The sequence below is a fragment of the Coturnix japonica genome, unplaced genomic scaffold, assembly GCF_054131305.1.
Source record: "Coturnix japonica strain WE unplaced genomic scaffold, WE-NBRP24 Scf040, whole genome shotgun sequence".
Taxonomy (NCBI): Eukaryota; Metazoa; Chordata; class Aves; order Galliformes; family Phasianidae; genus Coturnix; species Coturnix japonica.
The window spans coordinates 1,120,138-1,174,883 of NW_028188943.1; the positions used below are offsets into that span (position 1 = coordinate 1,120,138).

A 54,746-nucleotide genomic window follows, 5' to 3' on the forward strand; every position below is an offset into this window, starting at 1 on the left:
CTTAGAAACCTCAATGCTTAAAATCTTCAATGCTTTGCTTAGAATTCTCAATGCTTAGGAACCTCATTGCTTAGAAACCTATGTGGTTAAAATCCTCAATGGTTAGAAACCTTAATGATTAGAATACAGAATACTTAGAATCCTCAATGCTTAGCTTAGAATCTTCAGTGCTTTGCATCCTCAATGCTTAGCATCCTCAATGCTTAGCTTCAAATCCTCAATGCTTAGAAACCTCAACGCTTAGCATTCTCTATGCTTAGCTTAGAATCCTCAATGTTTAGAATCCTTAATGATTAGAATACTCAGTACTTAGATTCCTCAATGTTTAGCTTAGAATCCTCAACACTTAGAAACCTCAATACTTAGAATCCTCAATGCTTAGCATACTCAATGCTCAGCATACTCAATGCTTAACTTAGAATCCTCAATGCTTAGAAACCACAATGCGTAGAATCCTCAATGCTTAGCTTAGAATCCTCATTGGTTAGAAACCTCAATGCTTAGGAACCTCATTGCTGAGAAACCACAGTGCTTAAAGTCCTCAATGCTTTGAATACTGTTTAAGTTTTAACTAACATCTCCATCTAAGCAGTTGCATCTGCATTAGTATAGCATGATATTACAACCACTGCATTTTGAACCAGATATGCAACTCAACATTCATTGGCATTCTTTATCTCACTCTGCCAGTCCTCTGAGCTATGCATATACAACTGAGTTTCAAAATTTAAACTGCATACCTATTATATTGCTGCTAATGTTAGCTTCACAGGTACTCATCACAAACTAACCTTGCATTTACTGTAGGGTAAGAACGTTCCCATCCACGATTGTATGCCACACATTCTCAGTCTAGCCTGGCGGCAATATCCAGAGACAGAGTATTGAGACAAATTCCATCGGAATCAAATTAAGACGGAGGACAGCTGGCTAGCAAGGATTACTGCCAAAAACAACTGGGGATTATACTGGATGAGCTGATGATGTAAATAAATTCCCAAAAATGACATTTCTCCTTCTGGGACACACTAACATCAATGTCTCAGCTAACACAAGTAATGCTGTTCTATTGGTCTTTTTTTCCCCACCTTGTTCAACCCAATGAACAAAAACAACTTGCTTAAGTATGGTGTCTACTGCTGGCCACCAAAGTTTAAAAATTTAAACTGGTGAAAAAGCCATTAAGGAACGATAACATGTTTGGTGTTAACAATGTATTAAGAAAATTAGGGAAAATGGATTTTAAGCTAGAAAAGGAAAGATGAACAGAGAAGAAACAACAGTGTTATTGTCTATCTGCTAAACCTATCTACAGTAACTTGACTGCATTCATGTGTGCCTCCATATTTACACTACCCTCCCGCTAGTCTTTGTCTATAAAAGTTCTGTATGAAGATACTCCACCACAGAGCTCAGAGTAGAATCAGTGCTAAGTCTATTATCACATAGGTCATCCTAGCTACAGGTTTAGAAATTAGGTCCAAGAATGCCCTCTATACCACTGAAACCAACTCTTGGATCCTGAGATTGGCTTGAGATTATTTTTTTTCCTGCAGCACCAGGTAATTTCAGGTATCCAAGTATTTCCTACTAGCATGTATTTTCTACTACTAATCATCAGTCCATATGTTTTTCAGTCTATGTGAGAAAAACATAGATTGCCTTGTAGAAACAGTAGAAGATGCAGTCAGCAGATGCAGAAGACACTGGAGATCCATAAAACAGACTGCAACAATATGCTCATTCAGGATGAGCAAAGCAGTGGAACCATTGCCCTAAACTGTCCCATACGTAAAATGAAGTATAGGCAGGACACGAGAGCAGCAGAGACCTGCAGGATAAGTGCTGCAAAGGCAAAGCAAAGAAATCCACAGAGCTATGAAATCCACTGGCTATTTTCTGAGAGAAGGATTTCATCTGAAATGAAATCAGGCTGGAGAAGCAGACTGAGAAAGTTTCCATTGTCATAAAAATATCTCCCTGGGTAATCCACGCTGATGGGAAAAGGAAACTCTGATAATTTATGTGACAGTTTAATGGGATTTTGGTGACACATGATACTTTAGAAAGAATTTGCCCAAATCGGACAGACAGGACTTTAATAAGGTTTCAGCCTCAAAACAGCAATATTTTCACCCTTTATTTTGCATTTTATCCTACACATACACTGCTCACTCATAGCCCATCTATCTCATTTGCAGGGCATATTTCTATATTGTGAGAACAACAACTCCTCTGCACTTTCTGGTGACATTCTCAGCTAGAGAAACCTCTGCCTATCTGAGATCCCTAAAGGGATCAAGCTGACTTTGCATCTTCAGGGCAGAGCAGCAGAGCTTTGAATTCTGAGCCATAAGCTGCCCATGGGCCACATCCCCAGCTCTGTGGATGTCATTAATAGCTTCTCTGTAGAAATCAAGGGTAGCAGATGGACAGTCTGCAGTAGCGATCACAAACAATAGGATGCACCCAGGGCACACTCCAGGAGTAAACGTCTCTCACGCTGACTTACACCTCAACCCATTTCTTCTCCTTATGAGAGACAGCCTTCACCCCAGTGCAGCATTCCCCTGCCCTTCATTGCCATCACTCAGAGAACAGGCACAGTACCAAAAGTAGTTGCTTAGAACACTCAACTATGGCGAAGCCAGGGTTAACAGGATGAAACTTTGCAGAAGTTGAATATCAGTGAATTATATGGAAGAGTTTCCCCCGTGGAGAAGTAGAAGTTAACATTAAATATACATTGCCCTGAGCACTAGAAGCCATTCTGTACATAACAGCCTCACAGAGGCTGGAGACAGAGATAACCCGACAGGCATTTGTTTTCTTACTCATTCCTATGGATCTACCCCTGAAGCCCTTATTTTTTTCTGGAAAAGCACCTTGTGGGAATCTGGGCAGGTGAGGAACGGTGTGCAAATGATTCAATGTTTTGCCCAGTGTTTCTTTACTCCATGAAGCTAAGATCAGCGTGGGACATGAAATGATACCTGTTGGCCCTACGATGGGCGTGGAAAACAGAGCACCTGTCACTATTTCTTTCACCATTGGGACTACCAGCCAAATTTAACAGGGAAACAGGGAAACAAGCTGTGTTGTGTAGTCCCTCGAGCTCTTCTGCTCTACGTGAGACACATTCTGTAGTAAAGAGAAGAATTTAAACCCACCTAATCCCACCAGCAGCATAAAGCAGTGCTCATTCTTAAACATGGGTTGTGTCTTTAAGAGGTACAGATCCATCTCTGCCTCTGACTTGAGGTCTTCCTCAGGGAATGGCTCATAAGAAATGAGATATATTAAAAGGAAGTGAAATCAGAGCCTCCCATTATCAAAGGGATAAAATATCAATTTTTTGTCAAGATAAAAAGCATCGTAGATTGGCTCAGATGGGAAAAATTAAATTCTTGGTCTTCAGTTGATTTGATATTTATCACTCCACCGCTCTAGAAATATTCTGACAGGGAATGTTTCTTAAAATATTATCCTGCATTTCTCCTCAGTTAGCAAGCTGGGAGAGTATGAACTTGTGTGTCTTGTTACACCTAAAAAACTCATAGGAAAAGAGAAAAAGGAAAGAAAACAAAGTCTAGAAAATACACCTTCTAACACTTCATTTCACCAAGAGCTTCTCAATAAAGGACCTCAATTGGGGAATCACTGCTGTCCAAGTCTACCTACCCCATATTGTAGAATATCCCAAAAGCAATTCTCTCTTCCCATATAAAGAGACTAATAAGCAAGAACTGTCTCCCAGTTCATAACAATTAATCTTATCTTGACAGCAAGAGCTCAGATGAACTCAGAGAATTGAGTAAGAAATTGAAAGTAGGGGAATAACGTAGAAGGTCTTTCAGGGAGTCCTGCTGCCCACCCTCCAGTGGTGAGGACTGATGTATCCTTCAGCCTGGACAAGCTTACTTCTAGATATACAGTGTTGTCTTGATAAAGAATTAAGTGGAATGAGCCAGTGTTTGTGTCTAAAACATGATTAATGGAACTTGATCACGCACGTAAAAAAAAAAAGTGTTTAGGAGAACTGTCAATTCAATGTTAGTGGCTGCTCCTAATCTGTATTCCCCTGGCTAAAGAGCGACTTGGAAACACTGCAGTGTTTTAACAGCTTGTGTTCAAACCCTCAAATCAAAGGCTCCTCAGTAGCTGTTTAGATCATGGACAGAACATCAGTTTTCCAAGAGAACACGGATGAACCTTGGAGCTCACAGGCAAGCTCAGAACTAAGCAATACTTACATATCATCAAGATGATCAGGCAACTGAGATCCTATGGCATAATCAGAATCTCAGCATACTTGGCAGAAAGATAGATAAAGCAAGATTCGCCATTGCAATAAAGTAGATAGCATGAGGAAATTTCAACCAGTGTGTGTATGCCAAGACACTGTGCAGCCACCATGAGATCAGGAAGATCTTCCATTCAGTGAAGAGATTTCTGATGAATCACACCTTTCTACATCAATCACTATTGGGAGTGGAACATCAAGCCAGGAAGACTACTGGGCAGAGGAAAACTGTCTCCTCTTAGGTCTACTAGTAGGAAGGTTGGACAAATGAAATATATATATATATATATATAATTTTTTGCCCCAGAAGTTGCTACAAAGCATGGAATAAAGGTATACCTGAATAAAGGAGTCAGGTTGTGAAACAGTCTTATCAGCTCCAGAAGGAAAACTAACAGAAGTGAACACAATGTCCAGCACCCAATTGCTTTTCCTTAATAACACGCTATGTATCATTAAAGTGGGAGTTTTCACACAAGAGATCAGTTTGTTCTTTAATTCCTATCTTCATAAGTGATATTCTGTTTTGAATACAATCTCCAGAAGGTTCTTTTTTGTCAAATAATTTAACAGCATGAATGATGGCTGCTGATCAGTTTGAATTTCTGATGCCTACTACAAACAATGCAGACTTACACTATATGTTTGTGAAGCTGATACTGCCTGATATGTTTCTCCAATTCTGGTGCCTCCTTGTATATTCAACCCAACATTTTCCTAGCAGAACTCTTCCAATTTATGTTGCCAAGGAATCCTTCCACTGCAGCTCAGCCATTCTTCACAGTCTGAACAAATCCTTACTTGAAATGAAGCACTTGCAATGAAACAGTTCTATTTCAGAGCATTCGCTGCCACTTCATCTTCCGCTCTGTAAACTATCGGAATGCTTTTAAAGGAAACACTTATTTAAATAAAAGAAAATCCCTGTAAATCACAGTCGTGACAAGCTAACAGCAAGCACTGCAAAGATGATTTATCTTCCTGCTACATCTAACAAAGCTTCGCACATCAACACATTGTTTGTAAAGACTTCTAACTCACGATTTCTAACTACAAGAATATACTAGTAACAAAAACCTTCTTATATCAGTAATCTCTCCCTGTCATCTAATATCCCATCAACCTCAAAATCTGAGAGTCTCCTTCAATTATTTCTGTTTACTGTCTTATCCAGCATGCCTTCTTCATGGATGAAGAAACCAACTATTTAGTCTCACTGCCTGCTTGTAATCCAAATTCATTTCAGAGCTTGCATGCATTAGCTGCATGCTTTAATTTGATTTATTTTATTTGACTTCTATTAAATTACATTTGAGACAGGTTAGCAGATGGCCTCATGGGGAGCATCTCGCCAGCATCACCCCCTGTGCAAACAGCAATTATTGTATCTTAGCTGAGCCCAATTTCAAGTTATATCTTGACAAGCTAACAAATAAGGTCACAGTATCTGCATTGCAAGTAATATCCCAACTGGTGGGAAAGACACTTGACAAGCTTGAAGGTGGGCCCAGAGAGCGTTTTGATTGCAAGGGGAAGATGTAAAGGAAATTAAGCAGCAAGTCACCACTTAAGAGCAGGGATGCTGTTTCAAGTCTATCCACATTCTGCATTGCTTGCAGGCCCACCACCTATGTTAGTACAGAGACTCCACGTCACTACGTGGATTGCTCATTCACAGTCTGTTAGTGCTAAACACGGGAGATGATGGATAGTGAGGGCACCACAGCCACCGAGGCCCCCTCTTTCTTCATATTTCTCACTCTTCTTTTGCCCCTGGCCAGTCGCTCTTTGTGAAAAACAATTCCTGCACGTTGCATTACCCTCCACGGTGACCCTCGAGCTGTTTTGTTTTTTTTTGCCCTTTCAAAACACTTGACAAAGCTGTCACAGAAGGAGTTCGGCATCTGGAAGCTGTGACAGACACGATATGACCTGATTCATAAAACATAACTAAACAGCTTGGGCTGCCAGAGGCCAGGATTTACAGGACTGCGTTTCAAGAATGGCCTTCAACGCCTGCTCTACCAAACACACTCCTACTCTGCCACAATACAAATTCCCCAGCTCCGATGGGGTGACCTGCAACACTACAAAATGACAGAGCAGCTGAGACACTAATCTTGTTACAGTCTACCCTGTCTCCTGCTGGTCAAGAAGGGGAAGGGATGACCTTGGTGTTGGCTGCACCTTTTACACCAGGCTACAAGGGAAGGGAATGCTATAAAAATAAAAGACATCATTTTTTTTTTTTCAGAAATGACTCCAGCACAGCAAGTACAAAGGAAACAAATCAAGGCACTGATAGTTTCTGTTATATTATCCCTACAGCCTCACTTTTACAATAAAAGCCTCTCTGCATTTTTATTTCCTGAAGGTGCAACCTGACCGACAGTGTATTTAAGGACTTTCTGCCATCCTATCCATCAACCCTTTTTCCTTCATTTTCCCTTCAATCACTAGTTATAGTCTGTTAGGTGATTGCCATGGTACCAAAAGGCAAACATCATTAACAATTACACTTTCTTATACCATCAAAACAGTTTGTCAAACAGTACAGTTCTTCAGTTCACATAAACTCCCTTAATACAGTCTGTATTCTTCAGTTATAAACACTGTGCCACAGAACCAGCACTGATTGAACCACCTCCCTCACACACTTCCTCACAAGAAATACATAGTATTACATAAATGGGTTGACATTCATTGGTCAGGTGGAATGTACACCTCTCCTCAGGACAATCTTACTAATCTACAGAGTACAAACTCCTGTCTTCTTACATACAAGCAGAAAGTACATATGAGTGGACAGACAACACAGTCTTTCACTTTGTCCGTGTCTGGCCATTTCCCTCACAGGAGGAAGGAAACATGGATCGGGACTCGGCACTCACCCTGCAGCTGTTCTGTGTCTCACTCACACCACACTCACTCTGACATTTAGATCAAAAACCATGGTTAATTCATACTACACAATGCTGACAACGTTTTCTAGCTGGAATCTTAATAACACTCATACTCTGGTCGACCAGTTGCAAACGTTAATGTTTTTCCCAGAGTCGTCTTGACACACGGTACCAAACACTTAAAGCAGATGATAATATTGAACATACAACCTATAAGCCCCGTGATTACAACTTGGAGAACCCAGGCTACCATTTGACAGGCTATCCACTATATCCCATACCTGTAGGAGAGACCAACCTAGGCCCCTCCTATTGTCAACTACCTGGGAGAGAGTATTTGTTCTTGTTTCCATTCATATGACATACAGTTCCCTTTCATAGGAACTCACCCAAGGAGTCTTCCTACCCCAGCTGGCAACCAAAGCCATGAGCTCACCTCCCTGGGAGCAGCACGTATGGCTGTAAACTGTGTAGGATGTCTCCTCAAGACATATGGGCTCCACGTACCATACACATACCTGGTCCACCTATGGGTGGTCCTTGTCTGTCCCTGCAGTGATCAGGTGAGGAAGGGAGTCCTTCAGAGAAATCTCAGGGTGCGCCAAAAGTGTCTCCCTCTCAGCTGGTCCTGCAGCGAACAGAGCTGGTCCCACCTGGGCCGCCAAATTGACTACAGGAATTGAACTCTATAACCTCTATAACTGATACAGTCTCCCATGACATACTTATACCAGAGTTGAGGAAGTATGGGATAGGTGAGTGGACAGTGAAGTGGGTCGAGAATTGGCTGACTGGCAGAGTGCAGAGGGTTGTCGTTGGCGGTGCAGTGTCTGGCTGCAGGGCTGTAACTAGCGGCGTCCCCCAGGGGTCTGTGCTGGGTCCGGTCTTGTTCAACATCTTCATCAATGACCACCCTCAGCAAGTTTGTTGATGACACTAAGTTGGGAGGATTGGCTGATACACCTGAAGGCTGTGATGCCATTCAGCGAGACCTGGACAGGCTGGAGAGCTGGGCAGTAAGAAACCGGATGAGGTTTAACAAAAGCAAGTGTAGAGTCTTGCACCTGGATAGAAATAATTGCATGCACCAGTACAGGCTGGGGGAAGAGCTGCTGGAGAGGAGCTCTGCTGAGAGGGACCTGAGCGTCCTGGTGGACGACAGATTAACCATGAGCCAGCAGTGTGCCCTTGTAGCCAAAAAAGCCAATGGCATACTGGGGTGCATTAAAAAGAGCGTGTCCAGCAGGTCGAAGGAGGTGATCCTCCCCCTCTACTCTGCCCTGGTGAGGCCTCATCTGGAATATTGTGTCCAGTTCTGGGCTCCCCAGTACAAAAAAGACAGGGATCTCTTGGAAAGAGTCCAGCGGAGGGCCACAAAGATGGTGAAGGGCCTGGAGCATCTCCCCAATGAGGAGAGACTGAGGGAACTGGGTCTGTTTAGCCTTGAGAAAAGAAGGCTGAGAGGGGACCTGATCCAGGTCTATAAATATTTGAGGTGTGAGGGGCAAAGTGGTGAGGCCAGACTCTTGTCAGCAGTGTGTGGAGGAGGGACAAGGGGAAACAGACAGAAACTGGACCATAGGAAATTCTGCACTAATGTGTGCAATAACTTCTTTATGGTGAGAGTGACAGAGCACTGGAACAGGCTGCCCAGGGTGGTTGTGGAATCTCCTTCTCTGGAGATATTCAAGACCTGCCTGGATGCCGAGCTGTGCGACGTGGTGTAGGGAACCTGCTTTGGCAGGGGTGTTGGACTCAATGGTCTCTGGAGGTCCCTTCCAACCCCTACAATTCTGTGATTCTGTGAATATCATGGGGTGGTTTGGATGAGGAAAGACTACCCCTTTGAATGACCTTTTGTCAGGGCATGTCCTGGGATTCCTAGGATCCTCAAAATGCAGCACTGCTTCTGTCACTGAAAAATGGGGCCCTGTGTGGATTGGAGGGAGGGTCCATGAGTCCCTGGCCCACCTGACTGAGTATTTCCATGGTCTTAGAAAAGACATAGTTACAACTTGAGAATGACAGTTAGCTGCGTTCATGGTGGCATGGCCACTGCTGATGGCCTTGAACTGTCTGAACATAACTGAAGAGGCTCAGGCTGATGCAAATCAGCTATTGAATGACAGTGTTGAAAAACTGGAAAGACAGGTGGCAGTTTTGATGGGGAAAAAACCTAATTCAATCATTCTCCTATGGAAGATCAGTAACATCTCTCTGGAAGACCATGGGGACCCTGTACAAGGGAATCTGTATAAAATGGACTCTGTAAATGAAGGCACTAAAAGGTCAGATTTTGAGGTTCCATTTGGACTAGATCTATTTGAGATCTGACTGATTGTAACCCTAAAATGAAAAAAAAAAAATGCAGGATAGGCTGGTGGGAGTGCCCTGACCAGTGTCCAACCCCCCAAACCCTGCTGCCCATAATACAGCAGCTGAACTGATGGATGTAGTACAGTGGTTTAGACAGAAACCAAGAGAGCATGCCAGCATAGCTGCTCTGGTTATGGGACATGGGGGCAGAAAGCGTTGTGGTGAACGGACTGGAAATTTCAAAACTGACATCCATTACTACTCACCCTGCCCTCAGGCAAAGACTGTATGCTCTGTCCAACATAATGAGGATAGCCATTTGATCAGTGAATGATTTATGGCTGTGTGTCATATAACATGGCCAAATAAGAATGACATTCCATTAAATATCAGCCTGTGGTCCTCTATGGAGGACTAACAAAATTATATTAGAGAATTAGGCATGAAAGAGGCAATCTATGAAGATGATTTTGAGATCCCAGTCAATAAATTTTTCATCAGGAACGAGGGATCTCATCCTACAGCCATCACCTTTACATCAGGATGGGTCTATGTTATCCATACTGAACCCCCCAGTGGCCCTCAGGTGCTGTAATACAACAGGCTGCCCAATTGATGGGGAGACAAGAGTGCCTGCAGCCAGATGCAGGCTCTGAATGGTGGTGGAAAGGTCAGAGAACCATCTGCTGCCATGACTTAGGCGTCCAGCCCCTAAGGTAATCCAGTCTGGACCCATTAGGGTCTTGAGACAACAAATGTTTAAAGACCAGATTAGAGCAGGAGTTCAGTTTAAAAAGATCGATGGACAGCATAATCAGGAAAAAATATCTGTTAAACAGGCCCAAGCACTGAGTATTTATAGTCCAACCTTTTCAGCCAAACTAGATATGAATGTAACTCAAGAAGGGTCTGGATGGGGGCTCTGGCAGAGCCAGAGTTCTTTGTGAACCCCTATGAGGTTTTGGTCACAGGTTTGGCATGGAGCAGAATAAAGATGCATCACAGTTGAAAAGCATTTATTGGCTACCTATTCTACACTACAGGTGGTAGAACCAGTAACTCAGATTTCAGAGGTTATCGTTAAACAACAAGGCCAGTCCAGGGGTGGGTAAAAGATCTAACACACATCTCTATGATGGGGGTGGCCCAATCACAAGCAGTGGTGTGCTCAGTTGTTCTGCTTGCCTGCTCCTCAAGGAGTTAGGAGAAATCTATGCCTGTTGCGTGTTCGAGTGCATGCGCAATGCCATGTGGAGGGCTTATCACAATAAAGATTGGCGGATTTGCTGCGTAGACCGGTCAGAACTCAGATCTGCGTTGTGCTTCCTGCGGCACCAAACGCCCAACAGTGGCAGTTCCTGTATTGGCCAGCAGGTGGCAGCAGAGACCACGGAAAGAACGTCTGCGGGACAGACGCTGGGGATCCGTTCTTTTGATTATAGGGGAAGAACACAAAGATGGAAGAGGAGGGAAGGGGGAAGAAAAAAAAGAAAAAAAGAAAAAAACAAACCACAGCAAACAAATAAAAACTTCTCCAAACGTAGCAAACGTGAATCTATGTCAATAAATAAATGAGTAATTGAATTGATGTCCCTTTCCCGTCCCCCCCCCCCCCCCCCCCCCAACTTCTGAGATGAAAAAAAACCACCTGGTATCAATTGGACAGATGCACACAGTGAAGCCAGGGATGGTCTGAAACGCAAAGCAGCTGAGCAGCTTTTAGAAGAAAACAGAGTAGTAACAACTTCTGTACCTACATTCACCACTCTGAGATCCTGTCTGGGTCACCCAAGGCTTGTAAATAACCACTGGGTCGGTTCTGATGTCGCGTGATTTGTTGTCAGTTCTCTCATGGTTCTCCGGTCAGTTCTCCGGTGCCAGGATCTGCCACAGGGCATTCTGACCACGGGCATCATGTTTCTACGCTGCCGCCTGCATTTAACAGGCAATGGGACTGCCCAGCATGTGCAAGGCAGCACCTCTCTGTCACACCACCAGAATGTTTAAGGCTGTTGGGATTGTTGTTAGCGTCCCATTAACACTGAGGCTAGAGATACCCTTAGGATTGACATTACTATTAGCATTACTTTGATGGTGCCCTATCTGGGTCATTTCCAGGGGATGTCAGGAGTAAGACACAGTGTCAGGAGAAAAAGAACAGACTCTGTTACTTTATAAACGTGATAATAGAGAGAGTTCATTGGAAAAAATACAACTCTTAAATAATACAAAGCATGCTTCTGATTGGATGCAGGCATCATCTGGGCTCTGATTAATATTACTCTTAAGGTAAAGATTATTGTTACCTTAATGATTGTTTTTTGGATTATGATCAGGGTTAAGGTTCCTTTTGCTACAAACTTCTAGCATCATTTTTGTTGTTACATTTGGAGTTAGGGACGATTTTAGAATCAGGGTAAGGGTTAGGATTAGAGTTACATTGCGGGTTATTGCTGTTATCTTTACAGCTCCTGTGAGGGTTGGGGTCTGGGTCAGGTGTTTAAAAATGAAATGAAAAAAGAATTAAAAAAATATATTGAAAGCTTCAGATTTCCTTAATCTTTGTGGAAATCATATAATGTGCAACTCAGATCTACCTCTTCGTGCAGTGACTGCCTGTAAATTTGCTAGAGCCTAATATAATATGGCCTTGTGCTTTCCGCAAACTCACCTTCATTTCATTTTCATTAAATTTGCTTGGTAGTCAGATTTTGGTGTGTGGATATTTTAAAACAATCTAACTGACATTGGGTAAAAATTAAAAATAAATAAATAAATGCACGACAGCATCAATTGTATCAATTTTTATAGATAAGAAGAGCAGTTTTCCTTAGTTTTCTGTGCCTCTTTACTTTCTTACCCTCTCCCCTTGTGTGAGAAACTCTCAAAGTCAAAGATTTCTAGTTAGGCAAAGATGGCAGCGATAGCAGCAGTGCTTATTCATTATTGCAATACTGCGCACACATCCCCTGTTGGCAAGGGAGAAACTGCACACCAGTCAGTGAAATCAATTCTGTTCTGTGCCCTAAACCCAATGCAAATAATACTGTCATGGCTCTCATTGGTTGAGCATCTCAGGCTCACAGACTCCTCAAGACTGTTGCTAGGATTCATTTCCATATAAGGTCAATTACCAACCTCTTGTTTTTAGGTCTGCCTTGTACTTTTCTGCAGACAGAGAAGGGCAATGTTTCCAAAAGTCAGTACATTCATTCTGTCCTGTGCTGGGCTCTACCCACCCTGTGTATTTATCTTGTGCTTGTCTCAATTCTACCCATATCAGAACGCCCCCCAGTCTGAACCTAACTCTGTTCAGCAACTTTCTTGGTGGAAAAACTACTTATACAGCTGTTTTACAAGAGGGTTATACATTCAGTTAGGGCCTACACTTTGTACTGAAAATACTGGAAACCTCCACTGCAAAAACACAATCTACCTCTCCCATCTGTGCAGCCTTGCAGACCCAGAGCACGCCAGGTTATTTCTGCTTTCATAGCATTTGCATGCTGTAGGGTGAGCAAAAGGTTCTGCTGCTTGATTCTTCTGCAAGAGCTGCCTACCGGCAAATGGTTGCAGGGATGGAGGATGTGACAGAAAGCATTTGTCTCCACAAGAGCATAGTTACATTCAGTGCAGAGAGTGTGAGAGTCAGGTTGGTGTGGAAAAGCACTGACACGCTGGGGATGATGCAGTGCTCACATGTCTAACACTCACAGACATTACTGTCAGAAGGATGGTGCTGTGTTGTGCTTCTACCTTTGGCAGCCCCTGGAGAAATGCTGTGGCACACAGAACACCTTTGTATTGCACTGACTGCTGCCATGCAGCATGGATTTAACACACCAAATCCAGAGGAGCAGGACTGCATCTAACTTCCCTGAGAAAAACTACTGTAGCTGAAGAGATGAGGAGGCAGCTGCTCATCTGCAGAACAAGCAGTACTGCCAGACATTGGGCCAGGTGAGCACCTCCTGCTGCAGCGTGATGATGACAGGGCTGGAGATGATCTGCAAAGCCAGCTTAAAAGTGGGAGACATGAGTCAACATGGCAGGAGGACAGAGGTGTTAGGGAGCAGCCAAGGCATCAGAGAGTATCAAAAGGCTTTGAAAAGTATCACAAAGCGACAGCCAGGAAGACTGGGATTATCATGAGCAGCAACCTGGATGCTAGAGATTATTTGCTCCCATACAAAATGGTAGAGATCTTGCTGCAGACATCCCAAAGCCAGGCAAAATGGGAATCCCCAGAGCTCTGCCTGCACGAACCCCACAGCCAGAGTGCTGCAAGCTGAGCTGCCTTGCTGTTTGTTGCATTCATCCCAATCCCTGTGAATGAAGACTCGGAATGCAGTCCATATGGGCTTCAAAACCACATACAGGCCCCATAGACCCAAACAGGCCCCATATACCCCATACAGGCCCCATACACCCCATACAGGCTCGGCTCCACACCACCATATAGGCCATACGACCCCATATGGAACCCATATACCCCATACAGGCCCCACAACCCCATATGGGCACCATAGACCCCATACAGGCCTCAAAACCCCATATAGGCCCCAAAACCACTTATGGGGCCCACAACCCTTTATGGGTCCCATAGACCCCATACAAGCCCTACTACCACGTATGAGCCCCTTAGACTCCATACAAGCCCCAAAATCTTATATAGGCCCCATAACCCCATTAAGGCCCCACAACCCCATATGGGCCCCATAACCCCATATGGGCTTCAAAACCACATACAGGCCCCATAGAACTCATACAGGCTTCACAACACCATATAGGCCCAATGACGCCATATGGGACCCATAGACCCCATACAGGCCCCATAGACCCCATAGAGGCCCCACAACCCCATATGGGCACCATAGACCCCATACAGGCCCCACAACCCCATATAGGCCCCAAAACCACATATGGGGCCCACAACCCCTTATGGGTCCCATAGACCCCATACAAGCCCCACTACCCCATATGAGCCACATAGACCCCATACAAGCCCCACAACCCCATATAGGCCCCATAATGCCATACAGGCCCCACAATCCCATATGGTGCCCATAGACCCCATAGGAGCCCCATTAACCCCATATGGGTTGCACAACCCCATATTGACCCTATCAACCCCATACTGGCCCCACAACCCCATATGGGACCAATAGACCTTATACAATCCCCAAGACCCCATACATGGCACATAGACCCCATATGGGCCCCATAGACCCCATACAGACCCCAAAGCTCATATAAGCTCCATAGGCCCAATATGGGCCACACAACCCTATATGGGCCCTATAGACCCCATACAGGCACCACAACCCCATATGGGCCCCATAGAACCCATAGAATCCCCACAACCCCATATGGGCCCCATAACCCCATAAGGGCTTCAAACACCATACAGGCTCCACAACACCATATAGGCTTTACAACCCCATATGGGACCCATAGACCCCATACAGGCCCCACAACCCCATACAGGCCCCACAACCATATATGGGCCTCAAGGACCCCATACTGGTTCCACAACCCCTTATGGGCACCATAGACCCCATACAGGCCCCATAGAACCCATACAGTCCCCACAATCCCATATGGGCCCCATAACCCCATATGGGTTTTAAAACCCCATACAGGCCCCATAGACCCCATACAGGTTCCACAACACCATATAGCCCCTACGACCCCATATGGGACCCATAGACTGCATACAGGCCCTGACTTGAGGAATCAAACTCTGTAATCCAGAGATGGGTTATAAAGCAGGTATGTTTATTCCAGCGTTGCGCAGCGCCGGGTGCAAGGGGGATAGCTCCTCCAAACCTGCACAGCGTAAGGAGAAAAGTGTGTTATACATGTAGGTTAAGCTAATACATAATCAATAGTCTCCTCCTCAGTTTGATTACATATTCATTACATTCCCTATGACCCCATTCCCTCATTCCCTCTGACCCCATTCCCTGCGACCCTTGCCGTTGTTTTGGGGTGAAATTCTTCTTCTGTTTTCTTCTTGGTGTTATCTGCTGTTATCGATCTCCCATGTCAGCATCATCTTGCCCGGGGGTATCTAATCCTTCTTCTTGTCAGAGGTCTCCAGACAGTTTCTTCTTATCTTTAGTGCCCTCTTCTCTGGTTTTATTTTGACTAAGTGTCTGTAATTCCCCCTTTCCCTGCACTTTTAAATGTAAACTATCTACAGTTACCCTTTGTCTTGGTTTCTGTGAAGTTCCCCTTTCCCTTTCTATAGCAGAGTGTTACCTTGTCTCCATTCTGGGGCTTTGCTCACTCTTCAATTCCCCCCTTTTCATTAATCTAGCAGGCTTTTACCTGCTAGATTCTTAATGGGTCTCAAAATAGGCTCCACTCTCTACCTTTTGTCTCAGCTCATGTCTCTTCCAAACCCCATATTCCCTTCTGTTATCCTGGCACAGACACAAAAGGCACCTTATAACAACACAAGTAAAACACACCAAGAGTAGCAAGGTGATGCAGACTAAGAAAAACTGTTTTAGTCATCCTAAATTTGGCAACTAGTAAGTTTATCCCATGGTTCAGAGAAAACTATTCCCCAGTCAGTGTTATCCCTGCCTACTCCATGTTGCCATGCAACTTTGGATAAACAGGATACCTCCTCTTGGATTGTCCATCAGGCACCTGCAGCAGCATCCTCAATTGTTTCTAAGGTTACAGAAATTTTCATACAGCGATACCCCCCCTTTTCTTGGGAGTTCTGTGAAATCAGTTTGCCACTGTTGCCCTGGAAGGCCCTTTCCCGTGAGGCCCACTTGTGCCCTGTTCCTGGCACTGGGACTGTACTTTGTAGTATTGGTTTGCCCAATATATTCTCTTATCTTCCCTTATAACCAGTTTCCATAAGATACTAAAGGGCATAACAATGTGTCCATTTGGGCATGCACCCATCTGTCAGCTTGCTCTCTTCCTTTCTAAATCATTAATTGGACTCCTGTTCTCTTTAGAATATTTTACAGGTTTTGACTTGGCTTCAGAGATTTTAAGTTTACCGTCTGGAATTGAAGCCCTCTTCAACTGCCTGTTCTGCCATCTGATCTATCAGCTTATTTTCTGTTTCCTGTATAGTGTTACATTTCTGATGTCCTTTACAACATATAATAGCCATTGATAGATTTACATCAGGCTGTTTTCCTTGTGTGTGAGCAATCCTTGCTCTTTTCAGATGGTACTATGAGCGTGTGGCACCCAAACGCATATTTAGCATCTGTCCATATGATTAAAGCTCTTGTCAAGGCAGTTATTTCAGTCTTCTGAGGGGAAGTCCCCACAGCTGGTGGTTGTGCTTCGGTCACCTGGTCAGTAGCAGTTACTGCATGTCCTGCCTTACAGTCTCCTTGTCTCATAAAATTGCAGTTGCTGGTAAACCAGGTGTCTTCTGCATCTTCTAAGGGTTCGTCCTTCAGGTTCGACTGACCGGCTGGAATGTGCAGCTTCAGTTGTTTCAAAGCAGTCGTGTAATCCTGGTTCTCCGGGAGTTCCACTAAGGAAAGATACTGGGTTGACAATATTAGTCACAATTATTTCTACATCACCCTACTCTACCAGGATGGCCTGGTATTTCAGGAATCTTTGGGGTGAGAACCAATGAACCAATGTCCTCGTTTTTGTCACCAATACGGTAAACACTGTATGAGATATTAAAACTGGTATCCTTTGGCCCAGTGTAGATTTATGGGCTTCTTGAATATTGAGCACTAGTGCAGCCACTGCCCTCAGGCACCCTGGCCATCCCTTACTCACTTCAAGCTGTTTGAGGTTTACCATCAGTCCGTAGCTGTGTATCCATGGTCAGCACCCTCCTGTCATTCCTGGGAACGTATGGAGTTCCTTGACAGTTTGCAGCTCAGGGGTTTAGCAGATGGCTTCTTTCTTGGCAGTCCTTAAGGTTCAAAGTCCAGCTGTAATTTCTGAGTTATTTGTGCTTTCTGTAAACCAAGAAACTCAGCAAACTCTCAGTCTATTATACACAGCCCTTTTGTTGCTGTGGCATCCACATGCTCCAGTAAAGTTCCACCCTAGGATGGAGGATCCCAGGTCTCAGGCTCACGAGTTGACCGGTTCTCAGATATCATTAAGCTGTTCTCACAACCCTGGGTAACACTGTCCAGGTTAACTGAGTTTAAGTTTTTTTTCAAGTGTTGGTTGCTTTGAAGGGCTGCCTTCATAGGGCGGAGGGAGGGAGAGGGAGAGGGAGGGAGCTTTGAACAGTGCGGGCAGTCAGGAGCACGTCGCGTTTCTGCCTGCTGTGTTGGCGCTGCCGTAAGTCTTTGGGTCCCCAGGAGGCTCTCCCTGGGGGTGTCCCGATTCGAAGGCAGGATTCAATCCCACCACAGCCCGTCCATGGCAGGCAAACGCTTCTCTCATCTGCTCTTGGGACTCAGCAGTGCCAGGGGTTTCACAGCGCACGTGTTGCAGTGGCTGGCAGCCTCCATGTGTTTTTCTATTGCATACAGGATCCCATGGTGGAGCCGCGTTAGAAGCAGACGTTGGTGTCTTGTGGCAGGAGCAAGGGCTCCATTTAGTTTGAATGTCTAAATACAAAGATTTTAATGACTGGTTTTTCTCTTTTGTGGCCTCTCCACATTTTCTTTGTGAGCGGATGTTATTATTTGCTGTGAAAGTTTGAGAGTTTAATATTAACCCCTTTGCAGTGCCTGAGAGTAACGATGCCTCTTTTTCCCCCCTTACAGCAGACAGCCTCTGTGAGAGCAGTGGAGCAGCAGCTGTCTGCGCTATGGCTGCTGAACTGCATTTCTGGCCACCTTAGATCCCTGAGCCCACGCTAATGGAGAACATGCTGCGCCACGGACTCTTCTATGGAGCCGTTTTGCAGTTTGTGTGTGTGCTGGTCATCATGCTGCCAGTTTCCAAGTCCCCAGAGGCAGTAAGTGGTGCTCTCATGGGCTGAGAGAAAGGCACAGGCAACTGGCTGGGAGGGAACTGTCAAATTCAAGATATGAAATACTAAAATATTGATGCTACAGATAAAGCTCAGTTTGCATTTTTGTTAGAGTCTGTGACAACAAATATAATGTCACTGAAGAAATAGATTTTTTGGGCATTAAAAGACAAAACGCAATCTTTTGATTTGCATGAAGCAGTAAAAACAACACTGAATCGATTTTCTTTATCTTTTGACAGCGTCTCTGGGTCTTTAATGTCCCTTCCCACCCAAACCATTCCACAATTCTATATTTCCACAATGTAAATGTGAAAATATCTGCCATGGTCTCCTGCTGCTCTACATGACTGGGAAGCCTCAGCCACAGGGACAGCGTCCATAGCAAGCCCAGGGGGAGCCTGGTCCTTGCGGTGGAACAGATCTGCCCAGCGGGACACGCTCCCAGTAATTCTTCCCCAGCAGACTGGCACTCACCCACTAAGGGGTGCCACAAGCACCCACTCTATGCAGCCCTGCTGCACAGGAGGAGCAGCCCATGGGGAGGCCCAGCCTGCAGCCTGGGGATGTGAGGTCACTATGCCCTGCCGCATAGCTGCCTTGTCACAATGAGGTCACAATGCCCAGCTGCGTGCCCTAGGAGTTCTGTGCCCCAGTAGCAGCACTCGTTGTGGCTGTAGCGGTGGTGGTAGCAGCATGGCACGAGTTCTGGGGGCCTCGGCCCCCACCTGCCTTGCCTTCCTCCTCGTACTAATAGCCATGTGTTGTCAGGAGACTTGTGCTGCTCCGTGGCGAGCAGCAGAAGCAGGTGGGTGGGCAGAGATGGGTAAAAAATGAGCAGAACTGAGGGTGAGAAGCCCAGGTTCTGGTTCCAGTGGCTCTGTGCCGTGTTGCCCTAGGGCTGCCTTCGATGGGGGGTGTGTTGGAGAGGGGAGACAGGCAGCACCACAGGAGCTGGGCAAGGGCATGAGGAAGCCCTGTGCTCCCACGGCTCTGCCGCTGGATGGCTGGAGCATGCTCTTCATCCTGGGGGTGTCCTAGGGGAGACCTCGTAAGATGTGTGCTGGGAAAAGCATGAGCGTTTCTGCTCCAGCTGCCTGATGCTCCCCATAGAAAAATCCCGGTTCCCAACAGAGACCCCCAGCTGTAGCCCAGATGAGTTCAGGCACCTTTTCTTTGTATGCTCTTCCACGTGGTCCAAGAGGGGTGCTGCACGTTGCCAGGAGGGAGCATTTGTAAAGCTGCTGAGTGCCAGGCTCCAGGTCACCGTGGCACCTCTATAGCTTTGGCAATCACGGCCTGAGTCTCCCATCCCGTTACCTGGCCCCTTCCTTGTCACTAAGGGAGAGGAAGATCACAACATGCAATGGGAACATCCCTCTTCTGTTCTTTATTCTAGATGATGACATTGGTACTGCTCCAGACGACTGGATGGAGACTGCTTTTGTGCCTCAGAGGAAACTCCGAGGTAAGTTGTGAGTGTCTGTTTCTTCGGAGGTAGAAAAATTAGTGCTGTAATAGCTTATTTGGGTACATAAGGACCTCCAAAGGTCTTTCAAGTGTCTTTGTGCTCTGAAGGTCATACACAGATCAGTCATGAGTATTTCTTTACTTGGAGAATTGTCACATTTCAGTGGGAAGGCGGCCCTTGCCAGTCTTTGCTCCTATTCCTTTGCTGTTTGGGCCATGTCATTCCCTGACCTGCAGCCAGTCCTCACATGTCACTGCAGGAAAAAAAAAACAAAGCAGACCCCTGTGCGCAGTGGAAGCTCTCCTCACCTGTGTCTGATCACTCTTGTGCCTGCAGGCCCCTTTGATGCTTTTCCAAAGCAAAGTCGTGTCCCTGAGCCTGGGGTGGATGCCAGAGGTAAGTCACCAGTCTTCATCTCATGATCTTTGCTCATATTTGGCTGTGGAAGTTCAGGGGGGGGTTCATCTTTTCACTGCCTGGTGATTTCTTCTCCATGAGAAGCTTGGGTAGTCACTGTTTCTTGGGTGCTGCATGCTCCCAGCATCCCGTTGACTTTGTCTCTGTACATCAGAGATCTCCCCACTAAGAAAACCTTGAGGGGCCAAATGTTCTTCTATGCCTTCTCTGAAGATTGTTTTACATGGCCTGGAGAGAGTATCTGGAAAGCTGCTGAGTGCCAGCCAACTGCCCACCTGGCCTCTCTGCAGCTTTGCAACTTTTGACCCAGGTCTGGGTGCCATGTCATCACCTGAGCCCCTTCCAGTCACTGCGGGTCCCTAAGGAAGAGAGGAATTACAGCATACCATGGCACCCAAACAGCAGCACCCTGGCACATGAGTGGCAGGCCTGGCTGCCCCCAGGCATCAACACCAGGAGATGTTTCTCATGGATGCTTGATTACGGCTGTGCCTATAAGCAATGCCTTGCCAAAGCCTCAGCACAATCCAGCCTGTGAGCCTCAGGGCAATCCCACAGGAAAGGGCCTTTAGATCTTGCCCTTTCTTTTCCATCCCCTTCCCTTCTCCAGGCAGTTCTGCACACGGCTCCTTTTTGGACTGTCACGGTACCACTGCAGGCACCCAACAACTATTTGCCAGATGCTTCTGTGTGGCAGGGAGAGGAGAGTGCTGTGGAGCAGTGCTGTCATTCCAGTCTAAACAGGTGTCTGACAGGAGCTGCTCTGTCTGTGTTTGTTGACAGCTCCTAGTGGAGTTGAATGGCATCCAGTTTCCCAGCTGAGCTCCAGGACAGAAGCCCCAGCGATTCGAATGGGTACGTCATGAGATTTTAGTTCCTTTGAGAGATGGCAGCTCACAGTCCTAATGTCAGCCAGGCATGTCTGCAGGTGTGAGTGAGAATGCACACCTGTGTGTGTGTGTCCTGCCCTCGCACAATGCCCTGGTCCCATTCAGTGATGCTGTTATGCATTTATGTAAGTTGTAGTGTGTGGTGAAAAGTTCTCATTCTTTAGTTGCAGAAGTGCCTCCAGGGAAGGCCGTGCTAAATCCTTAGTTGTGCTGGAACCCCACAGGCATCCCAGGGGTGGCTGTTGTCGTTACTGGCTGCACTGAAAAGACCATTCAGTTTAATACCTTGTTTGTCTGAAAGTTATCTTAATGCTTTCTGTTTAGGTCCTGAGAAACAGAAAGAGGCCCTGGAAAGAGGAAAATATTTGCAGACACTGCCCTCTCTGCTAATGAAAATCAAGAAAGACAAAGCACGTGGTAGGTGTATTTCCGTCTGTTCCCTGAAAGACTTGTGAAGCTGAATTTCTAGAAATACATGTGGAGAAACTGTACCATCTTCCTGATGAGAAGCAGTTACTTACAGTCCCACTCTCTTACCTCCTTTCTAAAGAGACAGGTGGAGCACCTATGCGCTGGCTTACATTTCAAAACGGCAGAGTTCGCACATTGACTGTCCCTCTGAGAGTAAAAGAGGCCATGCAGACAGCAACTGTCACTCCAGGTAAGGGCCGCTCATAGTGGCTTCGTGGTTAGAGGTTGCTCCCCTCCCACTGCAGCCAGTTCCCAGGGACTTAGGAACTTTGTCCTTTTGGGAACTAGGCCACCAGAACCACATTCAGTAGATAAGGAGAGGAAACAGGACCCTCCATAGTACCTCCTGTGCACAGACCCCGCATTCCAGAGCTTGCTGTGCTTCCCCTGAGCCACCAGGCACAACAGCAGCCCGGAGCAGGATCCTTCCTGTGGTTGTTCTTGTCCATGTCACTCAAAGCAGCAGCTGGTGAAACAGATCCACATTATTTTCCAGGTGTGGATGGTGAGGAACATGCAAATGCCGCAGTAGATAATTTTATCAGGAAGTACTGCCTGGGATTCGGTGCGGTTATCTTCGTTACCACGCCGATGGCAATGTTTTCATGCTATCGTCTTATCAAGCAACGGAGGCAGATAAACCAGTGAGTTCTTGTTCACCCCCAACCCCATCCTGCCCCCCTCTTTACTATAGGGCTCCTGTGAGCCAGGAGGCATTTCTAGGTAAAGCAGCATAGAGAAGCCAGTTAGTTGTTGCCTAACACTGTCTGAGATTGATGCTGTCAGATGTTTTAACTGGCTGAGCCATTCCTGCTGCATGTTCTTACTGCTGGGCCTGAGACAGGCCGGGAGCTGAGGGTGGCTCTACCATGCACTGTGAGGAAGGAGAGCAGGGGGTTCTCCTGTGCCCTCAGCATGTTTCTTTCTCTGCAGGCACCTTGCTGCAGCTGCTGCAGACGAGAATACTGCCTGCAGGAAGTGGTACTTGGAAAGATGGCTTGCTCACCTCAACGAACAACTTCCTTGCCTCAAGGCGGTGGACAGAAAGACAGGGCACCAACAACGACCAGCCCAGCAGCCGCAGAGCACCACCAGAGCGGCCCCTGCCAGGCCTGACGGCTGTCGGGCTCAACTGCCCCCACTACGGCCCCTGTAGCCCACCAGCCCAGGCTCCGTGGCCCCCGGGAAGTACATCAGGCCCAGCAGCCCCTATCCACCCTGGGCATCAACACCTCTTTCAGGGGACAGGAGGGACCCACCTGGTTTGGAAGCTTGCAGTCATCGGCTGGCACCCAAACAGCAGCACCCTGGCAGATGAGTGGCAGGCCCAGCTGCCCCCAGGCATCAACACCACCCTCCTGTCCCCCACCACCATCCTTCAGGGGTTGGCAGTGGCTCCCTCAGAGCATCACCTGGGGGCAGCCACCGCCTGGGGGAAGCTTGAGAGGCCCGTCAGCCCCCAGCACCATCTCTGCCCTCACCCTCCCCTCCACCATCCATTAGGGGATGGAAGAGACCACAGCAGAGTATAGACCTGGGGACATCATCCAACAGACGGACGACCATTGCCTGGGGGAAGCCAACTGGCCCAGCAGTCCCCTGCACCCCCCAGGAACTGTCACCAACCTCCCACTTCCCTCCACCATCCTTCAGGAGGCTGGAGCAGCCCCCACAGGGTGTCAGTTTGAGGGCATCATCCGACACCCAGAAAACTACAGCCAGGGGAAAGCATACCAGGCCCCACAGCTCCCAGCCCCCCACAGCACCAACTCTGCCCTCCCGCTCCTCTCCACCATCCTTCAGGATGTGGGAGTGCCCCCCCGCCCACGGGGTCAGCTTGGGGGCATCATGCAACACCTGTAAAACCTCTGCCTGGGAGAAGTATGACAGGCCCAGAAGCCCCAAGATCCCCCCAGCACCACCTCTCTCTTCATGCTCCTCTCCACCATTGGTCAGGGGGTGGGAGCATCATCACTGGTCAACACAACAGGGGCTTCTTTCTTTAACATCCTTATTCCACCTTCTGAACTGAGTATAGCTTTTCTATAAAAAATCTCAGCACCACACATGATCATATTCAAAACATCTATAACTATACGGAATATAGATATTGTAAATCAATTCAATAAAATTCAACAACAAAACAAAATAACCAAGAAGCTGCTTCCTTCAAAAGGCAGAGTATTCTGACGAGGAGAAAACAGCAATACTAACATCACGTCACGGCGTTGCCATCAGGGCTCAAGCTAAGGCAGCCAGCTGACCAGGGCAGAACTTGTGTTAGACGCTGCTCAGTGACAACACCCAGAACAAAGTAGCAAGGATGTGAAGTACAGGAGACTACTTGCGCTTATCACATTCTGTCTGCTGTAACAGCACTACTCAAAGATTTCTAATCAGGCCAAGATCTTTGTGAAGCAGCAGTTTGTTCATTACTGCCATCATGGGCGCACACCCCTACTGACTGTTGGGCAGGGCTGCAGTGGGGAACGCCCTCCACACGCAGTCCTGGGCAGGCAAGGGCTGTCGGTGCACAGTGCCACACGCTCCTTGCCATCTGCACACACGTGGGCTGGCTTTGCACTGCCAGGCACATCGTGTCGCCTGGGCACTGCAGGTCCTCGCTTGGTGGTATGCAGAGACAGCGGGGCCAACAGATGAAGTAATCTGTGTTGTGTGCAATACTTGTATGACTTGGGAGCTGACAATCCTTGTGGTTCTCTGTCCTGCTCCAATTTATAGGAAGGAGAGGAGGTCCATACATGTATGCCTGGGCATGGTTCAAATGTTGGAGGATGGACGCTATTACGATTTAGGGTGATTAGGAAGGGAAGGCGGGCAATAGAAAATATAGGAAATAGAATCAAGGAGTCTTCATAGGAAGCAAGAGGGAGAGAGAGTCACCACCATGGATCTGGCGTGTTTTGTAGTTCAGTCATTGATCTTCAGTAGTGGTGGGTCATCAGGAGTTGTTGTTCCGCTAACGATGACTGTGACCACGGCAACAGTTTCCAATGATAGTATAAACTTACAAATAAGTCCAACGTGGTTCAGTCAGCTCTCCTTGGTGTGACAGCTCAAATCCAAAATGGTTGAGTCAGCTCTCCTTGGAATGGCAGCTTCTGGCTCTGGGATCTCATCTTCTGGGCCTTGCCAGCAGACAAGAGGGAGCAGGGATGCCCACCTGCTTCCTGTTCTTCACAGGACACGATGGTATCATTCCCCAGTTTTCCCATACCAATCTGGAGCCAGATCTTCTGCCAGTAAACACTTCTGAGCACCCTCTTCTGGAGGTGAACAGCTCTGGAGGAAGGTGCTTTCAAATGTCCACAAAGTGATGTTGATTGTCACACAGTAGCACCCATCACTTGCCTCCTCCATAAATCAGTTACAGTCTTGTTGGTGAACCTGAAGACAAAAGGTCAGCGCGCTGGGACAAACAGCCACACACCAGTATCACAGAATCACAGAATGACCCGGGTTGGAAGGGACCTCAAGGATCATGAAGAACCAACCCCCCTGCCTGGCAGGGCTACCAAACATACACCTTTACTAGATCAGGTTGCCCAGGGCCCTGTCCAACCTGACCCTGAACACCTCCAAGGACGGGGCACCCACAACCTCCCTGGGCAGCCTGTTCCAGGGCCTAACCACTCTCCTAGTAAACAACCTTTCCCCCTAATATCCAACCTAAATCTTCCCTCTTTCAACTTAAATCAGTTTCCCCTTGTCCTGCTATTACCAGCCCCCTCCTCATCCTATGTGGAACACCAGTGCCAGCAGTGCGGCCGCCATTTTAGAACCCTCACCACGTCACCTTGGTCACCGCTGCCGTGCGCAATGCAGTCGCCTCTGACAGTTGTGGCAGTTAACAGCCATGTCAGCTGCAAAGAGGAAGAGGGTGGAAGTTTCCCCTGTTTCATGCGGGAGGATGGAGCTGGGGGCCCTAGGACTGAGAAGGAGGAGGGGGCCCGCCATGACCACCAGGCAGAGGAGGGGTAAGAGAGCCCAGTTCCATCGCGCCTGCACCAGCCTGGTGACGAGCAACCATGTGGAGCCCATGGAGGTGGATCCTCCTCCAGAGGAGCCCATGGAGGTGGATCCACCTCCAGAGGAGCCCATGGAGGTGGATCCGCCCGCGGCATAGCTGGCCTGGCACCACACCACCGTGCCAGGCCCCGCGTTGGCACCATTGCAGCTCCACCGTGGCTGGTCCAGGCACTGAGCCCCTTACCCGCTGCTCGGCCCCTGCCCCCGGCATTAGCTGGGTGGCATTTTTTGTAACATCTGCTCCTCCTTCGGGCTTCTTCTGCAGCCACGTCCTGTGGGCCCCCAGTCCCATCTTTACCCAGTTTTTCTTGTTGTTTTTTTGGTTAAGTTTAGTTTTAGAGTTAGGTGTAGGTTGTTGTTCATGTTTTCGAGTTAGGCATAAGTTTTTGTTCATGTTTTACTGTTAGGAGTAGGCTTAGGAGTAGGTTTAGTGTTAGGAGTTGTTGTTTTCCTGTTCGGAGTAGGTTCCTGTTCTTGCTGTAGTGTTAGGAGTAGATTGTTGTTCCCATAGTAGAGTTAGGCATAGGTTACTGTTGGTACTGTAGGGTTGGGCGTGGGTTCCTACCAGCAGCTGGCAGCAAACAGCGCTCGCTCGGTAAGCACATGTCTGCTTTCTCCCCCGGAGCTGTGAATGCGACTGCCATGAGAGCAGAGGTCTGATGCCATCTGCGAGGGATGGGATTTGCATCCGGTGGCTTTTCCATTGCAGAATGTCCAGCAGCAGAGTGTGAGTGGCCGTGAAATGAAGCTGGGCCTCAGGAGAGCAGTCTGGAGCTGCGTCACAAACATCCTGCATGACCAGCGCAAGGTAGGTGTGCCTTACTGTAAGCGTGCGCTGAAGCAGTGTTGGTTAAGCACGGCTCATTCCTCTGTCTGCAACAGATGGGCTTTCTGCGCGCTTTATTGCTGTGGCCGGTGTTGAACAGCACAGCAGCAGCGAGGCCTCGAACATGTCCACAACCAGGTACATGAATGTGAGTAAATTTAGCTGTGTGAATGATGTTATTGTTCATATTAGTAAGGCAGTATTCACATGTGTGTGATGGAGCTCAGGGATAGGTTTATTCTTGCCTGGTAAATTTTCCCTTCTTTGACACCCACCCGTCCTCTTGCTTCTCTTCCCCTCACCTGTAAGTGCAGCAATACTGAAGGCTGAGGGCTCTTCTCCGAGGCGGGCGCTAAAGGGCAACTGAAATGCAAGTTTGATGTCCCTCTTTGTTCTTGGGTCGGTAACCCAAGGTGACCAAGCTTCAGCACACTTCTCTAAGTCAGCCTGGAAATGTTTCTAGCAGGAAGTAACTCCATCACAGTGCCTGAGAGTAATGATGCCTCTTTTTCCCCCCTCACAGCAGGCAGCCTCCGTGAGAGCAGTAGAGCAGCAGGCTGTCTGTGCTATGGCTGCTGAACTGCATTTCTGGCCACCTGAGATCCCTGAGCCCATGCTAATGAAGAACATGCTGCGCCACGGACTCTTCTACGGAGCCGTTTTGCAGCTTCTCTGTGCTGGCCATCATGCTGCCAGTTTTCAAGTCCCCAGAGGCAGTAAGTGGTGCTCTCATGGGCTGGGAGAAAGGCACGGGCAACTGGCTGGGAGGGAACCATCTGTAGCTGTTGCCAGCAGCCTGGAGGTGCCAGCTCGTCTTATCCTGCGGCTGCTGCTGCGCCCTATGAGCTGCCAGGCAGAGGGTCCACCTGCCCGGGCAGGGACCACCTTGCAGGAAAGGGGTTTAGGCTGTGGTTTGTGTGGGATTTGGGGAACGAGACAGGGGTGGAGATTCTTGTGTGCCCGACTGTCAGGAAGGCGGTTCCCAGTTCTGGCAGCCCAGTGTGCCCAGGAGGGTGACTTGAGCTCCCAAAGCGAGCCGCCAACCAGTTGTTAGCTGAGAAGGTTCCCTGAGCGTTTCTGAATTGATTCTTGTAGGACTCGGAGAGTTTGTGGTCTGAGACTTGGGAAAGAATGAAGAAAGCCGAGGCAAGGCAAGTGCTGCTCAGCTGAGGAAGAAAGCTGAGAAGGAAAGCAGAAAGCAAGGATGATGGCCTGAGCAAGAAGCTACAAAGGACAGCAGAACCACCTGCAGCTCTTCCTCGGAGGTGGCACCAAAGGCAGCTTACTGAACAGTCCAGTTTACCGGCAGAGCCGTGCTTTCCCTGTCATGGACGGTGGAGATGATGGAAGTGAACTGGACAGGAAGGGCTTGTGCTGTGTTAGAAGCAAAGAGGGCTTCACATAGGCAGGACTTGGTGTATGGCAAGAGCTGGAGATGCTGTGTTCCTTCAGGGTGTGTCTCTTGAGGTCCAGGCCTGGTGTAGGGTTAGGCTGGAATAGGGCTGGCTGGGACTGGAGAGGGAGGAGGTGACGTAGCCCCATGGTCAGGCTTCTCCTTGGGTCTGACTGGAGGCTGAGTGACTGATTGCTAAGCGGAAATCCTGGGCACTGGGGTTTCATTTTGGGGTGTGGGTGGGGTAATAAATAGAAGCCGAGTCCTTTTGTACGCAATAAACTTGAAGCGAACTTTCTAAACCTGGTGCTGCCTCTTTCAGTAGCTGGTCAGAACGTCCCTCGCTCGGGCTGGCAATCGCAGGGTGATGAAGCGGTCGGCTTCACATCTCTCCCTTGACACTGTGAACGTTTTCCTACGTTTCCTTGTCTGTCTTCCCAACCTGTGGCCTTTCAGCCAACCTGTAAGTGCTGGTGACAGGCTGTGAGCATCTCCTTACTCTCTGAGGTCCGACAGAAAGAAACCAGAGGAGGGGAAGCAGCCCACAAGGAAGAAGAGTGTCCCGTGCTCAGCCCCTTGAGTTGGCCTCTCTTCCCTGAGGGCTCCTTCAGCTTCTGATGCACCGTGTGTTGCTGTTTGCCCTGGGAAGCCCAGCTGCACGCTGGCAGCCGTGGCCTGTGCATCAGCCTCCCCTTGAGGCCCAAGGAGTTGTTTGTTTTTATGTATTCACTAGTGGTGTGGCATTTTCTTATTTTGTTCTGCTTTGAGATCAGGGGTAATTTAACACCGTTGGAAGTAACTGGGGTTCAGGAGTAGCACATGTAGAATTTTGATCATGCAGCAAGTTGTGATTCCTACTGTGTTAAAGAACTGGCACACACATATACGCCTGCAGCCGGAGCTTGATTGACTCTCGTCAATACGGCCTTCCAAAGCCCGGCCCTGGGGAGCTGTCCAAAAATTTTCTAACCTTTTGTATTACCTAAGTTTATTTTAAACAGACAAGGAGGAGTAATCTCTTAAAGGCTTTTTTTAAGGCATTGGACTAGGTTTTGATTATCACGTCTCAGGAAGCTTCTGCATTCCACCTAGTGCTAATGTGATAAATCAAGAGCAGATTACACAAGAGATTCAGGCCTTGCTGCCAGTCTTTTATGAATCCGAACTTTGTTTCATGTTGCCAGATATTCTGGTTTCCTTTTCAGGAGATTCCTTTGCTGTATAATAAGAAGGCCAACTGCATCCTGGCCTGCATCAGAAACAGTGTTGCCAGCAGGAGCAGAGAGGTGATTGTCCCCCTGTTCTCAGCACTGATGAGGCCGCAGCTCGAGTGCTGTGTTCAGTTTTGGGCCCCTCAGTGCAAGGAAGACATGGAGGCCCTGGAACGTGCTCAGAGGAGGGCAACAAAGCTGGTGAGGGGTCTGGAGCACAGGCCGTATGAGGAGCGGCTGAGGGAGCTGGGATTGTTCAGCCTGGAGAAGAGGAGGCTCAGGGGAGACCTCATTGCTCTCTCTAACTTCCTGAAGGGAGGCTGTAGTGAGCTGGGGCTCAGCCTCTTCTCTCATGTAATTAATGATAGGACCCGAGGGAATGGCTTCAAGCTGCGACAGGGGAGATTCAGGCTGGAAACTACGAGGTATTACTGGTCAGAACAGGTGGCCAGGCACTGGAATGGACACAGGGAGGTGGTGAAGGGAAGGGGACGAGGGCGAGGAAGGAAGGAAGGGAATGGGAATGTAAAGGAGGGAAAGCGAGAGGAAAGACACGAAATGAGACGTGAATTTTGGGTCCTTTTCTTGCAGCCGCCCCCCCCCCACCAGGCCCCAGCCCGGCCTGAGCCACGTGACAGTGCCAGTGCCAGTGACAGGAAGTGCTTCCTGCAGGTGGCAGAGAGCACTTCCGGGCCATGGCGGCCATGAGCGGGGCCGGGAGGAGCGGGCTCTGTGCTGCGAACGGGGTCGGGCCTCGGTGCGGGGGCACGGAGGGGCTGTCGGGGGAGGAGCTTGCGGCGCTGCCGGCACCCAGAGGCGGCTCCCGGGCGGCTCCACGGTCTTGCTGTGCTGCGGAGTCACCCGGCCGGCCCCAAAAGCCTGGAGGCAGAGCCTGAGCCGGCCCCGGCCCGGATCGTGTGGTGCGGCTCCGGCCGTGCTGGGCTGTGCGGCAGGAAGATGACTTGCGGAATCAAACTCTATAATGCAGAGATGGGTTATAAAGCAGGTATGTTTATTCCAGCGTTGCGCAGCGCCGGGTGCAAGGGGGATAGCTCCTCCAAACATGCACAGCGTAAGGAGAAAAGTGTGTTACAGATATAGGTTAAGCTAATACATAATCAATAGTCTCCTCCTCAGTTTGATTGAATATTCATTACATTCCCTATGACCCCATTCCCTCATTCCCTCTGACCCCATTCCCTGCGACCCTTGCCGTTGTTTTCGGGTGAAATTCTTCTTCTGTTTTCTTCTTGGTGTTATCTGCTGTTCTCGTTCTCCCATGTCAGCATCATCTTGCCCAGGGGTATCTAATCCTTCTTCTTGTCAGAGGTCTCCGGACAATTTCTTCTTATCTTTAGTGCCCTCTTCTCTGGTTTTATTTTGACTAAGTGTCTGTAATTCCCCCTATCCCTGCACTTTTAAATGTAAACTATCCACAGTTACCCTTTGTCTTGGTTTCTGTGAAGTTCCCCTTTCCCTTTCTATAGCAAAGTGTTACCTTGCCTCCATTTAAGTCTTCGGGTCCCCAGGGAGGCTCTCCCTGGGGGTGTCCCGATTCGAAGGCAGGATTCAATCCTGCTGCAGCCCGTCCATGGCAGGCAAACACTTCTCTCATCTGCTCTTGGGACTCAGCAGTGCCAGGGGTTTCACAGCGCGCGTGTTGCAGTGGCTGGCAGCCTCCGTGTGTTTTTCTATTGCATACAGGATACCATGGTGGAGCCACGTTAGAAGCAGACGTTGGTGTCTTGTGGCAGGAGCAAGGGCAGTGGAAGCGCTGCCCAGGGCAGGGCGGTGGTGACTGCCATGAGAGCAGAGGTCTGATGCCATCTGCGAGGGATGGGATTTGCATCCGGTGGCTTTTCCGTTGCAGAATGTCCAGCAGCAGAGCGTGAGTGGCCGTGAAATGAAGCTGGGCCCCAGGAGAGCAGTCTGGAGCTGCGTCATGAGCTTCGTGCGTGGCCAGCGCAAGGTAGGTGTGCCTTACTGTAAGCGTGCGCTGAAGCAGTGTTGGTTAAGTATGGCTCACTCCTCTGTCTGCAACAGATGGGCTTTCTGCGCGCTTTATTGCTGTGGCCGTAGAATTCCCTCTTTCTTACCATCTGATCTATGAAGGCTTTTGTGTGGGAAGGGTTTGAGGAATGAGGGAGTAGAAATTGCTTTAGTCATGAGACATCTGGAAAGGTTTCACAGAAACGGCGACATTTGCAGAAGGAACGTATTGGCATTGGCAGTTGTGCCAAATACTCACTGGGATAGAGAGGAGGGAGTACCTGCAGAAGACCTTTCTCTTCTGGTTTTGAGGAAGCCATGGAGAGCTCAGATTGCAGCTTAAGCAATGTTCTTTTGTCACACTCTGTGTCCTGTGTTGCGTTCCCCAGAGTTTCATCTCTGCTTTCGATTCCAGTTCTCCTGACAGGTTAGGCTTGAATTCAGCATAATATCTGCTTCTCCCTGGGTTCAGGTTCTTTGGGTCTCCTGCCTGCTTTTTTCCCTTTTCTTAATGGAGAGTGGAGTTTCTACCACAGAGCAAAGTTTCGTGATTAACAGAAACAAATATGGAACATATTAGATGAATACAGCTCTGCATTTTTTTCTTCCTCCGGCTAGCAAGGGACTCCTGTGCTCTCATTAATATCAACAGTGAGTAGATGCTGCCTTCTGCTGGAGCCTAAAATGCTTTCCATAGTTGAGTGGTTGGAAACATAGGGTTTTAACTTAAAATTGTTTGTGCAGGGTGAAGGTTGGGAACACAATTAGAATACAGTTACACACTGCTCTATCCCCAGAACTTTCCATCATTTTTCTTAACACAGCTTACGGTTCATTTCAAAACAAACTAACAAAGATGAACTTGGGTTAGCGTAGCCCGTTTTAAATGATCCTTCTGTGTCTTTTCCAGGCTGGTAGCAGAATGGAGACTTTCCTGAGGCGCTGAGGAACAGACACAAGCTTCTTTTGAAGGCTTCAATGAAATTCTGCCCCAGCAGTATCTGCGGTCCTTTGATGCTAAGGAGCTGGAGGTAAAGGATTCTTTGACTATTGCCAGATCCAGGCTGCTACACGTAATACTTGAATTTCAGTCAGAGTCTGAAGAGCAGAGTTCATTAAGGCTAGTGGTTCTGTTTTCAGGATGTGTGAGAGAAGCCTTATGTATCAGGTAGTATTTGGTTACTGTGTTTTCATTTTCTTCTTTGCAACCAACTTAGACACATTTCTAACGTTAAGATTCTGCCAGCATAAATTTTTTGGCTGACAGTGTTTTTGTAGTCCTTGACAATGTGATTTGCGTGTGTCTAAAGAGTGAGTGACTGGAAAGCAAGGGAGATAAGAACCAAATATCAGCGGATGGTCAAATTACAGAGTGGACCAGGTTATAGCTGCTTTTGGTCTCTCCAAATTATACTCTGCAGCAGAACATCGTATTTCTAGCACAGAATGGTACGGTTAGGCAATGAGAAAGTATGGTTTGTATGTCTAAATGCATTCGTTTTCATGACTGGTGTATCTTCTTTGTTGCCACAGATGTTATTATTTGCTGTGGAAGTTTAAGAGTTTAATATTAAAACCAAGCGTTCTGTGATTGTGGGTGCTTTGAAGTACAGTAGTATTTCAGTACAATAGTCTTGCTGTAGAAGCAAAGTAGTAGCTTGTAGTTTCCATGTTTATGAAATTTTTCTTCCCTAAAGGTGCTCCTGTGTGGAATTCAAGAAATTGATCTGAATGACTGGCAGAGGCAATACAATCTTCCGGCATGATAGCAGAACCTGCAGACAGATATTGTGGTTCTGGCAGGTTTGTAGACTTCTTTTTTCCACACAAGAACACAGCAACAGCTTAATGAGCAATAGTCAGAATTACTCAACAGATAAGTAGCATGTAAATGTAAATGATAACTGCTAATCCAGCTGCCCCATGGGGGATGGGGAAGTGAACATTTCAATATTAAACTTGACATCAATGTTAATTATTATTTTTCAGTTTGGGAAATAAATAGATAATGAGAAGAGAATGAGATTTCTACAGTTTGTTACTGGAACGTGCAGATTACCAGTAGGAGGATTTGCTGACCTCACGGGTAACGAGCCCTCTTTAATGCATTTTATGCTCATGTTATTTCCTTTTTTCTTAATAAGGACCAAGCTGTGTGTTTAAGGGTATTTTTTAATGAATTTATATGGAATCTGAGTCTTGCATATTGGTAGAGCTGTGATAGAAAAAGGGATGGATGGAATGTGAACACGCCTTGCATCAGTGACTTGATCCATGGTTTGGACGTGGTCCTGGCAGGGCAGCCTGCTCTGGGTATCCTTGGTTGATCAGAGTGGCAGGACTAGATAAACTCCAGAGATTCCTTCCAGTACCAAACCAACGATGTGATTCAGTGGTTGAGTTTCTTTAAAAACCGCTTCATATTTATGCATTTCACTACGTGGATTTCTTCAGAGGGATGTAGTGAAAGACAAATGTCTTTGTGCTCTGCAAGTAGTTATAGTCTTGTTTTCACGCGCTGTTGTCATGTATTACCTACTGGTATACACGGGCAGTTAGACCTAAGAATTCATTGTTTGATTTTTGTACAGGGAGCAACAGACCCCAAAAATTTTGCATTGAGGAAGTTGGGAAGGAAAACTGGTTACCTGGAAGTCACACCTGGTAAGTACGAAGGATCAAACTCTGCTGTGGTTCTGTTCTTATGGATGGAAATCTACTTTGAGATTTTAGGAAGTGGGTGTGATATGGAAGTGTCTGAGACTGTGTGAAAGCAAAGCACTGGGCTATGGCAGTAAGCTCTGCTGAGTAATAGCTGAACTTCTGAAAAGCAGTTTTGTTGTGGAGCTGATTCCATTGTAAATGCCATGGATCTGCACACCACTAAAAATGTAAAGCTACTTTTAGTACTTAAGGTTGTCCTTTTTTTAAAGAGTTTGGGATTGATCTTTCATTATCACCACGCTCGATCTTGGCAATGAAAATAAATAGCCATGCTCATGCTCCCTCTTGGCTGGAGAAAATGTAGCTTCTGCTCAGTTTCTCAGTTACGCTGGTGCTTTGTGAAGATGCTCAGATTTTAAGTTTCAGATACAGAAGAGAGATTAGGTGAGACTTGTTACTAAATACATTGCCAGTTCTGGAAAGTTATCGCTGCTCAGGTGCTTGTTGTGCTTTAACTCTCACTTTCATAGACAAGTGCATGTCAAGATACAGGTGTTTTAGAGGGTACAAATGCAGTTTTCCTTCTGAACAGGACAGTTCATATGCCTGTGTTCCTAATGGATATTTGGTGGTTTAAACTGTTGTTCAATACTTAAGGTTTCTCTTTGTTTTCAGTTTCAATCGCTTGGACCTTCCAGCCTATAGGAATTATGAGCAGCTGAAGGAAAAGCTGTTATTTGCAACTGAAGAAACAGAAGGTTTTGGGCAGGAATAGCTGGGATTTGCACCTTGAAGAATGTGAACTCAGCGTGATGTTCTTCTTTGCTTTTTCTGCTTGTTGCAACTTCATAGTAAAGTAGACTTGACTTGGATTATTTAACAATAGTTGCGTGTAAGTAAATGGATGTTATCCTGAGGTTTTATCCATGTAAACTCTGGATTTCTATCGAGCACTTTCAGAAACCTTCTCGCTGGCGGTGAAAGCTATCCTTGCTTCACAGTTTTACTAGGAGGAAGATCTGCCTATTCCAAAGCACTGGATGGGTATTTTACCGTATACAGCTCAGAAGGAGAAGAAAAAAGCCTTATGAATATTCTGTTTATGTTAATTCTGACAGTGAAATCTAGTTATCTAACATATTTACAGGAGAGGTGAAATTAAACAGGATAATGCAAGATTAAGCTAAGACAACTAGTTTGTGTTCTGCATAATGATTTATGATTCACGTAGGGAACCTAGACATGCCGTGGATGTATAAATATCACCCAAAAGGCTTTCAGCCCTGTATTTTAAAAACACAAAGCAGTTCTAATTGACATAGCCTTAGCCCTAGTTCTATAGGGTACAGCTGTTGAATATTTTTATGGTTGAAATGTTTAGTTCAGGAAAAAGGCAGATGCTTGTATATATTTTTGCAGTCTCGGATTCCACTTACTCCATGTTTTCTTTCTTTAATTTAAGTGGCGTGTTTGTGTCTTTCCTGCTGTATTGGATGGGGAAAGTGGGCTGGATATCCCAAGCACCAGAACTTACTTTAATGTACCGCAAACAAAGAGTCAGCTGGGAAAAGCAGTCTGTGAAATGCTGCATTTGGCCAAACAGGAAAGTAAACCTGCCAGTGTGTTCAATTGGCGACGTTCTTGAAGTCTGAAATAATGTTTACTTACACGTTTTGCTTTGTAAGCCAACAAGTCTGTTGGTTTTTCTACATCATGTTCTATAGAAATAAAATGTTGTTCCTATGAACCATTGGTGCACTTTGCTGTTCTTTATGGGGATGTGGAGGAAACATCCCGTGGATGCTGTGGATAACCCCACAGCATCTGCTACCCCAGGTAATATTGGACTTCCAGCTGAGATGAATGACTTTACTGCTCCCAGCACTGCTTGAGCAACCTGGTCTGTGTGAATTCATACTGCATAACAAATACATACTCGTATGTAGCTGCCAACTAATCCCAGTTCTCAAACATGAAAGTAACTTCTGTTTCGTAGTTTGCCTTATGAAAATGACATGAAAAACTGAATGAGATGCTGAGCTGCTGATGGACGAATTAACAAAGCCTTATTGCTCCAGGTAGCTCAGGTGTTCCTATATGAAGCTGCACAGTAAATGCGTCATGTCTTCATCTGATCAAGCAGCGGGAGCTGATATTTTAATGTGTTTCTATTCCAGAAAAAGAAAAAAAAAACTTGAAAAAGAAAAGCCTGTTAAAGTTGTCTTGTTTGCATCATTCTGACATGCTGTGCTCTGTCTGTGAATTCAGCTCTTGGTTCTGCTGGTATCTCCAGCCCCTGATTCTTGTGGTGTCTTCATTTTCTTCCAGCATCACTGTTTGTGTATTGCTCTATTGAACAAGGACATGAACAGGGATCAGCAGCACTGGATGGTAAAATACTGTATGAAGTTAATTGTGGAAATTTCCTTGTATTGTAATTTCCAATACTCAGGAAACTGTAACAATATCTCTGTAAGTCAAATACTTTTATAAAATGACTCAAAGAGATGCTCGTCCTGTCGTTATTGGTTTGGTGTTACGAAGCACAAGTGTAGAAATGAAGGATTGAACTGCTGCTGGGGGTTGCAGGTAGGCTGGGTTTCTGTCGTGTGCTATTTCTGCCTGCTGGGGATGTGAGCGGGCGTTGGGCCCGAGCCCCGCTCGTGTTGGTCACAGCACAGGGGCTGTGGGAAACACTGGGAGAGCAGAGCAGGGAGAGCCGGGCTGTGTGCAGGCCAGGGCATGACATGGAACCTCGGCAGCTGCGCAGCTGCTGAGCTTTTCCCCCAAGTCTTCAGAGTCTCAGGTGATAAGGCTGTGCAGCAAAGCCAGCTGGGCACTGCTGATACTGCAGGCTTAGGGGATGAAGCCCTGCAGCACCTGCATGGCACTCCCTGTAGTCTGCCATCTTTATGTGCACAGCTGCTGTAGGTGTTGTTGGAGCAGTGGAGCGGCAGTGCGGTGCTGCAGGGCAGCTACACACCCCAGGGGCTCTCCATAGGCTGCAGTGATGTGACCCAAGTCCCACACTCACTTTCTTTCCCATTCCCAAGAATGACATACCAGTAGCAAAATGTTTTCCCCTTTTCCCAGTGTCCAAAGACAAAGATGAGGTGTCTTAGCAAGTGCACCAGCAATGTGTGGAGCAGAACCGCCTTGGGAGCCACTGTCACACCTGAGTTGATCCGTTTTAGGCTTCCCATGGAAATGTAGCATTTTGACTCTTCGTTAGTAAATCTTTGAGGTTGCATTTGACCTGCTGTTGCAATGTCTGCTGCTTGCTCTTCATGCAGCTAGTCCATGTACTTGTTTATGTAGTCAGTGCTAGGGTTTGATCTAGACAGCTCCGTCATCTTTTCAAGAGCTGCACCATGGTCGGCTGTGGAGAGAGGGTGAGTGGGAGGGGACACCTGTGTCCCACAGTGGCTCCTCCAGTCAGTGAAGGTCCTGAAATTGGTCTCTTCAGCTAATAGGGAGCTTCCCTCAGCTACCGTGTGTTTGGAGAGAGGAAGAGCAGTCCCAGGACCTTCAGCTGTGAGACTCTTCAGACGGACCTTGTGGAGACAACTGCAGGTGTAGTCTGGGATGGAACGGCTCCTGTTTGGCTCTTGTTACCCACGTGCAGCATGTGGTTATTGAGCTTATAAGGGAGCAACATAGGAAAGAATCCTGTTCTCATTTACTACCTAATGCTAAGTCATTCCTCCTCACGGGGAAGTGACTAAGCATTGGTCCTGGGTGCTAGGAGAGGAATGTCAGATCTGAAAGCAGTGTGAATGATGGACAGCCTTGTTAAACACAGGGCTGCTCTGCAGTGCAGAGGTGCTTGTGAGTTCAGAAGATACCTGCTGAAGGAGAACTGCTTTGCTGTTGGATGTCATCAAGCTGCAATCTGCCCAGGCAACAGCAAAACAGGCAGACAGATGCAGCAGAGCCCTTTGCTCTGATCTTTTCAGGAACTCAAGCAGCTTTTTGCCATCCCCACCTGGAGCCATTGAAGCGTGCAGCCAGGAGCTGGACTCAGTGGTCCTCGCAGGGACCCTCCAGCTCAGGAATTCTATCATTTTACAATCACTGAGCTTGGCAGACTTGCAAAGAGTGTGGATGTGACAGCAAGCAATTAGCATGGCCAGCATCAGGAACCCATGGTTATGAGCTTAGGGCTGGTTTAGGTTTGCCAAGCGGGGGGACTAATGCTGGGATCCTTCTCTCCGGCCTGGAGGCTCTCACACAGCAGCATGGTTCTGTGTTTGGCAGGTGGGTTGGACCCAGGCTGTGCAGGAATCAACTGGGCTCTGCTTCAGCTGCAGTCTGTGGGCCTTTGGCTTCAGCCAGCTGCTTTTCACACAGGGTACAGAAAGCTCCAGAGCCACACAAGGGCCTTCGGGCTCCAAGTGAAACCCCACAAGCTGAGGGGAAGGAAGTGAACATCACCAGAGGTGGGGACTGCACAGCACTGATGTGTGGTGACAGACTGGGGTGGGCGGTGAAGTTGGGAAGACCAAGAATGAAAGATGGGAAAAGCAGCTGAATTTAAAGGAAGAGATGTGAAACCAACAGGATCATCACCCTGTAATTGCCAGCCCAAACAAGGGACGTTTTGACCAGCGACTGCTCTGATCCACTTAACAAAAGCCACAAAACCACTCCATAAACTTAGAAGAACTGCTCAAAGCCACAAGCTACAGGTTCTGGAGGAGAGCAGGACCTTTGCCCTGCAGTCAGCAGCAGTTTCAGACACACCAAAGCCAACACTGGTTTGCTTCCGTATCTCTTGTGGGACGGCCCCAGCCAAATCATCCCTTCTGGTCTGAGGATGAGGAGGGTCAGATCCTTTCAGAGCACCAAACCCGGCAGCCAACCTCATCACCAAACAAGCAGCCAGGATCCAAACTCCAGCACTCTCCATTCATCATCCCACTTCCTCGCTGCAGTCAGTCCAATGCTTCATGAGATTCAGAAGCAAACAAAATCAATACAGTCATCTTGATCCCTGCAGGAACACACTGTGAGCAACAGAACACCTTCCTGGAAGAACTACCTCCATGAACAGAGGCAGCGACCAGCTCCTCCCCTCCTACAGCCTCATTGCTTTCTCCTTAAGTATCACCACACGGAGCCTTGACCCTCCCTGGCACCCAGGCACCAAAGGGCTCTTTTCATGTTTTTTACACCAGGCTGGGAAAGAATCTTGGCTTCAAAACTTCCAGAGCAGCAAGAAGGAAGTATTGGTTCTTTTCACAGACAGCCTTGGCTCTTCCGCTGCTGCCAGTGGGGAACATCAGCAGAGAGCATCTCTAAAGCAGAGAGAAGCACATGTATGAGAATGAAAGAAAATTAGGTCTGAGCAGGATTAATAGGGATTTAATTGAACTATGTGAACTGGAACTCGGGTCACGAGCTGCTTATGAGCCTGCCTCAAGGGATCATGCAGCTTGCACTGGAGGAGCACAAGGATGCACTGTGAACGGGACAGCATGTGGTCAGAGAGGGAGACCTGCCTGAACAGTCAAAAATGGAAGAGAAAAACTGCTTGAGATAGATGCCTGGGAATTTGAGGACTTACTGCACAGTCTTTCCTTCCTTTCCTCTTCTGGGGAGGGAACCAAGTAACACCAGCCAGAGCTCACCCAGCTCACCGCTCCTCCTGCAGTCCAAGTGGCTGCCAGGCAGCTCCCTGCTACAGCTACACTTGCCATGGGGCCTACAGAAATCCCCATTATCAATCGACTGAATCCCCATCTAATCCCCCGATCCTATTAACAAACACTGCCTTTATTTTGCTACCTCCATGGGGGCTCTTGGAGCCAACATCCCTCATGAGAGGCAAATTAATTAAGACATTGCACCGTTTCCTCTTTCCAGGAAGGTGGAGGTGTTCTGGCAGACATTTTGCTGCTTCCAAGTCAAGCACGGACACACGCATGCCTGAAAGTTTGAGCCAACCACCCTCACACAGATCGAAGGAGCTGAAAGGCCTCCCCTAAACGCGTCACTCTCGTGAACAGGCCATGGATGTCCCTGTGTTTCTACAGAGCTCAAGAAGCTTTCATAGTAAACAGAAAGAGGCAGAATGACTTTTAAAAAGTTACTTTTGTTTTAATTTGAAACAAAGATTATATGTAATTGGTGTGAGATATTTTTGTCATGTTTCTTTGTCCTGAGATCTCCAAGCAACTTCGGAGTGCTTTTGTCTCGCATGCTTTGTTCTGTTCTCCTCATGCTGCCCACCTGACTCATCCACCAACAGCAAGGGAGAGAAGCAAACGCGGTCCTTCTCACACTGATGGTTCCAGCAAATGTGCTGCTAGTCTTCTGGTAGAGAACAGACACAGCACAGCACTGCTGCTGGACCTGGGCTCACAATGCATTTGTCAATTGAGGATGGCAGTCTGTGTATGCAAAAGGATGGCAGACTTGCAGCCCCACCACAGAACCCTTTTCTTCAAAGCCACTGTAAGCTCTGGGGCACCTAACACATCAGGTTCTCCTCCCGTTGACTCATTCGTGATCAAACAAACCAAGCAGTGAGCTGGCATCAGGAAGCTCCAGATGCCTTACGGAGACTCTGTGGCTACGACACCACCTCTCTCCAGACCCTTCTAGCCATATTTCAGGCTAACACTAGAACATCCCTGGCCCTGAAGAGACAGACCCTAAAGGAATGCAGTGTCTTCAGCTCTTGCCATATATCAAGTCCCAAATAGGTGAAGTCCTCTTTGCTGCTAATGCATTGGAAGCCCTTCCCTTCCAGCTTCCTTAGTTCCAATCCGCAGTCCACGAAAGGGAAAGCACAGCCATGCCTGAAAAACAGACCACGCAGTCCGTTGCCTTTGGTGCACTTCTGAGGAAGCATTCCAGGCGATTCTGCTGTCCTTTGTGCCTTCCTGCTCAAGCCCTTATCGCTTCTTTTTGCTTTCCTTGGCTTTCTTGCTCAGCTGAGCAGCACTTGCCTTGGGTTTCTTCACCATCTCCCAGGTCTTAGACTCAAAGCCCTCCAAGTCCTACAAGAATCAATTTGGAAACAGTCAGGGAGCTTTCTAACAACGTGCTGATGCCCAGCTCATTTCGGGCATTTATGTGAAAGCAAAAATACGTAAGTGCTGGGTATCTCCGCTGGAATGCATCTATATCAGGCTGAGCCTACATTTAGTAAGACTTGAGCAGCACCATCCCTGCTTCCTCTGCATGTGTTTCTGGATAAGTGTGAATCCACACACAGCCTGTTACCACAGAGGTTGTTATAAGCTTAAGTGCTTAAATCAGGCTTTGTAGAGAAAAAACACCCCCATTTTAACAGCAGGACAAAAACCAACACTAAACAACAATTACTCACACCAGAAAAAGATATCACAGAATCACCAGCATGTATTGAACCATTGAAAAGGTATTTCTGTTAAATTTTCATCCTTATCACGTGCGAGACAAAAGGTAAGCCTCAAAACAGCAGTCAGAATGTCACAGTCAGAGCCTTTACACCAAGACCAAAATCCAGGCAGGGCACCGAAGGCAAAGCTCTCTTCACCTGGACTAACAAGGAATCCTAAGCTATAAAGCTTGTTTCCTTCAGGGCAGATGACAGATCATATTTCAGCCATGGGAAATAAAGTCTAGTTATCTGGTAAAGACACGAGGGAACAGTGCCAGTCTCATTGGAGAAAGCGCACACACACAGATTGCCTCCTTTCATTAAATGCATTTGAGTCTAAATATTGCTTTAGCATCTTGGGTTCTAGCAGTCAGAGCTTGCCAACTGGAAAAGGACACACAGAAAACGGCAGAGCAAGATGTGCTAGCTTCAAGCTTCCAACACAGAGCACCAGATAATAGAGGGGCAGACACGCATCTGACAGTATCCTTTAATCAAAGAGTCCTGTTCAATCATCTCTAAAGTCAATGGGCTATTACGGTTCACATCTGTGTGGCTTCCCAAGGAAAGTGAGTTGGCTGCCTTTCCAAAGGCTGTAATCAGTGCATGGGGAGCTGTAAGGATCTGCAGAAACAGAGCAACAAGCAGCTATTACTCAGGTTTGTAGATTGGTGCTGCTGAGAAGTGAACACTGATGCCTTCTGCTGTTCAAACCAAGGTAGTCTCCAAAGCCTGAAGCCTCTAAAACTAAGAAGCTCATCTGTACCTGAACCTAAGCATCATTCCTAAGAAATGGAGAGTGTCTCTTTTGTTTATTGTCATGTGAATTCATCACATGCACAGGAAATCATGGGGACAGTGCATATACGGAGAAAATAAGAAATAGAGCATACAAACAACCTAAACACAAACAAGTTTGTCAGTTCTATCGCATTAATAGGACGAATGAGGGCCAGAAACCACACATCAAACAAAGCAGTCATCATTCTCAAAGAACAAGCTCTAGATATACAGTATCTACAGAAGTACAGAATAGAGACAAGCTCAAGGCGCAGGGACACCTTTCTTCCTCCCACGCTGCTTTTGTTTCTCTCAGCCCTCGGAGAACAAGGGATGCTCACAGTTCATCGCCAGCAGTTCCAGATGGGCTGAAAGGCCACCAGTTGGGAACACCAACACGGAAACGTGGGACAAGCAGCTCCATTTCCAGGAGGGACGTGAAGCCAACCACATCAGGACCCTGAGATTGCCAGCCTGAGCCAGGCACATTTTGAGCAGCTAATGAAAGAGGCAGCACCACCATTCAAATGTTTGTTTCGCTTTTATTTGCAATAGAGAGATGCTAAATGCATCAAAAATACATTTCAATATGAAATCAAATAGTTGGGATACTGGTAATGACTAAAGACAAAGCTTCCTTAGTTCCTCTCCGCAGTCCATGAAAGGGAAAGCACGGCCAGGCCTGAAAACCAGACCACGCAGTGTGTGTCCTTTGGTGCACCTCTGAGGAAGCATTCCAGGTGATTCTGCTGTCCTTTGTGCCTTCCTGCTCAAGCCCTTATTGTTTCTTTTTGCTTTCCTTCTTGCTTCTCAGCTGAGCAGCACTTGCCTTGAGTTTCTTCACCATCTCCCACGTCTTAGACTCAAAACCCTCTGAGTCCTGCAAGAAGCAATTGGGAAACAGTCAGGGAACTTTCTAACAACTGGCTGACAGTCACCTGACCGAGCAGCTTTGGGGGCCAGCACTGGAAATCGCCTTCCTGACCTCAGGGCACATTAGAAACTCCACATCTGTCAAGTTCCCAAAAAACCCATGCAAACCAGAGCCTAAAGTCCTCTCTAGCAAGGCGGTCCATGCTGGGAGGGTGGACCCTCTGCCTGGCAGCTCATAGGGCGCAGCAGCAGCTGCAGGATAGGATGAGCTGGCACCTCAAGGCTGCTGGCGTGCGGAAGGAAGGACAGAACCAAAGTGCGGCACTCTCAGCAGTGCCGGGGCACACTGCCGTAGGCAACAGCTACAGACAGTTCCCTCCCAGCCGACTGCCTGAGCATTCCTATCAATCTCACACAGCGCTACTTACTGCCTTTGGGGACTTGAAAGCTGGCAGGATGATGGCCAGCACACACAGGAGCTGGAAAAGGGCTCCAAACAAGAGTCTGTAGCGCAGCATGTTCTCCAATATCGTGGGCTCAGGGATCTCAGGTGGTGAGAAATGCAGTTCAGCAGCCATAGCGCAGACAGCTGCTGCTCCACTGCTCTCACAGAGGCTGCGTGCTGTAAGGGGGGAAAGTCCTCGCAGAGCAAGGCGATGCTCACAGTCTGTTGCTAGCAGTTCCAGTTGGGCTGAAAGGCCACAGGTGCAGAACACCAACAGGGAAACGGGGGAAAAGCAGCTGCATTTCCATGGAGGGACCTGAAGCCGACCGCTTCATCGCCCTACGATGGCCAGCCCAAGCCAGGCACATTTTGAGCAGCTACTGAAAGAGGCAGCACCAGTTTTAAAAAGTTTGGTTCGCTTTTATTTGAAATGAAGAGATGCAAAATGCAACTAAAATACATTTCAACACAAAATTAAGTAGGTAAGATACTAACAATGACTAAAGACATGCTATAAGGTCAGCTAATAATCAATACGTTGAAACAGGGATCGAGCTGAAGCACCCTGAAGGAATGCAGCGTCTCCAGCTCTTGCCATACATCAAGTCCTGCACAGGTGAAACCCTCTTCTAATGCAGCACAAGCCCTTCCCTTCCAGCTTCCTTCCTTCCTCTCCATTGTCCACAAAAGGGAAAGCACGGCCGTGCCTGCAATCCGGACCATACTGACCGTTGACTTTGGTGCCACCTCCGAGGAAGCGTTGCAGGTGGTTCTGCTGTCCTTTGTGGCTTCTTGCTCAAGCCCTCATCGTTGCTTTCTGCTTTCCATCTCGGCCTTCTTCCTCAGCTGAGCAGCGCTTCCCTTGCCTCAGCTTTCTTCACTCTCTCCTAAGTCTCAGTCCCCAAACTCTCCGAGTCCTGTGCCCTGTGCCCTTTCCTGTGCCCTGGCTTGTGTCTCTGAACATTGGGAGAGGGCTCCTAAGCTCTGTCCCTACGCTGGATCAACTCCAGCTCTTCCTCCAGCCAGCCCATAACCCTTCCACGCCTCATTTTTCTTTCACTTGCAGGGAGTCTGGATTCCCACCATGGGAATGAATGGAAGAAAGTACGTTTGAGGAGCAGAAGTTTGTGTTTGGCTGTGCTCAGATCTTCCTCCCAAGAGATGCTCTTCACGTCTTTCTTGTTTCCTTTCTGCTAGAAGCTGAAGCAAACAGGCTTGCAGTGAAGCATGGCCTTGCAGGAAGGCAGGACACTGGTGTGGAGTGTGGCCCAGCTGTGAAGAGAGCTACAGACACACAGCAGGCATCTGGGTTCTGGGTCCAGTCTTTCTAGTCAGGCTTGCTGTCTGTCCTTTCTTGCGACTGTTGTCATTGCATGTTGCTTGAGGTCTTGCAGTTGGAGGGGTTGACAGTGACCTTTCCTGTCCAGGATTGGAAAATCGAGCTCACAGTTCACCCAAGAGCCTAAGATCCATTGCAGTCAACACTGGAGATGAGATTTCTCCGTATCGTGGCCCAGTTGGGCCTTTGGTCTTGATGAGGGAGGTTGGTCTCGATGATCTCTGGATGTCCCTTCCAACACCTCTAATTCTGTGATTCTGTGCCAGTTTGCAGATTGAAGGTAGTGCTGGACTCATTAAATCTTGCAGCTTCCCCTTTCTTGGTTCTAACAGGGAGAGGTGCTGAGCCAAATGGCAAGATCTACGTGAAAGCTGCTCTCCAGGCTGGAGGGTTTCCTGGAACTGCAGGTCCCAGGACAGGGGGACGACCTTCCCCCACAGCTGACAACCACTCCTTCTGCAGGACGGTGGCTGCAAGAAAGCGCAAGGGAGTGGAGGAAAAGGAGCAAAAAGCAGAGCTGTGGCCTGCCAAAAAACACGCGAAGGTGGAGCGCAGTGTGGCAAAGGCCCAGAGCCCACATCAGAGCAGAGGCAGTGTGCCAGCTCCAGAAGCACATCCTGGGCTAGAAGTAAGAAGATGCTGTTGTAGCTGCCTTGGTGAAGCACTTCCTTTATCAAGTGCATGGAGTTTGCTTGAGGTTTGCTTTGCTTTTTCCTTCTCTGGACAGAGAAGGGAAAAGAGTTGAAGGCTACCCAGTCCATGTCCTTGACCATGACCATGCCACAGTGCGTGACCCCCTCTTTTCCCTTTAACCCCACGTCCCACTAGAAACCTCCTTCCCTGAGAGGCTTCCTGGCCTGTTTTCATGGTACCCATGTTTCCGCAGTTTTGCTGTTGACAAAATGAATTTCTCTTTTCTTGCACTACACCCAGGGTTCATTCCTTCTGATATCTTTTCCTATAGAGCCTGTTTCTCAAATAAAGGCTCTTTCATTTGCCCATCGGGGGGGGGACAGACCCTTTTGTCTGAAGTGGAACTACTTAATCTATCCCATGCTCTCTGTTACTTTTGGTACTGCATGTGTTTCCCAGGCAGCATTTCACCACGTACAGACTGGTGTACGTTTATTTGCCTGAGTGATTCATCCACAGCGTAACTGGGGAGGTGAAAGTGTGAGAAAGTGAATGTGATTCACACTCTCTCAAGTATTGCTTTAAGATGTTTTAAGATGATCTTTATTTGTGAGGTACAAAGTGCTCTCTGAGGCCTCTTCTAAAATGGTCCAGCTAGCAGTTACAGGTTATTGTCTTGTGTTTTTAGTTCAGTGCTGCTTTTCTTAGATGCCTGTTTCTGCCCTGGGGGGGAGGGGGGGAGGCATTGATGCCTGTTGGGACCGGGGGCTGCTGGGCTTGTCAGAAACCCCCAGTTAGGAAGCTTGACTGTGAGCTGTAGATGCTGGTATTGTCCTGGACTTGTTTAGCCCATTTTTTAGCTTCAGCGCGGCGCCTGCAAAGAGAGGAACGTGCTGAGGGCACAGGAGAGCCCCTGCTCTGCTTTCTCACAGCGCATGGCAAAGAGCCACCCTCAGCTCCCAGCCTGTCTCTGGCCCAGCAGTAAGGATGGGCTGAAGCCAATGACAACATCTAACTGCGTCAATCACAGACCGTGTGAGCCAACAATTAACTGGTCTCTTTACGCTGCTTTAACTAGAAACGCCTCCTGGCCCACAGCAGCCCTACAGAAAAGAGTTGGGCAGGATGGGGATGGGGGTCAACAACTCACTTTCTGTTCCTGTACCAGTAAATAAGAAGCCAGCACAGAAGCATCCCCAGCAATAGGGAAACCAAGGAAGCTCCAGCAAGTATCAGGTAGAACTTCCAACCGACTTTAACTTGCTCGGTGTTTGCACGCCCTGTACCAGGCACACCTGGAGGAACAACATGGTCATTGCTTTGTCTCGTGCCCTAATGGAAATCTCAAGGAGGTCTGACATTGCTACACAATTCTTTTCCATTTTGTTGGCCTCCTGGAACAAGTGAAAATCCTCAGGCTGCAATGCTTCCCCGATTCCAGAGGATGCAAAGGGAACTCCCAAAGGCACCGCGCATCGAGGCACTCTGGAGCCTCTAATTTGCCTCTCAGCTTTGGGTACGCTCTGGCTCTGCCAGATTTGCTCCTTCTTCTGCATCATGCTCTAACATTTCTTTTGCACTCACCTACCCTTGCCTTGTGAGGCTGGGTAGTGCTGCCGCAGGCCGGTACACTGTGACCCTTTGGGACACGTCGTCTGACTAAACAAAACTCATTAGAGCAGAAGGAGAGTGTGTGCATCTGTTTAATCAGTTGCTGCTAAGAGTGATGTGGACAAGAACCACTGTCGTGTTGTGCAGGGAGTGCTGCCCTGAGCTCTCCCCTCCCACTCAGACCCCACTCCTCAGGGGCAGAGTCAGGGCCCCTCAGCAGCACCTGAACCTGTTTCTCCCCTTTTCCTTCCCCCCAGCATGGGCACAACTTGCACGCTCCTGGTTTTCAGGATGTTTCTCCTGCTTATAAACTCCTGCCAGATCACTGCTTACCTGGATTCCTCAGAAAACGATAGACCCAGTTGTGGTGGGCTTCCCCGGGATTGGACAGCACTGTGAAGAATGAGAGAAAGGCAAAGTCTGGGCATGGTGCAGGCACAGAGGAGGCAGAAGGACGAGGAGGCTCCCTCTATGCCATTGCGCCATCTGTGAGTCAGTGCATCTCTCTGGACCTCAGTTTGCAGGAGGGACCCCGCTCCAGGTTGCTGGTGTGCCTGGAGCCTCAAGGGAGGCACAGCAAGCTCCGGAATGCAGGGACTGTGGGAGGGAGGTACGTTGAAGGGTTCTATTCCATCCCATCTCTGCTGAATTTGGTTTTGGTGGCCTTTTTCCCAAAAGGACAAAGTTCCTAAGTCCCTGGGAACTGGGTGCAGTGGGAGGGGAGCAACCTCTAACCACAGCCACGGAGCTCTACCGGCGGCCCTTACCTGGAGTGCCAGCTGCTTGCGAGGCCTCTCTTTCTCCCAGAAGGATGGGCAGTGTGCGACAGATGTCTTGCTGAAATGCATCCCTGTGAGCAGGCTCTGTGTCAGTCCCTTTAGAAAGGAGGTAAGAGAGTAGGGCTGTAAGTAACTGCTTCTCATCAGGAAGATGGTATCTTCAGGAGGAAGGTGATGCCACAAGCCAGTGCAGACACAGGGGCATCACCACAGCAAGGCTTTGATCCGTCTTTTCCTGCTGTGCACACTGCAGATGCTCCATGGATATACATCTAGAAACTCAGCTTCCCAAGACTTTCACGGTTCCCATGGAAGGGGCCTCTCCTGTGCTCCTGCCCCCAGGCACAGCAGTGGGGCAGTGCTGGCAGGTGGCTGAGTGCCACCACGTTGGACTTGTTGGAAATCAGTCTGGACTGTCATCGGGAGTCGCTGTCAAACAACAAACCTCTGATGGCCCATCAGACTGAAGATCCGCACCCAACAGCAGGATGTGAATGGATCTACCAGCACTGAACCGCCTCTCTTTGCTGTCTCTCTGTCCCTCCTTCCCTTTCTTCTGTCTTTACTCTTGGTCGTCTTTCATTCTATGGCTCATCAGAGCAGCCATGGCCTATAAGAACGGCCTCTAATTGTAATTAGCCCATATTAACCCATTAGCCAATGTTACCCCCAATTGGTTGTTGTTAGTTGTTAAGAAAGCCCTCAATAAAATCCATATCTATTATTCCCCTCACTTTGGAGTTTGGGACCCTTTGCATTGGAGATGGGGAAAGATTCCCCCCTTGAAAAGCACAGAGTGAGAGCAGACGTAGATAGGAAGAGAGATGGGATGGGCAGCATCCATTCTGCACTCAGATGCTGCTTGGTCTGCATGCTTCTCTTCTGCTTTTATATGAAGTTCATACATGAAGATTATATATGAAGTTTATATATGAAGGCTGCAGCAAAGTGTCTCTGCTATGGAGCCCTGAAGGGGGATAGAGATGGAAAACGGGGGAGAAAGGGCAACTAAAAGCAGAACTCTGATGCCAAATGGGTCAGAAAAGTGTATAACCCCAAGGAATCAAAGGGTGAACCCCTTTCAAAGGCCTGAACCCAAGAACCAAAGATTGAAGCCCTTTTAGATGCACCCCAATGCCCAATGAGGCATCCCTGTCACCAAACCCTGAGCCCCAGGGCTGGTAGTTGTGGCTTTAAGGTTCCTTCCAGCAGTGTATGGGGAGAGCAGCTTCAGGGAAGCGAAGGCTGCAGTGGGTAAGGGATGTGAAGGGAAAATGGGGGACAAAAAGGCTCTTGATGGGTTCTCTGCTCTCTGACTTGGCTGTCTGGGATGGGGAGCAGAGCAAACCCCCACGATTCAAGAGGAAACAGAGTCCTGCTGTTCCACCTGGAGCACCACGAGTCCATGGGGCCGGATGGGATCCATCCATGAGTGCTGGGGGAGGTGACAGCTGAGGCTGTTGGTGTCTGTTGGTCTGCACTGACTTCAGCAAAGCCTTCCACACCATCCACCATGGGTTTCTCCTGGGGAAGCTGCAGCCCATTTGGGGGCACTTACGGGATCATTTTAGGGTCACTTGGGGGGATTTCGGGTCATTTGGGGTCATTTGGGGGCACTTCTGGGGTCATTGGCATGCATTGGTGCACTCTGTTCTGGGTGAGGAACTGACTGGAGGATGGGCCCAGACAGTGGTGGTTGAATGAAGCAACAGCCTGCCAGCAAACAGCCATCAGATAACACCAAGTGGGGGCATGGATTGATCTGCTATGGGGTAGTGAGGGTCTTATTGCTCCCTATAATTCACAAAGGGAGGCTGTGGTGAGCTGGGGGTCAGTCATTGGGAGGACACTGGGGTGATGTCGGGAGTGATGCTGTTGGGGTGACATTGGGGTGACATTGGGGTGGTATTGGGGCTGTGTTGGGGTGACGTGGTGACTTTGGGGCTGTGTTGGGGTGACGCTGGGGTGATGGTGTTGGGGTGACATTGGGGTGACACTGGTGTGATGCTGTTGGGATAACGGAGTAATGTTGGGGAGCGATGTTAGGAGCGATGTTGGGGTATCACTGGGGTTGCTATCAGGGAGGGAGGGATGTTTTTGTTGCTGGGGAGCGACGCTGGGGGGTCATGTTGGGGTTATGTTGGAGTTATGTTGGGGTATCCCTTAGGGGGCGACATCGCTGGGGTGGCAATGGGGGCTCAATTTGGGGTGACACCAGGGTGCAGTTCCATGCTTTGGCCACGTGGTGGCAGCAGAGAGCTCTCCGCTCTCTTTACGACAACGAAACGAAGTCGGGTCAGCAGAACCAGACCGGAACCACGCATCCAAATCCTTACGGAACACAAAACTCAACACTCCAATCTGCATCGTTCCCATTTACAGAGAAAACCTCATGAGAAACACCCCTCCTTTCCCCCCCCCAGAACCGACCCAGACCCATAGATACCTTCCCGAACCACCCGTGTGCTGCCCTCAAGCCTCCCCCTTTAATAGGCAACCCAAAGGGACCAGAGCCCCCCAGCGCTGACACCGCACGTCCACTCTCCCCTCCCTCCCCCAGATTAGGGCCAGACCGCGGGGGGACAACGAGGCGGCCGCCACCCACCCCCCATCTCCGTCCCCTTCATCCAACACGAAGGGGGTGATGGCGGCAGGGGGTCGAGCCCCTTTCCACACCAACCGGCTTTCGGGTCCCCCCCCCAGCGTTTCCCACATGGCGTCGAACATGCAGCGTCACCTGGAGGCGTCCCAAGGGTGGGAGGGTGGGGGGGGGACGGGCAATGGTCGCAATTGAGCCGCTACGGGTAAAGGAAGGGGGGGCAAAGAGGAGACGGAGACACACCCCCGCCCCCCCCGAGGAGCTGAATACGGCATTGACCGGGAGGGGGGGGGGGGGGGGGGTGTGAGCGGGAGGGGCGCAGGGTGAGCCTTAATTCTGCTCCCCCCGACCCCAACCGCACTGATTGGTCCTGAGCCTTAAGTTGTGCATGATTCACAACCCTAACCCTGACCCAAACGCCATCCCAACTGCTACACAACATCACATTCCCTTGTGGTACATACTGAACATCCCCATTTTCTGCATCACTCACCAAGTGCACCCTGGGTAAAAATGGTTCTAAGGAGAGCTTTGCCCTTTCCAGAGGCTGGAAGGACCCAAACAGCTTTTCCCAACATGTTCTTTACATGCATTGCAGGGACCTTACCTCCCTCAACAGTATGTAGGGAGCTGGATTGGGTAGCACCATCTCTACTGACCAATCCACTTGTGTTAACTAGCCACATTCTTAATTCTTAAATATTCAGCCTCCCTTTGCTTTCAATATGGTTTTTAACAACCCGTTGTAGCATTCAATCTTACCAGAGGCTAGTGCGTGATAGGGGACATGATAAATCCACTCAATGCCAAGTTCTCTGGCCGAGGTATCCAGAAGTGAATTTTTGAAATGAGTCTCATTATCAAACTGAATTCTTTCTGGGGTGACATGTCACCACACAATTTGCCTTTCCAGACCCAGGATGGTGTTTTGGATGGTAGCATGAGGTACTGCGTATGTTTTGAGCCACCCAGTGGTTGCCTCCACTGTGGTAAGCTCATAACACTTACCATTGCGAGATCTTGGCAAGGTGATATAATCAACCTGCCATACGTCCCCATATCTATACTTCTGCCATCTCCCTTCCCCCCAGAGAGGTTTCATCCTCTTGGCTTGTTTAATTATGGCACATGTTTCACAGTCATGAATAATCTGCGCTATAGCGTCCATAGTTAAGTCCACCCCTCAGTCTCTGGCCCACTTATATGTCGCTTCTCTTCCTTGATGACCCGAGGTCTCATGGGTCTCATCGAGCTAGAAATAGCTCTCCCTTGTTCTGCCAGTCCAAGTCTATTTGAGCCACCTTAATTCTGGCAGATCAATCTACCTGATTGTTATTCTGCTGTTCTTCAGTAGCCCAACTCTTGGGTACATGGGCATCTACATGATGCACATTTATAACCATATTCTTTGTTTGGGCAGCAATGTCCTTCCATAGTTCAGCAGCCCAAATATATTTACCCCTTTGCTGCCAGTTATTTTGTTCCCACTGCTGCAACCACCCCCATAACACATTCGTGAACATCCATGAATTAGTATAAATATAAAGCATTGGCCACCTCTCCTATACAGCAACATCTAAGGCCAGCTGGACAGCCTTTACCTCTGCAAACTGACTTGATTCTCCTTTACCTTCAGTGGCCTCTGCAACCTGTCGTGTAAGGCTGCATACAGCAGCTTTCCATTTGCAAAGCTTCCCTACAATACGACATGATTCATCGGTGAACAGGGCATATTTCTTTTCATTTTCTGGTGTATGTGTTCTGGTGTATATGTATTTCATACTTCGTTGTATGGTGGGGCCTCTTTGGCATGTGACACCTCTTTTGCTGGTGATGTGCTTAATTTTTCACCTTCAGGTCCCTCCATGATCATCTCTAAGATTCCTGGATGACTGAGGTTCTCTATCCGCGCTCGTTGTGCAATCAGAACAATCCACTTGTTCCGAGTGTCATCTGTAGCATGATTGGTGAAGGGAACCTTTCCTTTGGACATCCAGTTCAGCTCCAGCAGTCCAGGTGCCAGAAGGAGCTGCATCTCAGTACTGACTATTTCAGAAGCAGCCCAAACCCCCTTATAGGCAGCTAAGATCTCCTTCTCAGTTGGAGTGTTGCCCTCCTTGGATCCCATGTACGCTCAACACCAAAATCCCAGGGGTCGGCCTCGGGTCTCTCCTGAGGCTCTTTGCCACAGACTCCAAGTGGGGCCTTTCTCTCCAGCAGCAGTATAGAGGATGTTCTTTACATCCTATCCAGTCCGTACTGGCCCCGGGGCTACAGCACGGGCTATCTCTTGTTTAATCTGTTCAAAAGACTGCTGCTGCTCAGGGCCCCATGCAAAATCATTCTTCTTCTGCGTCACCTGATAAAGGGCCTTACAATGAGGCTGTAGTTTGGAATGTGCATCCTCCAAAAGCCCACTGCACCCAGGAAAGATTGTGTCTCTTTCTTGCTAGTTGGTGGAGACATGGCAGTGATTTTGTCGATCACATCTGTTGGGATGTGACAACGTCCATCCTGCCACTTCATACCTAGGAACTGAATTTCCTGGGCAGGCCCTTTTACTTTGCTTCGCTTAACAGCAAAAACGGCTTGTAGAAGAATCTGGATTATCTGCTCTCCTTTTGTGAAAACTTCCTCTGCTGTATCACCCCACACAACAATGTCATCAATGTACTGCAGGTGTTCAGGAGCACCACCCTGTTCCGATCCAGTTTGGACCAACCCATGGCAAATGGTTGGGCTGTGTTTCCACCCCTGGGGCAAACGGTTCCAAGTATACTGAATGCCCCTCCAGGTGAAGGCAAACTGTGGCCTACATTCTGCAGCCAAAGGAATAGAGAAGAAGGCATTGGCAATGTCAATGGTGGCATAGCATTTGGCTGCTTTTGACTCCAGCTCGTACTGGAGTTCCAACATGTCCGGCACAGCAGCGCTCAATGGGGGTGTGACCTCATTCAGGCCACGGTAGTCCACTATCAGCCTCCATTCCCCACTGGCTTTATGCACTGGCCATATGATGCTGTTAAAAGGGGAGTGAGTTTTACTGATTGCTTCCTGATTCTACAGCTGGCGAATCAAGTTATGAATGGGAAGCAAGGAATCCTGTTGGTGCAGTACTGCCGTCTGTGCACTGTCTTTGTAGCAATCGGTACCTGCTGCTCTTTTACTCATAGCAGCCCCACAACAGACGGGTCCTCTGACAGGCCAGGCAAAACAGACAGCTGCTTAATGTTGTTCATATCTACAGAAGCTATTCCAAAGGCCCATTGATACCCCTTAGGATCCTTGAAATGCCCCTTTCTGAGCTAGTCAATACCAAGTATGATTAGAGCCTCTGGGCCAGTCACATAGGATGTTTTTGCCAGTCTTTGCCAGTGAGGCTTATTTCAGCCTCCAACACAGTCAATTCTTGAGAGCCCCCAGTCACTCCAGAAATATGGATTGATTCTGTCCCTTCATGACTGGAGGGCATTAGGGTGCACTGTGCACCGGTATCCACCAGCGCCTTATATTCCTGTGGTTCTGATGTGCCAGGGCATCGAATCCACACAGTCCAATAAACTCTATTATCCCTTCCACTCCCTTGACTGAGGGCAGGGCCCCTCTATTGGTTACCTGTGATAACTGAAGCAGCTGCACTCGTGGTTGATCTGTTTTGTAGTTCTCTCACCTGTGCTCATAGTACAGGAGTAGGCTGGTCATGCCACTTCCTCATGTCTTCTCTGTGGTCACGTAGGTAACGCCACAAGGAAACACGCAGTGCAATTTACTGTTGTTCCTTGCTCGAGATGGAAAGCGCTTGTGTCTAATAGCTGAGTTTTTTGATGATACACGTGAAGGCTTTATGATCGTTAATGGCTTTACGATCTCTCAACTTCAACTGAAGCAGCAGCTAGGCCAATTACCAAGTGACACCAAGGAGATGAAGTGGCAAAATGGCGATTTATTGAAACAGACTCATCCTTATATAACCTACGCCTTTTTGTCTACACCCACTGTATTACACGTCACTAAGATTCTTCCAGAATATGGAGAAGGGCCTGACACGTCACAACAAACTACAACAAGAGATTCATTCTGGTGCCATGTGAACTCCTTTCTTACGCCTTGGATTTCAGTCATCTTCAGGGGTTGACAAATAGTAATAGAGATTTCCTCCTCATCACTCTCTTCTTCATGCCTCTTAACTTTTCCTTTTTCCTTTCTCGGTGCTGATCCAGACCTGTCAGCTGGATCTTCTGTTGCCTCCTCCTCCACTTTTTTTTTCCGTTCTAGACGTGAGGACATCCATTTCCATTTCTTGCCTTCCACAAGGGCAACTGATATTGTTACTGGTGCCTCCTGTGACTGATCAAAATTGACTTGGGGATTCCCCTTTTTGGCTTGAACCTCAGCTCGGAAACTCTCTCTTTTCGGAACAGTGTTCTATAGAGCACGGTAAGCACAAGCCAAGCCCCAAATAAGTCGTACCCCCTT

At 48.1% G+C, this 54,746-nt stretch overlaps 2 protein-coding genes and 3 long non-coding RNA genes across 10 annotated transcripts; 3 read left to right on the plus strand and 2 right to left on the minus strand.

Annotated features, from left to right (window-relative positions):
* The first annotated feature begins 19,365 nt into the window (after nt 1-19,365).
* LOC146752907 (uncharacterized) lies at nt 19,366-22,121 on the plus strand. The gene is made up of 4 exons (XR_014940262.1): nt 19,366-19,928; nt 20,268-20,327; nt 21,132-21,203; nt 21,563-22,121. It is a non-coding gene; the product is annotated as an uncharacterized LOC146752907 (long non-coding RNA).
* A 4,059-nt stretch (nt 22,122-26,180) lies between these two features.
* On the plus strand, nt 26,181-27,703 carry LOC146752908 (protein MANBAL-like). Its single transcript, XM_085531032.1, has 3 exons — nt 26,181-26,567; nt 27,109-27,496; nt 27,681-27,703. Exons 1-3 carry the CDS (start codon nt 26,502-26,504, stop codon nt 27,701-27,703), a joined length of 477 nt encoding a protein of 158 aa, XP_085387158.1. The 5' UTR covers nt 26,181-26,501.
* Nucleotides 27,704-29,889: 2,186 nt separating this feature from the next.
* On the plus strand, nt 29,890-35,589 carry LOC146752909 (uncharacterized). 5 transcript variants are annotated; one of them, XR_014940351.1, is made up of 7 exons: nt 29,890-31,158; nt 32,089-32,209; nt 32,876-32,981; nt 33,168-33,264; nt 33,770-33,842; nt 34,518-34,734; nt 35,305-35,589. It is a non-coding gene; the product is annotated as an uncharacterized LOC146752909 (long non-coding RNA). The 5 variants fall into 5 exon arrangements; XR_014940352.1 differs by lacking the exon at nt 34,518-34,734; XR_014940355.1 differs by lacking the exon at nt 32,876-32,981.
* A 6,924-nt stretch (nt 35,590-42,513) lies between these two features.
* LOC146752910 (protein MANBAL-like) lies at nt 42,514-43,495 on the minus strand. The gene is made up of 2 exons (XM_085531124.1): nt 43,293-43,495; nt 42,514-42,871 (listed from the first exon to the last, which is right to left on the minus strand). Exons 1-2 carry the CDS (start codon nt 43,440-43,442, stop codon nt 42,770-42,772), a joined length of 252 nt encoding a protein of 83 aa, XP_085387250.1. The 5' UTR covers nt 43,443-43,495; the 3' UTR covers nt 42,514-42,769.
* Nucleotides 43,496-45,857: 2,362 nt separating this feature from the next.
* On the minus strand, nt 45,858-47,845 carry LOC146752911 (uncharacterized). 2 transcript variants are annotated; one of them, XR_014940307.1, is made up of 3 exons: nt 47,660-47,823; nt 47,226-47,285; nt 45,858-46,155 (listed from the first exon to the last, which is right to left on the minus strand). It is a non-coding gene; the product is annotated as an uncharacterized LOC146752911 (long non-coding RNA). The 2 variants fall into 2 exon arrangements; XR_014940306.1 differs by lacking the exon at nt 45,858-46,155 and having other exon boundaries at nt 46,967-47,285; nt 47,660-47,845.
* Between the last annotated feature and the right edge of the window lie 6,901 nt (nt 47,846-54,746).

Coding starts and splice junctions, on each gene's coding strand:
- LOC146752908 (XM_085531032.1), top strand. CDS start 26,502: ATGAAGCTGGGCCTCAGGAGAGCAGTCTGGAGCTGCGTCACAAACATC. Junction 26,568..27,108: donor TCCTGCATGACCAGCGCAAG/GTAGGTGTGCCT, acceptor CCCCCCTCACAG/CAGGCAGCCTCCGTGAGAGC. Junction 27,497..27,680: donor GGAAAGGGGTTTAGGCTGTG/GTTTGTGTGGGA, acceptor TGATTCTTGTAG/GACTCGGAGAGTTTGTGGTC.
- LOC146752910 (XM_085531124.1), bottom strand. CDS start 43,442: ATGGCTGCTGAACTGCATTTCTCACCACCTGAGATCCCTGAGCCCACG. Junction 42,872..43,292: donor CTTTCAAGTCCCCAAAGGCA/GTAAGTAGCGCT, acceptor TGCTTCTTGCAG/GACTCAGAGGGTTTTGAGTC.